Genomic DNA, 72,089 nt, shown 5'->3' with positions numbered 1-72,089 from the left:
TTGGATGTGGTTTTATGTTTTAATTAGTGTTTGTGCCAAGTAGAACCTTTGGGAAGACTTGGGTGAAGTCTTTATGATCATGCTGTAAAAAACAGAAACTTTAGTGCTCACGAGATTAGCTGCCATTTTTACTGAAGAGTGCTTTTAAGTTGATTCTTTTTGCAGATGATTAATAGACAAATTCCTGAGGTCCACCAATTTATTTCAGAATTTTTGGAGTTACAGAAGTATACATTTGCAGATTACTACAGACTGTTCTGTTTTTTACAGATTCTGTTTTCTATGTGTTGTTCGCTTATTTTGGTGAATCTATGAGTAGTATCAGAGGGTATGAACCATAGATAAGTTGGAATACAATAGATATTACACCAATATGAATTTAGAATGAGTTCACAACAGTACCTAAGTGGTGATTTATTTTCTTATACTAACGGAGCTTACGAGTTTTCTGTTAAGTTTTGTGTTGTGAATTTTTCAAGTTTTGGGTAAAGATTAGATGGACTATGGAATAAGGAGTGGCAAGAGCCTAAGATTGGGGATGCCCAAGGCACCCCAAGGTAAAATTCAAGGACAACAAAAAGCCTAAGCTTGGGGATGCCCCGGATGGCATCCCCTCTTTCGTCTTCATTCATCGGTAACTTTACTTGGAGCTATATTTTTATTCACCACATGATATGTGTTTTCATTGGAGCGTCATTTTATTTTGTTTTGCTTGCTGTTTGAATAAAATATCAAGATCTGAAATTCTTAAATGAGAGAGAGTCTTCACATAGTTACATAATTATTTAACTACTCATTGATCTTCACTTATATCTTTTTGATGTAGTTTTACTCGTGTGCTTCACTTATATCCTATGAGTAAATAGTTGAATGAGCGAATATCATAAATCTGAAATTTTATATGCTTCGTATGCTTACCCCATGGGGAGTAATGACTTCACATATAAGAAGTAGAGGTGGTAAATTTATTTGAAGTTTAGCAAACATTGTATTGGTCACTTGAACAATTCATGAAAGAATATTGAGGGAAGAGAGATTTCACATATAAATATACTATCTTGGACATCTTTTGTAATTGTGAGCACTCATTAAAATAAGACATGTTAAAAGGTTGATGTTGGACAAGGAAGACAACGTAATGGGTTATGTTTTCTTATATCTGAAATAAAGTATATTGTCATGGATCATCCAACACGTTGTACTTGCCTTTCTCCCTCATGCTAGCCAATTCTTTGCACCAAGTAGAGATACTACTTGTGCTTCCAAACATCCCCTAAACCAGTATTGCCATGAGAGTCCACCATACCTACCTATGGATTGAGTAAGATCCTTCAAGTAAGTTGTGATCGGTGCATGCAATAAAAATTGCTCTCTAAATATGTATGATCTATTAGTGTGGAGAAAATAAGCTTTATACGATCTTGTAATGTGGAAGCAATAAAAGTGACGGACTGCATAATAAACGTCCCTATCACAAGTGGCAATATAAAGTGACGTTCTTTCGCATTAAGATTTTGTGCATCCAACTATAAAAGTGCATGACAACCTCTGCTTCCCTCTACGAAGGGCCTATCTTTTATTCTTGTCTTATGCCTTATGCAAGAGTCATGGTGATCTTCCGCTTTCCTTTTTACATTTTATCCTTTGGCAAGCACATTGTGTTGGAAAGATCCTGATATATATATCCAATTGGATGTAAGGCATCATGAACTATTATTGTTGACATTACCCTTGAGGTAAAAGGTTGGGAGGCGAATCTATAAGCCCCTATCTTTCTCTGTGTCTGATTAAAACTTTGAACCCATAAATATCACGTGAGTGTTAGCAATTGTGAAAGACTAAATGATAGTTGAGTATGCGAAGTTTGCTGAATTAAACACTACAGGAATCAGCTACTTTGCCGTCTGCCCCGGCAGACGGCAAAGGCAAGGATGGCGGACGACAAAGGCCTTTGCCGTCTACCGCGGACGGCAAAAGGCTCCGGTAAAGTAGGCTACGGTAAAGAGCTTCTTTGCCGTCTGCTTTCTAAAGCGGACGACAAAGGGGCCTTTGCCATCAGCGGCGGACGGCAAAGAAAGCCGACGGCAATAAATGTGCTGTTAGTCCGTTAGGCGGCTAACGGCAGCCTTTGCCGTCCGCCGCTGACGGCAAAGAGCATCCAGCCTTTGCTGTCCGCCGAATGACGTTAGTTGGACGTCACTGCGGGACAAGTCTTTGCCGTCTGCCACTGTAGGCAAAGCCTTTGTCGTCCGCTGCTGTAGGCAAACTGACCAAATGGGTCAGCTCCCAGGGAGCACAGGTGGCTGCCGCGTGGCTTCTTTACCGTCCGCAGCGGACGGCAAAGGCGCCTTTGCCATCAGCAGCTGACGGCAAAGGTGCCTCTTTTTTCTGTTTTTTTTAATCCAGCAATTTTTACAGCAAATATATGACATATATATATATATATATATATTTCATTGGGCTATTTAACAGCAAACATATGACATATCCAGCACATAAGTTTCATCGTGCATACATATATAGTTCCATCCATTCATACATAGCAAGTTGCACATACACATTGTTCCATCCATACATATTACAATGCAAAGTTTCATCAAGATAGCAAGTTCCATCATAGCAAGCTAGAAGAATACTAGAGGAGAATGAAAGAAAAAACAAGCACTCCATCATAGCAAGCTAGCTTCCGTGAAGTGAATGAAATCTGCAAAAAGGCAAATAAGAAAGTTAGAAAAAGGTGACTAGAAGAAGAAGAAGTATATGCCATTTATGAGCTAACTTAGGTGAAATGGATCATTTATGAGCTAACTTAGTTGAAATGGATCGTTTATGAGCTAACCTAGGTGAAATAGATTGTTTATGAGCTAACTTAGGTATAATGCATCGTTTTAGAGCTAACCTAGGTAAGATGGGTCATTTTGGAGCTAACCTAGGTGAAATGGATCGTTTTTGAGCTAAGTTAGGTGAAATGGATCGTTTATGAGCTAACCTAGGTGAAATAGATCGTTTATGAGCTAACTTTGGTAAAATGCATCATTTTAGAGCTAACCTAGGTGTGATGGGTCATTTTGGAGCTAAACTAGGTAAAATGGATCGTTTGTGAGCTAACCTAGGTGAAATGGATCGTTTATGAGCTAATCTAGGTAAAATGGGTCATTTTAGAGCTAACTTGGGTAAAATGCATCATTTTGGAGCTAACCTAGGTAAGATGGGTCATTTTGGAGCTAACCTAGGTAAAATGGGTCATTTTAGAGCTAACATAGGTAAAATGGATCATTTTGGAGTTAGTCTAGGTAAAATGGGTCATTTTAGAGCTAACTTGGGTAAAATGGATCATTTATGAGCTAACTAAGGTATAATGGGTCATTTTAGAGCTAACTTAGGTAAAATGGATTGTTTATGAGCTAACTAAGCTAATTATGCCATTTTTGACATAAGTAAGCTAAGTACATGTCATTATTGAGCAAACCTAGTTAACTAAGCATACTAGAGCTAACTTAGGTCATTTTGGAGGAAACAAAGCTAAGTATAGATCGTTTTAGAGCTAACTTAGGTAAAATGGATGGTTTTGGAGGTCAGTAAGCTTATTAAGTCATTTCGGAGGAAAAGAAGCTAACTCTAGGTCATTGTGGTAAGCATATTGGAGGAAATAAGGCTAAGTCTAGGTCTTTATGCATTTTTTAAGCAAAACACTAGAAGAAACTTACCAGCGCCCACCATCTTTCAACACCTGCCATGACAAAGAGTAAATGAAATTAGTACAACATAAAAAAAATACCGACATGAATAATAATATGAATATCACTTAAGTGTATCATCATCAAGTACAACATAAAAAAATTATATACCTGACACTACTAATAATCTCGATCACTATCATCAATAAATGCATAATCATCATCATCACTATAATCAATGACGGGCTCATAGGGTTCAGTGGCATCAACATGTGGAAGGCCACCTTGACGTAATCGGTCAAGCATTGACAGGTTATCCGCAGCAGTAACCTCTTCTTGTTCCGGCTCTTCTTGTTCCTCCTCTGGGTTGATGTCGGATTCACTATCGCTGTCTACTTCAATATTTTGGGGTGAAGTATAGCGGTTCTTGAAACGCTTTTTGGAAAGACGTGTCTCTTGGAAGAATTCTCCTTCATATGTGTCTGGGTTAATGCGAGGTTCATAATCCTCTTCCTTTGGGGGAGATAGTCTAGCACGTGGCGACACTTCATAAACGACATCCCAACCTTTCATATTTGGATTAGTTTGGCAGGCCCACGGTAGATAGAATACTTGGGTCGCCTGTTGAGCCGTAATATAGACATCAGGAACATCTAAGTGGGTGCTTTATTTGATTTCAACTAGCCCTATATGTTCAGAGTCCTTCTAGTCTCCTTCGGCTGAAACCAATAACATTTGAAGAGTACGACATTCGGTGGGTTGTCACCATAGAATATAAGTTCATAAATTACTTCAACTCTCCCATAATACTCGGTACCTCCTTCGCCGGTAGCAGATACACAACAATTTGTAGACTTTCAGTCGGCCATAGATAGCTCTTTGCCATAGGTACGAAACCGATACCCGTTGATGTCGTATTTGTCAAATGAACGGACCTTATAGTCAAAACCATTAGCGACTTGTCTCAATTCGGCGTCCATAGACTCTGAATTAGCCTACAAGTTTAATACAAAAGGATTGTTGCATTAGGCAGAAATTAGCGAATGTAATGAAATGGTCTAATAGAAATTACCGTTTGTTTGAACCAAGAGATGAAACCGGGATAGTTGCCTCCTTGCTTTGCGAGAAGCTCATACTCTTCGACGGAATCCTTTTGGATTACCGCTCCATACGAGAATATGGCGACGTATCGACTGTATGAAATATCCAGGAATAAGAGCAGTTCAAAGGAAATAGAAGTTGCGAAACAATGTACCGAGAACTTACTCGATGTACGGCCGCACTTCTGTCAGGTTGTTGAAGATATACAACGTAATGGTTTGGCATTCTTCGTTATTCAAAGATACTGGTTTCGAACCACTGGCTGGTGCGAGATTCCCTTTGAGTAGGCTGAGGTTGGATCCACCCTTTTGAGGTTCGTCAGCATTGTACCGAGGCTTCGGATTATGCAAATGAGGATTTTTGGCTTCGTAGTGTGCTGTCACGAAGTTTGCCGCCTCCTCAGTGATGAATGCCTCAGCCATCGATGCTTCAATTCTACGTTTATTTTTACATTTTTGTCGAAGCGTCTTCTGCATCCTCTCAGTTGGGTAGCACCAACGATTTTGCACGGGCCCCCCCAATCTTGCCTCGGTCGGGAGATGCAAAATCGAATGCTGCATTGGATTAAAGAAGCCCGGTGGAAAGATCTTCTCTAACTTGCAGATCAACTCCAGCGCCAACTCTTCCATTTCTTCTAGCACGCCAGGCGATAGTTCTTTCGCACAAAGAACACGGAAAAAATTGCTGAGTTCTGCCAGTACTAGCCATTCATCCTCAGGGATGAAGCCACGCAACATCACCGGCATTACCCGCTCAATCCATACGTGCCAATCATGGCTCTTGAGACCAAATATCTTCAATTTATCAAGACTCTCTCCCCTCTTCAGATTCGCTGCATACCCATCGGGGAACATCAACTGCATTTTCACCCACAAGATAATTTCCCTCATAGCTGGCCTTCCAAGATTGAACCATGCCTTTGGCTTCGTCCAGTTCTGTTTTCCTTTCGGTCCTTTCATGTGTTGTAATGGTCTATCACATAGCGTCTCCAGATCGACTCTAGCCTTAGTATTATCCTTCGACTTCCCATCTATGCCGAACAATGTACCAAAAAGTGCCTCGGCGATATTCATCTCAGGGTGCATCACGTCGATGTTGTGTGGGCAAAGGAGGTCTTTGAAGTAAGGCAGATCCCATAAGCATGTCTTGTGAGTCCAGGCGTGCTTAGAATTATACCCCTTGAAGTACCCTGGACGCTCTGGATCTGGCTCGAGAGCGTTTAACTGATCCAGGGTCTGTTGGCCTGTCAATGCAGGTGGTGCAGAGTTTTTGACAACTCTACCTCTGATGAAGTACTTCTTGTCTTTCCTGAACTTATGGCGAGGATCCAGGAACTGTCTATGCATGTCGAAGCAAGAAAACTTGCGACCGGCCTGAAGCCAACGAAACTCAAGAGCTCCCTTGCATGTCGGGTGTGGTGTCGGGGTCGGGGTGTCGGGGTTAGGGGGTCAGGGGGTCGGGGTGTGGTGTCGGGGTCGGGGTGTCGGGGTGTGGTGTCGGGGTCGGGGTCAGGGGGGTCAGGGGGTCGAGGTGTCGGGGTGTTTCCTTCTATCCTTCTTTTTCTTTCTTTCTCTTCTTCTTCTTCTTCTTCTTTCATTTCTTCTTCTTTCATCTTTCTTCTACTTCTTTTACTTCTTTTCGTTTCTTCTTTTCTTCTTCTTCTACTTCTTCTACTTCTTTTCTTCTTCTTCTTTTTTCATCTTTTTTCTACTTCTTTTCTTTTCTTCCTTTCTTCTTCTTCTTCTTCTTCTTCTTCTTCTTCTTCTTCTTCTTTTCTTCTTCTTCTTTTTTCATCTTTTTTCTACTTCTTTTCTTTTCTTCTTTTCTTCTTCTTCTACTTCTTCTACTTCTTTTCTTCTTCTTCTTCTTTTCTTCTACATATTCTTTTTTCTTCTACTTATTTTCTTCTGTTCTTCTAACACTAACACTATATAACACATATCTAGCACTAAATCTATCACCAACAATTAAACAGCAAAAAAATGAAAAAATAGAAGAAAAATATTACTCACCGGAGCAATGGGACGGTCGGGGCAGTGGGGCGGGTGGGCCGGCGACGTGGTGGCGCGCCGGGGCAATGGGACGGTCGGGGCAGTGGGGCGGGTGGGTCAGCGACGTGGTGGCGCACCCGGGCGCCGGGGCGCCGGGATGGTGGAGCGACGGGGCGTCGGCGGGTGGGGTGGGGGCGGCGGGGTGGTGGGGCGACCGGGTAAGCGGGGACGGGGACGGCGGCGGGATGGTGGGGCGACGGGGCGTCGGCGGGTGGGTTGGGGATGGCGGGGTGGTGGGGCAACGGGGCAAGCAGGGGCGGGGGCGGTGGCGCGGGAGGCGGCGGGCGGCGGGGGCGGCGGTGGGTGGATCTGGTGGCGTGGCGTCGGGGAGGAGAGAGGGAGAGAAACAGAGAGGAGTAACGGGCGGGGGGGGGGGCTCGATCGGCCGTTAGTTAGGTTAGGTTAGTTAGCCTTTGCCGTCGGCCAAGCCTTTGCCGTCCGCTTTTTTTATCTTTGTCGTCTGCTAGCAGACGGCAAAGAGGGGGGCCGTTAAGTTTTTTCTAATCGACTCGTTAGTGGGGGCCACCTATCTCTTTGCCGTCTGCCAGTAGACGGCAAAGAAGTGACAGATGGCAAAGACCTTCTTTGCCGTCTGCCAGTTGTTTGTCGTCTACTTTTTGGTAGCTGATGGCAAAGACCTTTGCCGTCTGCTAGCGGACGGCAAAGAACTGGCAGACGGCAAAATCCCTGATTCCAGTAGTGAAAGCTCTGACATAGACCCTACCTGAAAATAAGATGAATTGTAATTATCTGATGACTAATAACACAGTTTGTTAGTTTTCAAGAAAGTTTATGATCTATGCTTTAACATGTGAATAGCTTGTTACTTGATCATGAGAAGCTTTATGATATGAGCTACTGTTATGACACATAATGATGCTAGAAAAGGTGATTGAAATTATCATTGATTAAACTTGTGCACCTACTAGCATTCACACTGCATAAATTATTTCTTTTATCATTTACCTACTCGAGGACGAGCAGGAATTAAGCTTGGGGATGCTGATACGTCTCCAACGTATCTATAATTTATGAAGTATTCATGCTATTATATTATCTGTTTTGGATGTTTATGGGCTTTACTAAACACTTTTATATTATTTTTGGGACTAACCTATTAACCGGAGGCCCAGCCCAAATTGCTGTTTTCTTGCCTATTTTCAGTGTTTCAAAGAAAAGGAATATCAAACAGAGTCCAAACGGAATGAAACCTTTGGGAGAGTTATTTTTGGAACGGAAGCAATCCAGGAGACTTGGAGTAGACGTCAGGGAAGCTTCAAGGAAGCCACAAGGCAGGGAGGCGCGCCCTACCCCCCTGGGCGCGCCCCCACCCTCGTGGGCCCCTTGTGGCTCCCCTGACCGACTTATTTCGCCTATATATATATCCATATACCCTAAAAACATCGGAGAGCAGAATAGATCGGGAGTTCCGCCGCCACAAGCCTCTGTAGCCACCAAAAACCAATCGGGACCCTGTTCCGGCACCCTGCCGGAGGGGGATCCATCACCGGTAACCATCTTCATCATCCCGGCGATCTCCATGACGAGGAGGGAGTAGTTCACCCTCGGGGCTGAGGGTATGTACCAGTAGCTATGTGTTTGTTCTCTCTCTCGCGCGTTCTTGAGGTGATACGATCTTGATGTATCGTGAGCTTTACTAAACACTTGATGTATGTCTTGCATGTGCTTATCTGTGGTGACAATGGAATATTCACGTGATCCACTTGATGTATGTTTTGGTGATCAACTTGCGGGTTCCGCTCGTGAACTTATGCATAGGGGTTGGCACATGTTTTCGTCTTGACTCTCCGGTAGAAGCTTTGGGGCACTCTTTGAAGTTCTATGTGTTGGTTGAATAGATGAATCTGAATTGTTTGATGCATATCGTATAATCATACCCACGGATACTTGAGGTGACATTGGAGTATCTAGGTGACATTAGGGTTTTGGTTGATTTGTGTCTTAAGGTTATTCTAGTACGAACTCTATGATAGATCGATCCGAATGAATAACTTTGAGGTGGTTTCGTACCCTACAATAATCTCTTCGTTTGTTCTCCGCTATTAGTGACTTTGGAGTGACTCTTTGTTGCATGTTGAGGGATAGTTATATGATCCAGGTATGTTATTATTGTTGAGAGAACTTGCACTAGTGAAAGTATGAACCCTAGGCCTTGTTTCAACGCATTGCAATACCGTTTACGCTCACTTTTATCATTAGTTACCTTACTATTTTTATAATTTCAGATTACAAAAACCTATATCTACCATCCATATTGCACTTGTATCACTATCTCTTCGCCGAACTAGTGCACCTATACAATTTACCATTGTATTGGGTGTGTTGGGGACACAAGAGACTCTTTGTTATTTTGTTGCAGGGTTGTTTGAGAGAGACCATCTTCATCCTACGCCTCTTGCGGATTGATAAACCTTAGGTCATCCACTTGAGGGAAATTTGCTACTGTCCTACAAACCTCTGCACTTGGAGGCCCAACAACGTCTACAAGAAGAAGGTTGCGTAGTAGACATCGCCATCTACTTTGATGGTGAGTCGTCAAACGGTGAGACTAATTCAATGTATAAGGTGCAAGATGGCCGGCTTGGGGGTTGTTCCGATGGCGACAGTATTCCGGACCCTTACGAGCCGCCGCACAGAGTTGCGATTTTCATGGCTGGCTCTTAGCCGGCGCTTGGTTCAACGACCGCCGCGGCTATGACCTCTAGCTCAATGGCTGCGAGGGCGGCTGGTGATAGCAGCTCTGCACGCCTGCCGGCTCAGGTTTTGACAGAGTTGTTAGAGGCTTTGGCGACTTTGATGGGGATGGAGATAACCTCGGATACTCAAGAACAACATAAGGTGGATGTTGCGAAGCTACGAGATGAGATAGCTCAAGCTAAGGAGGAACTGGCAGCTGGGAATGTTAGGATGGCAGCAGAGCGAGCTGCTATGGACACGCATGCACAGCGGATTCAGGAAGACTCTTTCCGGCTCACCCTGGATCAAAACGCGTCAATTGAAATCATGAGAAAGAGGCACCAGAGTCGTTTACCCCCGGTTTATGATGCGAGAAACCTCTTCAACACACATGGCGCAGGGACTAGTGACCCACCGGTGGTAAACCGGGCGGTTGAGGCGCCTGTAACTGGAGCGCCGGTTCAGCCGCGTATAATGGACCCGCCTCATTTGAATAATACTCCGCCTCAGCATGTTCCGACACCATCGGTCACTATTCTAACCCTTTGGATAATATGATTGCTGCGGCGACACGGCTGGCGGCTCTCCCAGTTGAAGGTGATTCTCCAGCTACGATGGAGGCATGGAGGGCCAGAGAGCTTCTTCAGACAGCACTGGATCAGCAGGCGGCTTATTCGTACAGCCGTGAAAGGATTCACTCAACCCCTCGACCAAGCCGGAGTTATAGCCGGCACCTTGATTCGCCAGCAGTTTCAAGCAGTGAACAGTGCCGTAACCAACCTCGTGGGCATGACCCGGCGCGCGGTGGTGTCGATGCTCAAAGCTTGGTGGATCAGGGCAGAGCGCGTCGGGAGGCTGAGCTGGCGGCTCAGCTGGCGACTCAACAACAATCCCCGGTTTATCCATCAACGTCGGTGGAAGCGTGAGTGACCTCTAGAACCTTGGGTGTGCCATGTTTAGTGCCGGCTCTGCATAATGAGCACTTACCTAAGGATTTCAAGGGTCCTCGTAAGGTGCCTAATTACACGGTGGATCAGCCCCCTGAGGCTTGGATTGAGAGCTACGAGATGGCTATGGAGATGCTGGATGTTAGTGATGTTGCATGTGCTAAGTATTTCACCATGATGTTGGATGGCCCGGCTCGTACTTGGTTGAAAGGGCTGCTCGCTAACTCCATTAGATCATGGGCGGAGTTGAAAGCTTGTTTTATCCAAAAATTTAAAGACACGTGCAAGCAGCCTATGTCGATCCTGGATTTGGATTCTTGTGTCCAAGGTGAGGGCGAGTCAACAACCAATTGGGTGCGCCAAATTTCAGCTGTTATACACTCATCGGACAGTATCAATGCCGGCTCAGCAGTCCTGATGTTGGAGAAGAATTGCCGTTTTCTCCCCCTTAAGCAGAAACTGGGGCGGCTTAAACGCCACTGCAATAACATGGGGGAGCTCATGGCGGCTCTCGTCAAATATGCCGACTCTAATAGTACCAAAGACCCCAACTCTGATGAGGAGAAGGGGGGTAAAGGGAAGAAGAGTGGCAGTACGAAGGGACAGCAGCATAACACGGCGGGTCACGGTGACAATGGTAAGCGCAAGGCAGAGGGCGGTTTAGACTTTGTGGCCAATACCAATACGCAGAACAATAAGGGAAAGCAGCCCCGGCTTGGTGGGCCAAAGTTCAACCTAGAGGCGATGATGAATCAGCCTTGCCCAAAGCATGGTATGCATGAGAAGCCGGCCAATCATCTATGGAAGGATTGCTTCATCATGAGGGAGTACAGAAATTCCAATTTTTTCAGAACAATCATGGCCCGAATGGCAGTTCAGGATCTGGCTCTCACGGGCCTGGCTTTGGTGGAGGCGGCTCAAATTATGGTTTCCAGGGTCAAGGCAATCAAGGTGGTTTCAATCAACAGTCTGGTCAAGGCAATCAGCAGCAGCAATCTGGTTATCAGAGTAACCCGAAGCAGCTGAATAGTGGACAATATCATGTGTTCACCACGAGTTTATGCAAACGAGATCAGAAGATTCATAAAAGGGCGTGAACGCAGTTGAGCTGGCAGTTCCCCGTTTCTTGAGATGGTCTGAACATCCTATTCTTTGGAGCCGTGAGGATCACCTGCCCCGGGTTGACAATTCGGGTCAGCTGGCTTTGGTGGTTGCACCTCATGTTGGAGGGTACAGGTTCACTAAAGTGCTCATGGATGGAGGCAGCAGCATCAATATCCTTTACTATTGAACTTTTCATCGTCTGAGTTCGACTGACAAGGATCTTAAGCCGTCTAATACTATTTTCATGGAGTGGTACCTGGCAAGTCGGCGTATCCAGTGGGCAAGATAGATTTGGAGGTGGCTTTTGGTGATGAGCATGATTCCAGAGCAGAGACATTGACATTTGAAGTGGTTAAGATTAAGAGCCCTTATCATGCCTTGTTTGGGCGGCCGGCTTACGCCAAGTTTATGGCAAGGCCTTGTTATGTTTATCTACAGCTCAAGATGCCAGGTTACAAGGGCACCATCACTGTGCACGGCAACAGGAAGATAGCCTTGGAATGTGAAGAAGGTGATGCCACTTATGCTGAGTCTGTTTGTACAACAGAAGAGTTGAAATTTTATAAAGATAATGTTGACCCGACGGATATGACACCTTTGAAGAAGCCAACCACGGAGCATAACCCCCTGTTGAAATTTAAGTCGGCAGATGACACTAAGCTGGTTGATTTTGTTCCTGGCGATTCATCTAAACAGTTTAGTATCTGCGCTAATCTGGATCTGAAATAGGAAAGCACGCTCATCGAGTTTATCCGTGAGAACCGAGACATCTTTGCATGGAAGCCTTCAGACATGCTAGGTGTACCGAGGGAACTCGCTGAGCACACTCTCAATATTGATCCAAAGTTTAAGCCGGTCAAGCAATTCCTTCGCCGCTTCAATGAAGAGAGGCGTAAGGCCATTGGTGAAGAAGTGGCCCGGCTCTTGGCAGCAGGGTTTATTATTGAAGTTTTTCATCCTAAATGGTTCGCTAACCCAGTGCTGGTACTTTAGAAGAATGGCACTTGGCGCATGTGCGTGGATCATACAGACCTTAATAAGGCCTGTCCGGCTGATCCTTTTGCTCTCCCTCGTATTGATCAGATTATTCATGCTACGACGGGTTGTGAGTGTTTGAGTTTTTTGGATGCTTATTCTGGGTATCATCAGATCAAGATGGCAGTTAAGGACCTGGAGAAGACAGCCTTCATCACTCCCTTTGGAGCCTTCTGCTATGTATCCATGCCTTTTGGGCTCAAGAGTGCCCAGGCGACTTACCAGCGGTGTGTGCAAAATTGCCTCTATGATCAGATTGGGCGCAATGTTCATGCTTATGTGGATTATATTGTGGTGAAATCAAGGAAGAAAGAGACCTTGATAGATGATTTGAAAGAGACCTTTGACAATCTCCGGGTCTACAAGATGATGCTTAACCCGGCCAAATGTGTCTTTGGTGTACCAGCAGGCAAGCTCTTGGGTTTTCTGGTTTCTGAAAGAGGCATTGAGGCTAACCCGGAAAAGATCAAGGCTATTACTTCCTTGGCTAAACCGGCGTGTATCAATGATGTTCAGCGTGTGGCGGGTCGTATTGCGGCCTTAAGCCGGTTCGTAAGCCGGTTGGGAGAAAAAGCTATCCCTCTATAGTAGATGATGAAGAAAACAGATTACTTTGTCTGGAGTGATGCTGCTGATCAGGCGTTTGAAGCCTTGAAGAAACAGTTAGCTGAGCCGCCGATCCTTGTTGCTCCCATTGATAAAGAGCCCTTGTTGTTATATGTGGTTGCCAATAGACGAGCTATCAGCGTGGCAATTTTTGTGGAGAGGAAGGAATCAGGCAAGGCATATCCGGTTCAGCGGCCGGTTTATTACATCAGTAAGGTGCTCATTGAGTCCAAGCAGAGGTATCTGCATTGGCAGAAGCTGGTATATGGGGTGTTCATGGCTAGTCGAAAGCTCAAGCAATGTTTTCTGGGTCATCCCATTACTGTGGTTAGTTCTGCTCCTTTAGGAGATATTCTTCAAAAGAAAGAGGCCACAGGTCGAGTACCCAAGTGGGCCATTGAGCTTGGACCCAATGGTTTGAAGTATATGCCATGAACAGCTATCAAGTCTCAAGCACTGGTGGATGTTATCAATGACTAGACTGAGCTGCAGATGCCTGAGGAGAAGCTGGATAGCACATATTGGACTATTCACTTCGATGGATCCAGGCAGTTGGAAGGCTCGGGGGCTGGAGTTATTTTGACTTCCCCACGGGGTGATAAATTTTGTTATGTTTTAAGGTTGATGTTTCCTTATACTAACAATGCAGCTGAGTATGAGGCCTTGCTCCATGGTCTTCGGATGGCTAAAGAGAAGAATTTAAGCCGGGTGAGGTGGGGAACGTAGTAATTTCAAAAAAATCCTATGCACACGCAAGATCATGGTGATGCATAGCAACGAGAGGGGAGAGTGTAGTCCACGTACCCTCGTAGACTGTAAGCGGAAGCGTTATGACAACGTGGTTGATGTAGTCGTACGTCTTTACGATCAATCGATCCTAGTACCGAAAGTACGGCACCTCCGCGATCTGCACACGTTCGGCTCGGTGACGTCCCACGAACTCACGATCCAGCAGAGTGTCGAGGGAGAGCTTTGTCAGCATGACGGCGTGATGACGGTGATGATGAAGCTACCGGCGCAGGGCTTCGCCTAAGCACTACGACGATATGACCGAGGTGGATTATGGTGGAGGGGGCACCGCACATGGCTAAGAGATCAATGATCAACTTGTGTGTCTATGGGGTGCCCCCTGACCACGTATATAAAGGATGGAGGGAGGAGGAGGCCGGCCCTCATAGGGCGCGCCCAAAGTGTGGAGTCCTACTAGGACTCCCTATTCCTAGTAGGATTCCACCTCCCACATGGAATAGGAAAAAGGGAAGGGTGAAGGAGAAGGAAGGAAGGGGGCGCCCCCTTTCCCTAGTCCAATTCGGACCAGTCCATGGGGAAGGGGCGCGGCCACCCTTGAGGCCTTTCTCTCCTTTCCCGTATGGCCCATTAAGGCCCAATACGAATTCCCGTAACTCTCCGGTACCCCAAAAATACCCGAATCACTCGGAACCTTTCCGATATCCGAATATAGCCTTCCAATATATCGATCTTTACGTCTCGACCATTTCGAGACTCCTCGTTATGTCCCCGATCTCATCCGGGACTCCAAACAAACTTCAGTCATCAAATCACATAATTCATAATACAAATCGCCACAAAACGTTAAGCGTGCGGACCCTACGGGTTCGAGAACTATGTAGACATGACCGAGACTCATCTCCGGTCAATAACCAATAGCGGAACCTGGATGCTCATATTGGTTCCTACATATTCTACGAAGATCTTTATCGGTCAAACCGCATAACGACATGCGTTGTTCCCTTTGTCATCGGTATGTTACTTGCCCGAGATTCGATCGTCGGTATCTCAATACTTAGTTCAATCTCGTTACCGACAAGTCTCTTTACTCGTTCCGTAAGGCATCATCCTGCAACTAACTCATTAGTCACAATGCTTGCAAGGCTTATAGTGATGTGCATTACCGAGAGGGCCCAAAGATACCTCTCCGATACACGGAGTGACAAATCCTAATCTTGATCTATCCCAACTCAACAAACACCATCGGAGACACCTGTAGAGCATCTTTATAATCACCCAGTTACGTTGTGACATTTGATAGCACACAAGGTGTTCCTCCGGTATTCGGGAGTTGCATAATCTCATAGTCTGAGGAACATGTATAAGTCATGAAGAAAGCAGTAGCAATGAAACTGTATGATCATAATGCTAAGCTAATGAATGGGTCTTGTCCATCACATCATTCTCCTAATGATGTGATCCCGTTCATCAAATGACAACACATGTCTATGGTTAGGAAACATAACCATCTTTGATAAACGAGCTAGTCAAGTAGAGGCATACTAGGGACACTTTGTTTTGTCTATGTATTCACACATGTACTAAGTTTCTGGTTAATACAATTCTAGCATGAATAATAAACATTTATCATGAAATAAGGAAATAAATAATAAGGAAATAGGGCATATTTCCTTCAGTCGACTCAAATTTGGTGGCTCAGCAAGTTTCAGGCACTTGGGATTCTAAGGACCCACTCATGGCGGCTTACCGCCGCGAGGTTGATGCTATTGCTGGTCATTTCAAAGGTTATCAAGTGGAACATGTTGATCGCAGGAAAAATGAGGCGGCTGATGCTTTGAGCCGGTTAGGGTCCCAGCGTAAGCCGGTGCCACCTAACGTTTTCCTTGATATCTTGCATAACCCTTCAGTTAAATTGCCTACAGAGGAAGATCTTGCTATTCCTAACCCGTAGGCACAATTAGTGGCGGCTCTTCATGTTATTCCTGATTGGACAGTTCCATATTTGGCTTATATGACCCGGGGCGAGTTACCTGAAGATGAAACTTTGTCTAGGCAGATAACCCGGCGGTCTAAGTCAATGACTATTGTCAATGGAGAGTTGCACCGCTGCAGTGTCAGAGGGGTGTTTCAACGTTTTGTTTCTCCTGAGGAGGGCCGTGAGATTCTGTGAGAGATTCATGAAGGAGATTGTGGTCATCATGACGGCTCTAAATCTCTCGTGGCCAAGGCTTTTCGTCATGGGTTTTATTGGCTGACGGCTCATGCTGATTCAGAAGATCTGGTCAGTAAATGTGACGGTTGTCAGAAATTTTCAAGACGATCTCATGTACCGGTTCAAGAATTGAGGATGATTCCAATCCCTTGGCCGTTTGCAGTCTGGGGGCTTGATATGGTTGGACCTTTCAAAAGGTCCAAGGATAAAAAGACCCATCTTTTGGTGGCGGTTGACAAATTCACAAAGTGGGTCGAAGCAGAGCCGGTCAGTAAGTGTGACGTGGCAACAGCGGTTCAATTCATCAAAAAGGTGATCTTTCGTTTTGGTTATCCCCACAACATTATAACTGATAATGGCACTAATCTGTCCAAGGGTGCTATGAAAGAATTCTATCAACGAGAGCATATTTGTCTTGATGTATCATCAGTGGCTCACCCCCAGTCCAATGGCCAAGCTGAAAGAGCCAATCAAGAAATTTTGAGATGCATCAAGCCCCGGCTTACGGTCCCTTTACAGAGGGCACCGAGTTGTTGGGTGGAAGAATTACCCTCAGTGTTATTGAGCATCAATATTACCCCCAACAGATCTACGGGTTACACGCCTTTCTTCATGGTTTACAGAGTAGAGGCGGTTCTCCCTAGTGACATCCGTCACGACTCGCCCCGTGTGGCGGCTTATGTCGAATCTGATAATGAAAAAGCACGTCGGGATGCACTTGATGAGGAGCGTGACCTTGCGGCGTCTCGTTCGGTGATTTACCAGCAAGATCTGTGTCGTTATCACAGCCGTCGGGTTAAAATCAGAACCTTTCAAGAAGGAGATTTGGTCCTCCGGCTTATCCAGGATCAAACAGATATGCACAAGCTATCCCCACCTTGGGAAGAGCCTTTTGTGGTCAGCAAAAATTTGAACAACAGATCATACTAACTCATTGGTGTTCGAGAGCACAAGGACTCACGCAAATCTGAGGAGAAGACTCGTCGGCCGTGGAACATTGCTCATCTTCGGCCTTATTACACCTGAGCTACTGGCTCTTGTGATGTACATATTTCTATCAATGTATATATCTTATGATGAATATAATAAAGCCGGCATCCCTGATAATTCAGGGCCTCTGTCGTTTCATTTCTAAGAATATGAGTCTTTATTGTCACTTCATACGATCACTTGGGGGCTTCCTGCTTATTGAGCATACCTATGATTACCCTCTTGATCCGGCTTGTACGCCATGATTACAAAATACTTGGGGGCTTCCTGCTCATTGAGCATAGCTATGACTACCCTACTGATCCGGCTTATATGCCTGGAATGAAATATTGCTTGGGGGCTCTTTGTTAATGAATAGAGCTTTGTTGACCCTTGTAACAGGCTTGGACGCCAGGTGTGTATTCACCAAAAAATCCGCTTTATACTGCCTTTGTTTGCTTACCACTCCGACCAGGTAATCCTGGAATGACTCACCATACTCTTGACAATCAATCTTTTAAAAGACCCTGAATTTGTCAAAGTTAAAACGGTGATTGGTCATGTGAGGTCCGGCTTACGAGGTTTGAATTAAGGTTTAACTCGCGGCTGCGTAGCCCTTGAATAAGGCTTGACATGGAGGCTTGGCAGACTATGAATGCCTTGTTTGGTTTTTTCTGATTTAGTTTGAACATTTTTTGAGGTTCATCTTTTATACCATATTGATTCATGGTTGAAAATTGATTAGGGCCATGTTGCCTTATGATTCATATATGAATCTATCCGGAGTTTTATTAACCCGGCCTGGTTTTGGACTTTAAGTCGCCAGTGTATGATGATTATGTGTTTGGAGCGCCGTGCTCTAAACTTTGGGATGTTACCCCTAGCCGCATATGGCATGATAAGCTGACGGTATATATGAATAAATTGAACAGGGTGTTGTACTCTGTCTTTGGGCTGTTACCCTTATTGCACACGGTATGATAAGCCGGCAGTGTGAACAAATATCGCAGGTATGATATTTTTGTTATGATTATATGAGGTTTTGCTAAACCGGCCCTGGTTATGGACTATTTAGTCACCAGTGGTTTTTATATGGGGTATTGTGACCCGCCCTGGGGTAAACCGCCAGGGCACTTGTTATCTGCTTATGTGAAGGAAAAACTGATAAGCATGGTCTGCAAAATTGATGATATTATATGCATAAGTGGCAGACTTTCAAATAAATGATCGGCAGTGTTATGCAAATAAGCATGCACGATGGTGTGACAGATCAGAATTGTTTAACTAGCCTATTACAAGGCATCTGACGACCCACGAGGACAAGTGTTTTTTGAGACATAGCATCAAAATGCTATGATTGGTAAGCTGGCTCATGAGTTCAGACTTTTAGTCTTGGCGGGTCGAAGCTTCCGGGTCATCCTGTGCTTCTTCTTCTTCTTGATTATCCATTGGCTGGAAGACAGGCGAGGCCCAGCTGATACCATTCAAAGCTCTAAACACAGCCTCATCATCTATAAGATTTGATGCATCAATGTCACGAGCGAAGGTGTGCTTACGCATTGGTGGGATGAGATCCACCTCTTGATGAACCGGCCCCTTCATCTTCTTGTTCTCAACATCATAAGCCGCCTGGTATTGGGCTAGATTGGTCTCTTCAGCCAGCTTGCTTGCTAACGGATGCATTGCTCTTGCTATTTCTGCAAAGTCATCAGCACTGAAGGGAGACCCGTCTTCTTTTACACTAGGGCAACCGTTGGCCAAGTCTTTTGGATCAAGATCTGCTTGCCACGCCTTTGACCGGCTTAAGGCAGTCAAGGCGCCGGCTCTGGCAGATGCTCGCTTTAAATCGTCGATCCTTTGGGGCAGCACTGATAACTTCTCCAATGTTTCCTTGATGAGGGTGGGCGGAGGCTTCTTATGGATAACAGCAGATATTGTCCGTTGAGCGCCAGTGTATAGCTGTTCTACCAGAGTATAGACAGCCTTAAGCTTGATGCGCATGTCTGAACCCAACTTGGAACTTCGGGAGCCTGTATCAGTAAAGTTATTGATAAACCGGTAGATGATTATGATATGCTTGCTGGGGTAAAGGAGTCATGTTTACTACTTAACGAAGATGGTTGATGTCATGTTATTGATCTGATGCTTTAAACCAGACAACTCATCAGTCACCGGTTTAAGAGCTGCCTCGCATCTTCTGCTCTCTTTAATAGAGCCGCCTTCTCGGTCTCCTAGCCGGTTTTATCAGTGCTGAAGTTCTGTTTTAACTGCTCAATGTTTTCCAATGCAGTCTTCAATTCTGATTTGGCCTCGGATGTCTCAGATTGCTGGGTTTTTATATTGGCCTTCAGATCGGTCATTTGCGAATCCTTTTCAGTTAGTTCAGCCTGTGACATGAACAAACATGGAGGATATTATGATCATGATTATTTTTAAAGTCCCAAGCACAATACAAGTATTCTCCTTGGCACTTGGGGGCTAATGCCTATTGCTCTTTTTTATGACAAGTTTTATGATGGCCTGGACAAAATGATATGATCCGGTTTATAAAGGCTACATAATTGGGTTTCTCAGCCATGATGATAAGTCCCGGTTTCTTCATACTGATTAAACCGGCCCTTGGGGGCTACAGCTGCAAAGTTGAATTACTACTAATTGAAGTCCCGGCTTAATTTGTTAGTTTAAGCCGGCCCTTGGGGGCTACTAGTGATGATGTTCATTTATCTGTGACTATTTGAAAGTCTACAGTATATTCAATTCTATCATATTCTATAGACTTGGCGGCTAATAGAGATATATTTATGAGGAGGATTTTGTTGGATTACCTCATAGCGCTCCTTCATCAAGTTGACCAAGTCGGCTTCAAAGTCACGGCTGGTATACAGACGGTTCAAATAACCGGAGTGGATCTCTTGGGCGCCGAACTGGGCGTAGCTTTCCAAGTCTACCTTCCACTTGCCTTTATCAGCAGTAGACAATTCTTCCTTGGCGCTGTGCTTGGATAAGGCAGTGGGGTTACCCGGCGCCGTATAACCAAGCCCGGTGATGATGACATCGTCAGCTTTCTCTTCAGTAGGCTTGATGGGACTTGGAGGCTTAGTGATGACCGGTTCAACGTCTATATGATCCATGGTGACGTCGTGCTCTTCTGGTGGCGGGTCATCAATGGTAGCTTCAGCGGTTGGATGAGAGGCCTCTGGCAATTGCTTTTTCGGCTCAGAAGGGTTGGAATCTTCAGCCGGCTTGTTCAGTTTTGCCTTCTTGCTAGGCTTGGCCATGCCACTAAAAATAAGAAATACAAAGATGTCAGCATATCAATCAGGCATGAAGTTTCGAAGGATGGAATACACCCTTACCCAGGCACAGTCTTGAAGGTTGGCATTTGAGTCCCCGTTGAGTCGCCGGAGGAGGAATGAGATGTTCCCTGATAGTTTGAATCATACGGGTTAAGAGGTTGTCGAAAAAGACCCGCCTTTGGATAAGATAAATCAGAAATATGTGAAACCTCCGGTCGACATTTGCGAGGTGCTGGGGTGTTCGGTAAGCCGGATGATAAAACTCCACCACCGCTGTTCCGGGTTGTGCGGCAGGCTTCATGTTGCTGCTTCTTCAAAAGAAAGTTGGGATCCAAGTAAGCTAAAGGGTGAGAAAATCTTACTTTCCGGCTTGCTTGTCGAGTTTTCTGTGTTGGCAGAGGTTCTGAGCCGGAAGAAAGAGTAATTATCTCTTCATCATTTGCACGGCTAGCCTCCGCATCATCCTGATAATAGTCATTGTCAATAAGATGTACAAAAAACGAGCCAAGGGAATCAAGTTCTACCTCCGACTCGTCATCATCATCTTTGTCATCCGAATCGAATAAATCAGCAGGATTGGTCTTTTTCTTAGCAGGCTTTTTGATAGCCTTGCTCTTTGTCCGGGTTTTCTTGACCGGTTTATCCTGCAGCTTCTTGGTCCAAAAAGGTGAATCGGCCTGTAAAAATTGAATGAGTATGAACAGGCAGTACAAATGAAAACATGATTCAAGTATGAAATTGATTCAAAACTTACAGCTGGCGGTTTATTAAGGACGCAGAAAGGATTCAATCCGACTTGGCTGCAGTCTTCCAAGCTCTCATTCAACAAAGTTTTGGTCATATTATTGATGTCTTCGTCAGTCATTTCAATCTGACAATGGCGTTGTATATCTGTTAACTCACCGGTGTACTCGCACATTAAGCCGGGCCAGCGGCTTAGAGGCAAGACTCTCCAGGCGACCCAGCATCGAAGATCAATTCTGGCCAAGCCGTTGGCCGTCAAGGCCCGGATCTTTGAAAAAGACTGTCATGTATTTTTTCCGCTCTGCCGTGCTGATACGGTCTGGAAGATGATGTCTGTTACTAAGCCGGCTGGCGCGATAACCCGGTAAAGGATTTTCCCCTTCTGGGGATGTGTCTTTGCAATAAAACCAAGTTTGGTTCCAGTCTTTGGGATGACTGGGAAGAGTGGCAGCTGGGAAGGTGGCTTCTTTCCGGCGCTGTATAGAAATGCCGCCTAGTTCTAGGCTGGGCCCGTCTGTGAACTCGTTCTGCCGGTTTAAATAATAGAACTCTCTGAATAGTTAGACGGTGGGCTCCTATTGAAGGTACACGTCGCAGAATACTTGGAAGTTCACTGGTACGCGTCGGTCCTAAACAAACGGTTTTTAACCCCTTTCCGTGATGGCATTTGAAACCGTCGCCAAGTGAGTGTGGGCGATAGGGGAGGTCCTTCCCACACGACCCAGAAATCGTCGGGGATAGGCCCTCCTAGGACCCAGACTGGGGCCGTGTGCGATCGGGCGAGGCATCAAAACCCAATCATTTCTGTATGTATGTACATCCCACACGGTAATCCAAGAAAAACATTTCCGTAGGTATGTACATCCCAGACGGTTCACTAGAAGGCTCGTGGTTCCGAGAGGGAACAATGCATGTTTGATGACGAACGGGAGATAGCTTCCTTTTACGGCTTTCAATTTTTTTTCTACGTCTAACATGCACTACTACAACTGTAATGTGAAATTTTGGAAAATTCTAGGGGTCATTTGACCTTTTAAAGACATTTAAGTGATTTTCTAACCATTTAATGACCGTAATTCAAATTTGAACTACATCTACATGCAACGCCTAACCAAAACGGTTTGAAAAATCATATATGTGTACTTGTGTGCGAGTTAATTTCATGTGCAGTAAATTAGAAGGAATTTTCAAACATATTGGTCTCACGGGACACATGCATACGTATGCATGGAGTGACATGGCATTTTAATTCTAAAAATAAAGAAATGATCAGAAAAACATGAAACCTTGGTTGATGTAATTTCATGCCACCAAGATGATGTGGTAAATAAATTGGCATGTTTGACGAACCTTTGGACACACACCCCTCACAAACCGAAGCAACTCGCTAGAAGGTTCGTGGTTCCGAGAGGGAACAATGCATGTTTGATGACGAACGAGAGATAGCTTCCTCTTACGGCCTTCAAATTTTTTCCCACATTTAACGTGCACTAATACAACTGTCATGTGAAAATTTGGAAAATTTCAGGGGTCATTTGACCTTTTAAAGATAATTAAGTGATTTTCTAACTATTTAATGACCGTAATTCAAATTTGAACTACATCTACATGCAACGCCTAACTAAAACGGTTTGAAAAATCATATTTTTGTGTACTTGTGTGCGAGTTAAAAAAATCATCAGACGATGTAAATATATTGTGTTCAAAAAAGAAAATGTAAAGATCTGGCAAGACAACTGGCCCCCACACGATTGGCACTCTACCTCGCGGCTCGAGGTTTGGTAGGTGATTGCCGGGGATCATTAATCAGACACGGTTCTGTATTGGAAACCGTCAGCTATTATGTTCACACACGGATTTTGCTATGAGAATCGTGTGTAATTCAAACTACAATACTCGTAAATTTCGGCGACCGGCGTGTGTACTATCCCCGTCGATGTAGATTCCGGCCACAAATAAATACTACCTTGCTCACATCGTCCCGCCTGCATTCTCATCTAAATCCTCCCCTCGCTCGCCCTCTCTCTCTCTCAAATCTCTGCCATGGCGCCGCCGGTCTGCCCACGCGCCGACGAGGAGTCACCGCCCTCCGAGGACGCTCACTCGATTAGCAGCGACGAGGACCCCTACGCGCCGCCTGACGAGGTTGCGCCGGACCCCCCAACTTTGGATTGGTTTTGGGGCCAGTACAATCTTTGTCTGTGGAAGTCGCTGCCGCCGGCTGAGAAAGCCAGACAAGTGGCATTCAAGAAGGAGATGGCGGAGGAGGAAGCCAGGTACTAGGCGGCCTGTGAAGCCCGTGATGCTGCCTGGAAAAAGGAGGCGGCGGAGCTTTGGGGGCAGTTGCGTCGTCGTGCCGAGGAGGTGTACGAAGACGGGTACTTCGCGAGGAAGGTCATAGACGCTGGGCGCCTCGTCGCTGTGTGGAGGTGGGCAGATAGGCTCCAGCGTGCCATCGACGAGGAGCTCCAGTGGGCGCCCAACGAAATGGCAAGATCGGCCGCGCGCGTCCGTCAGCAAGAGGCAGATCGGTACATCAAGCGCAGCGAGGCGGAGGAGGTGGAGTACTGCCTTCGCACTGGGAAGACGCCGTGCACCAGGAAGCTGCTGGCGAGGGGCTGCCGGAATACTGGCCCAGGAGGGATTATTAGTTTTAGTATTGTTCGTTTTAAATTTTATGCATTGTACCTAGTAGTTAAGTATCATCACGTATATGTGATGTATTATATATATATATATATATATATATATATATATATATATATATATATATATATATATATATATATATATATATACATAAACACTATTCTGATCACGGGATCAGAATAATATTCTGATCACAACCTGAACTTCCCAAGTAACGCGCCTGACCTTCCCCGAGTACTAGGTTGAACTTCAGCTAAAAGGTGTCCAAATGGGGCTTGCGATACACCGTTGGAAAGCTATGGACACCAGTATCATAACCCAAGTTAATTTTTTGGCAAAATGTAAGCGGTTTAAGAGCAGTTTTGAAAACCGTTTTTTCTTCGTACAAAAAATGTAAAGCGTATTGTTGATCGCATTTCTAAACCGTTTATCTGAATGAGGTAAATAATATGGCGTTGGAAAGCTGCTGGAAAACCGCTCCTTCGAGATGTTGAAAGTTTTCTCTAATTCCCTATGGATAAAGAGTAATTTGGAAAATCGTAAAATTTCACAAACCGAACAGTCGAGTTTGTATTTTCAATGTAATTTCTAAACGGCTAATCCAATTGAGGCAAATGATATGGCGTTGGAAAGCTTTGAAAATGCGCTACTTTGTCATGTTGAAAGTTTTTCTAATTTTGAATGGTTTTAAAAGTAATTTAGAAAACGGTACAAGTTTCATCGAGTTTGTATTTTCAAGCTAATTTTGTAACTGTACGCCCGAATGCAACAAATGATACGGCATTGGAAAGCATGAGGAAATGCATAACTTTTTTCTATATATTGTTTCTCTCAATTCCTTACTGTTTTAAGTCAATTTTGAAAAAGGCTAAAAACGTATTTTTGCCGTAATTTCTACAAACTTTATCGGAATGGGGCAAATAATATACCGCTGAAAAGCTACGGAAAATGCGAAACTTTTTCATGTTGATGGTTTTCTCTGATTTCTAACCGTTTTTAAGTAATTTCAAAAACAACGAGATCATGCGTTTTGCCTTTATCGCGAAACGAATTCTTCGAAAATGCACCGTGTGAAGAACTTGAACTTCTCGGCATGTCTACATGAACTTCACTCTGTTTTTCACGTGTTTTTTTTGTTCGTAGATCTCCATCTACTCACCAGAATTGAGCAAATGATATCCAGATGGAAAGCTGCTGTAAACACGCAACTTTCTGTGTTGATTATATTTTCATACTCGCGACGGTTTTAAAATTTGTCATCTGAAATTCATCCACTATAGTAGTTGAACTTCCTGCTGTTTTCAGTTGAACTTCTATGACGTATTTTCGTTTGTAATTTTCTCATTCATTCGTCAGTGTTACACAAATGATATTCCTTTTGTACAAATCTCTCTCACAATAAATTTTTTATTTTCTCCGACGAAGGACTTGAACTTATAACAACAAAACGTTTAGCCTTTGCTTTTTTATTTTTTAATACAAAATGCACGCCGTGTAGTACATGAACTTATGGCAGTTATCAACCTGAACTTTTCTCGGTTACGTGAAAATATTTGTGTTTTTTTTATGAATTTTTAATCCGATTTTCTTAATCCTTTTTTATGAATTTTGAAGCGCTCTATTTTTAATAGTTGAAGTTCTTGTTATTTTATTTTTGAACTTCTTGTTTCCATTCTTTAATAACGAGGAAAATTTGAGTTTTTTATAATCATCGAACTTCTCCATCTTTTTAATATCGACTTTTGAAGCCTTATATTTTTTAAAATTGAACTTCTTGTTTTTTTATTTTTGAACTTCTCGTTTCCATTCTTTAATAACGAGGAAAATCTGAGTTTTGTATAATCATCGAACTTCTCCATCTTTTTAATATGGACTTCCTGGTTTATTTCTTAATCTTTTTATGAAATTTTGAAGCGCTCTATTATTAAAAGTTGAACTTCTTGTTTTCATTCTTTTTTGTGTTTTCGAACATGGAAATACAAGGTGAACCTTTCTCACAAGAATTTTTGAACTTCCCCGGAGAGAGCAGTTGAACTTCTTTCAACAAACCTTTTAAGTTTTTTGGTTTCTATTCTTATATTCTTATCTGAAACGCATTCCGTGTAGTAGTTGAACTTCCCACTGTTTTCACCTTGAACTTCTGTCACGTATTTTTGTTCAACCTCTCTCACACGAATTTTTGAATTTTCTTGGGTTGAGCACTTGAAGTTCTAGCAACAAAACTTTCAGCCTTTGCTTTTTCATTCTTTTTTTAATTCCAAATGCACACCATGTAATACATGACCTTCTCGCAGTTATCAATCTTAACCTCTCTTGGTTACGTGAAAATATCTGAGTTTTTTATAGACATTGAACTGCTCTACCCTTTTTATTTTGAACTTCATTGTGTTCTTTTATAAATGTGAAAATTGGAGGTTTTTTAGAAACACCGAACTTCTTCGTTATTTGAAATTGAACTTATTGGTTTTATTCTTTAGTAACTAGAAAAATCCGATATTTCAAATAAATATCAAACTGCTCCGCTTTTTCCAATTGAATTTCTTGGTTTTATTCTCTAGTAACGTGAAAACCTGAGTTTTTTATTGCTCCATTTTTCAAAATTGAACTTCTTGGTTTTAATCTTTAGCATTGGGGAAAATTTGAGTTTTTATAAACATTAAACAACTTCATATTTTTTAATTTCGGACTTCTTGGTGTTATTCATTAGTAACAGAAAAGTCCTAGTTATGTTATAAATATCGAACTGCTCAATTATTTTAAAGTTGAACTTCTATGTCTTATTTTTTAAAAGAAGGAAAAATTGTTTTTACAAACTTTTTGAACTGCTCGATGTTTTCAATTTGATCTTCTTGACATTGTAATAAACATTGAACTTCCACATTATTTAAATTTGAGCCTATAGTTTTTTTCTTCTGGAAATGGGAAATACCATTTTCTCGTATATTTTTTTAACTGATCTACTTTTTATTATTTGAACTTCTTGGTTTATTTTTATTAAAGGTGAAAATCCCAGTTTTATAATTAATAGAGAACTTCTCCGTTGTTTTAATTTGAACTTCTTTTTTTCTTGAACAAGTGTTCAATTTTTGTCTTTTCTTATATATTTTGTACTGTTCACTTTTTGTTACATGATGTTTTACAATGGAACATTTTTGTATAACTCTGGATTCACAAGGTTCACTTGTCAACTGATATTTTTCATGTGTTCAACTCTCTTTTCTTGGACACCCAAGGTGTTTTGTTTTTTCGAAAGCAATTTTTTTGAACTCACATCGTGCTTGAGAATTTGCATCCTAGGCACATGGTGCTTGAGAAGGACACTGTCGAGGCGAGGAGAAATTTTCCAACCCATGTCCCTCTAGCCCCAAGTTGATTTTTTTTTGGTAAACTACATGTTCTTTTTACCACTCGTTACCTACTAGTTTTATCTCCAAAAGTAGGTGGTTAACCATTTTCAATCAAGGTACGCATTTGTTTTACAACACACACACATATACATAACACACTTGACCTTCTGCGACACAACATTTTGACCTTCGCAAAAGTAAATTTTTAAAGCCAAAATAAATCGCGCAGTAGTACAAGCACAACAAAGCATTCTCAATATCTGTTTTTTTAGATCATATGTTCATTCAGAAACAATTGTGCGGATGCTCTTTAAGAACTCAACAAACCGATAGTGGGGTTGGAGGGATAGAGCCTGTGTGTAGCAGCGCAGGGAGATGACTACAGGGGCTCGTCGGCGTGAGACTTTTTGGTGGACCGGGGTCGCGCGTTGTGCAGCGGGTCATCGGTCAGCGGTGTGGCCGTGCAGGATCTGGACGGCAGAAACTCCAGTCCTTTCACACACCACACGTTCCCTATCCACACCGCCTAGACACACCTCCTCTTTTATCTCGTTTTCACCCCATGCTTTGTCTTCTTCCTTGTACGTCCAAATTAACAGCAAGCAAAGGCAACAGCAGCTCGGTGCAAGCACATGGGAAGGTGCCAGGGAACACAACACAAACAGCCACGGGGGAGAGGCGCCAGGAAACCACGGAGCGCCGTGTGCGGCAGCAATGAGAAATGCCAAGGGAAGGTCGATGACAAGCTTCGTCGAAGGTCGTTGAGAGATGCCCGAGCAGGAAAATGTTCAGAGAGAAAAACGTTCAGAGAGAATTAACAACCATAGCCCGAAGATGAAAGTTCAGAGGAAACTGACATTGCTCTTCTCCTTCTCACGAAGGAACTACGCGAGCGAGCGAGCAAACAAGGAGGCACTGCACGCGCAAACCAGGTTGGACTGCAGGACAGTCGTAGTTGGACGGCGGAGGGGCCGCATCGGCGCTGAAAGCAACACCAGCCAAAGCTCGGAAGGAAGGGCGTCGTTCTGGATTGCTGCACCAACGGGGATTAGGGCCGGTCGGATTCCATAGGCGCAAACACTAATCTGATGAACACCGATGCGGGAGCTCGTCGGTGAACAGCCTGCACGGGGAGCGGCGGCGGGTGGTGCTGCTCGAGCTCCCCCCACGTCCAATTGGGCGGATGGACGTGGTCGCCCGCGGTGGCAGCTGGCGATGGTGGTGGGTGGTTACTGCATCTGGAGTGGGGAGGAGCTTGGATGGATGGATGGATGGGGCGCTCCAACGGATCCGCTCTTGCTGTGCGGCACCCATGCGAACGGCGCGGTGGGCGTCCGGTGCAAGTACGGCGCTGAGGGCCTCTACCCATTCCTGGCGAGGAATTGGGGTACTGACGGAACGTGTACCCAGCTGTGACGCCGTGTCGACAGCAGGCAAGTGCCAATGGATCCGCTCTTGCTGTGCGGCGCGCCGCGCCTCTCGCTCTGCGGCGCTCCAACGGTCTCGCCATGCGGTATATCTGGCCATGGCCCGGGCCGGGCCGGGCTTGGGTCGGGCCTGAAAAAGCCCACGGCAAAAAACTGAGGCTCAGGCCCTCCCAGGCCCTACCATCGGGCCTAATTTTCAAGCCCAAGCCCGGCCCATCTGGTAAAAAGCCCTTAGAGCTTAGGGCCGTGGGCCGGGCCTCTTCCTTAAAATGCCAATATGCAAAGCCCAAGCCCGTCCAGGCCCTGCTGGTGGGCTCAAAACTCAGGCCCAAGCCCGGCCCATGGGCAAGCTCATCGGGCCTAGGCCCCGGATTTTAGGGTTGGGCCTGGGTGGGCCGACAGGGCCGGGCCTGAGATGGCCAGGACTACCATGCAGCGAGCCGCAGCCTATTGGCGCGCACGCACCTAGCTTGCTCTGCGGCGCGCCATCGATCATGTTGTGCGGCAAGCTGCAGCCTGTCGGTGCTGACATGCCTATCTTGATCTGCGGCGCTCAAGCGCCATGCGCCAAAGGTCTGCTCAACCTGGCGATGACGCGCATCACGGCGTCGTCCATCACGTTGCTGGGGAGCGTCTCGGCCTCGACGGGCTGTGGCGCCTGCTCGTTTTCCTTGTCGACAAGGTTGATGGTAGAGGCGGCGCTTTGGTGGGTTGGCATGCTTGGAAAAGGTGGATGTGCTACAGGCTGTGCTTGTCGCCTCCGTGCGTCGCGCGCCGCCTATGGGCAATATAGCAGGGTGGCGGGAAACAGGTGAGGAAATGGCGTGAAACGGTGGTGTGTTCATAAAACGCCATCAATTAATGGAAACTTCGCATCCTTATGGCATATCCAGATGACCGCCAGTCCCCCAATGGCCAATAGATGTTGTGTAGACAGAGCATATCACATACGTCTTATTAGCCGCAATCGCCTGTGTTATAATCGGTCTTCGCACACATTTCTGATTACAGACCTATTTGCCGCGTATCACACACATCTTGTTAAGTTGAACCATTTCTGTTCCCACGTCTCAACGCAAACAGTTCATCCGAGTGAACCGCATGCCGTATATCGCACACACCTTCATCTGGCTGACCGTTTCTTTTGTGTTGCCTAATCACAAACAGTTCATCCGAGTGAACCGTATGCTGTATATCGCACACACCTTCATCTGGCTGCCCGTTTCTTTTGTTCCTCCTCATCGCAAGCAGTTAATTGAGCTGAAACGTATGCCCTGTATCGCACATGCAACTGAAATCTGAACCGTGTTCGATGCATCCTCCATCGCAAACGTTTTGCACCCTTTTTGACGGTTATTTTACACCACCATTTGCGATTATGGCATCGCACACAGTTTCGTCGAAGGGTCTCTGATCGTAGTGTTGCGTTAGCAGCAACCTACAGTAGTGGTTGCAGATGTTTGAAACGAAGTTGGGTCCAATATCTTGAGAATGGAGCTTGAAAATATGCAGCACAGCGCGGAAGAATTTTGAGCTGGGAGGGCTGAAGCTCCGGTTTATGTGATCAGTAAAGACAATCTCACTGTCCTTGGGCTCAGGACGAGTTTCATTGCCTGGAACCCTCCAATGGATTACATCCTTTTTGGCTAGGACGCCAGTCTGAACATATTCGTTCAGGTCTTCCTCGGTGACCCGGGAAACGACCCAGTTGCAGGCGGTGATAGTCTTGACCATTTTTTAGGAAAAGGGCCTAAAGGAAAGAAATATTGCCGGCTTAAGATCATGCTATTAAAGCCGGACCATCGATTCAAAGGTAAAATGTTGTAAACGGGCTAACAGATTAAGCCGGAGAATGAACATTGAAGTACGCAGATATTCATATTGGCGGCTTAAAAGGGGACTAATTGTACCTACCGGATTAAGGATTCTGCTGTTAAGCCGGACAGAGTTAAACAGGCAAGTATATTATGCAGAACCAAATTATAAGCGAGCATGGTTAAACCGGAGAAGTATTGTCGGGTCATGCAAGTTATGAAGCGTATGATGGCGGTTTAAACAAGGCCTAGTGTTATATGGTGGATCACGGCTTACGGTATAAGCCGCCATGGCAGTTGTGGTGTTTCAAATCTATCAGTGAAAATTTTGCTAAGTGATGGACAAATAGATTTCACAGACTGAAGATATAATTTTGGATCTACAGCGGTGCAGAAAAGACAGTAAATTCTAAACCTAAGGTGGCGGCAGCAGAAAAGTTCGTGTACTCCGATGGATTTTCTATGGAGAGGAAGTATTTTATTGTTAAAAACGAATGCTAAACTACTACCGCACAAGGTTCATGACCTATTCAGATTGAAAGCTGCTTGAGTTGAAGAATACGAAGAACGATGAACAACACCGATGAACAAGGCGAACCCTAATGCGGATCTGAAGTTGAGGGAGATGAACACTTACGGTGGCAGATGGACTGCGGTGGAGCGCCGGCGCTCTCTGGTCTGGTCAGGTCGATGCAGTGGCCTAAGTTGGTGTCGGAGGTCGCGGCGACGGAGCTCGGGCGGCAGAGGAAGACGAAGGAGATGAGGCAAGGGGGGAATGGAAAGAACCCCCGCCCCTATTTATAAGGGGTGGTAGATACAAGGCATGCGCCGGAATCGAGGAGGCCGAAATCATCATGTGGCTATATGGACGCCTCGATCTTTGGGATGTTCATTAAGATAAGGATCAATTAAGATGTGCTGGGCTCCGTGCAAAATTAATGTGAGATGACGTCATGGCGGTTTAAGAAGATTCTGTGAGCTGGCGTCATGGCGGGTGACAGCAAGGTTTATCAAACAAGCGAAGCAAGATTTTGACAAGTTAGGTATTGAAGATTGATATGAACAAGTTCAAATCAACCTGGGGCCTAATGTTGGGGATATAGCTACTAGGTATGAACCACCCAGGAGGGGCCGAGTCATACCACTGGCGACTTATCAATGAAGATGGCGGCTCATACAGCCCATTGATGGCCCAAGACTCAGAGGCGACTTAAGGCCCAAGAGGATGAACCGCCATATGTATGACTTATATTGTAAGGCAAGCTTAGTTAGTCAGCGAGCCGGACACGTTGTGTATCAGCCGGTCGGGACTCTGTAAGCCGCCGGGCATCAACCTGTGTATATAAAGGGGTGACTCGGTGGCGAGTTAAGGGTAAGAACAAGAGATCAAGAACTAGGTCAAGCGTATTCGCTCCCTGGTAATCGAAACCCAAGCAATACCACCCCAAACTGGATTAGGCCTTTACCTTCACCGCAAGGGGCCCAATCAGTATAAACTCTCTGTGTCCTTTGTCCCGATTAACCTCTTTAAGCTAACCTAGCTGCGATGGATCCACGACTAAGTCCTTCCGCTAGGACATCTGTCGTGTCAACTCCACGACAATGTGGGAATCAGAAACTTTGTGGCAGCTGATGACATGTTGTGTTATTCTGCACAATATGATTGTCGAGGATGAGGGTGATGGTGTAGCCCAAACCCATGATTTTGAAGCACCTAGAGAACAAGTAGAAATCCCGGAAGATCAAGATGTGGCTCAGCTGATGAACTTTCTGCATATGCATCAGAATCTTCGAGACCAGCAGATGCACATGCAACTACTCAATGATCTTGTGGAGCACATGTGGTCCCACAATGGCAACCAAGAAGCCAATGCTTGAGTTTGGAACTTAAAATAAATTTTATGTAAACACTATCTATGCTTCGTACCAACATTTGCTATTTACGTGCTACATTGGCTTATATGATCGACGTGCATGTATTTGAATGGATTTGAGAGTCCGGATTTGAGATATGTGGATGCGGGGACGAAAATATGAGGGTCCGTCCGGACATGCCCACGGGCGGCCCGGGCGCGTCCGCGGACGTATAGGGGGTCGGATTTGTCAAGTCCGGCTGTAGATGCTATAACTAGCTACTCCCTCCATCCTAAAATGTAAGATTATTTTTGATATTACGATACAGTCAAAAATGGTCTTTTTTTTGGATGAAGGGAGTATTTATTTAACCCCTAACGGCAAAACCATTGCTTTGCCGCCCACAGTATGCCTAGCTATTCACGGATACGTACCATTGACTACCCGTTCACCGGCCTCACCCAACTCATCATAAGCACATAATACATGATTGGCAGATGTACAAATAAGTTCGACTGCGAAAAAACTTTCGCTCAATGGGATGGAAACTTGTTAAAAATACCAAAATAGAGGATAAAACTCGAGTTCACTCGCAAACTAACTGACATGTCCATCATTTTTATGTGGTTTGCAAAGTTGATGATTCTGCTATGACAACGATGGTATACAACTAGTAGTGGCCAAATAGTAAACTTGTGACAATGACAAGTACTATCAAGCATGGAGTCGACAAAGACAATGGTGTAGTGTTTGTTGGTGGCCTAAACTAAGCTAAGGCATGCAGTAGCTCCTTCTGCTGAATAATCCCTCCAAGTCCTAATTAAGCTAGCCTGGCTTAGCATGTGACTAGTAAACAAAACCCAGCAAAAGGGGCTTGTCACACTCAACTGTTAACTCATCGGTTCTAGCAAGTGTCCTAATCAATATGTTATCCATATACAGGAGTTAAGCAATAAAACTCTATCTATCTGCGTTCACACATCTACAGGAGTAACTAGTAGGAGTACACTTTAGCCAGCTTGCAAGCTAATTTGCTCCAATGTTAGTCAGCCATCCACATCACCCAAAATAATCACACTGGTTTAACCACTTAGCCTACTCGATAGTCCATTTTCTTTGATTAGCATAATTAACCTCCTCAATAATTGATGGACAATTTTAACCAGGTAAATTACTTAATTTGTTATCCTCCCCAATAAGTTATCAAAAAAATAACCGGGTAAATTACTTAATTTGTTTCTTTAAAGAGCAGAGCCTTGACCAAATAGGACTTGATGTGCATGGCGCCTTCTGTTCGAACTCTCTTTTAACTTTCATAGAGCAACTCTAGTAGAGTCGCCATATGTGGGGGTGAAAAGGTGCTATAGCAGAAGCACCAAAACGTCGTGATAGTACTATGGCATTATGACATCTATTCAGATTCTCTAACTTCCTCTCGACGAAAAGTCGGTTTCCTTCCATGTAGATATTCTTAGAAAAGAGAGGATCACGTCACTGATTTGTACGTCCAAGTGGAGCAGTGCAAGTGTGGTACTCCTCACTTGATTTGTAAACATGCATGATGCATCTGATATGAGACTCTGAGCTAGCTAGCTAGTAGCTTGCAGCTAGCAAAGAGTGGTTGGCAGGTAGCTTTGGATTTTCAAGCAAGCTTAAGTGACAAACCGGTCATCATCTTCGAGTGGTTTGCAAAGTTGATATGCTATGACAGAGAGATGGTACACAAAACTAGCCTATGGTGGCTAATTGATTATGAGTTGTGATCATGAAAAGTACTATCATTCTGAGATAAGACAAATAAACAATAGCGCGGTGTATGTGTATTGTTGGTGGGCCATGCTCAAAACTAAGCTAAGATATACTCCTGCTGAACAATCTCAGTCCGTAGCTGGCTAGCATGTGACTAACACAAACACAAGAAAAGCTATATTCCACACTCAACTCATCACTTCAGAGCAAGCGTCCAAATTTATCTAGTACTTCTATCTGCAACATCTGGAATAAAACATAGCCATCTATGCATGTTCACACATATATGAGTAGTACGTTGGAGTGCCCCATTAGCTAGCTACTCCAGTTGCTAGCTAATTTCCTCCAATGTTAGGTAGCCACGTCACCCAAGCTAACCAAACCGGCCAATTAAACACTTATATGTACTCAATAATTATTTTTCTCCTTAGCATATCAAACTACCTAGATAGGCAAGCATAATTAGTTAACTGGTTGCCAACTATGAACTACCAAAACGTCATATATTTAAGGAACGGAGGGAGTGTATATAGAAAGTATCTTAATGAATCTGTTGACGTGTTTCGTTAACCAAGCATGACGAAATAGGCTTGATGCGTTCGCGTGAGGAGCTGCCGTACCGATGCTGCTGACGTGGCATGTCACCTTGCACCAAGATTCGTGCAGGACATCTGACGGCAGCCAACACGTTCGCTCTGACCCTGAAAAACAAATCTGGCGTTAGATTTATACTAGTATTTGGGTAAACTAATCTTTTTACGTGGTTGATGAAATAGGGCTTGATGTGCACGGTGCCTTTCGTATAAACTCTCTTTAGCTTTTTCTTATACATATACTAGGGTGTATTGCTGAGAGTGTGGTATATACGTGCTCTCCAGCTAACTGAAATTAGAGTCAACTAGAACTGCAACCGAGTTTCTCCAAACAATACCACATATAATTTACATCAGGACTTCTACTTGCACTCTATTTAACTTTGTATCGAAGAAAAGTCAGTTTCCCTCCATACACTCTTCGAAGTCTTGATCTAGTTAACGTGTTTCCTTGAGATCGTTGGTGAAGGTAGGGCTTGACCAAGCAGGGCTCTATGAGTGTGGCGCCTTTTGTTCAAACTATCTGTGACTTCTTATATAGTAGTTCCTAAATGGGATCCTTGTAGCGTGCTAATGGCGCATTATACATCTATTTTAGTAAAACAGAGGTCGTAAACCGGAACAATACAACCAAGTATGGCAAAACGTGGCATTGTTATACATCATTGGTACTCCCTCCGTACCAGTGAATTAGTCATCTTAGGATGTGCACCGCGACTAATGTGGGAAAAAACGAGAGAACTTGATGTTTATTTTGTAATTAATGTCATTGCATGCAAAGAATTGACTCTGTACTACATGTTGTGCTAAGTAGTCCCAAGTCATTGAATGCATACACGTCCCACGTCATCTATAGGCTGATTTCTTTTTTCGTGACAAAAAGGAGGGAACGAGGTGAGTAGTTAATGCACCGTGCCTAAGAGTTTGAAATTATTTGGTTTTCGTAAACCGGTACGGAGGGAGTAGCTTTAATTTGAACTATCTTTCACTTCCTGTTGAAAAGAAAACATCTCATTTTACATGTATTCGAACTCAACCGAGGTAATCACAGGCACACACGCATGCGGTTGGACTCTCTCAACCGAAGCATGCATGCAGAGAGTCCATGGAACGGAGGCAAACAGCCGTCCGTTCATGTATCTTTCAGTGGTTTTCAGAGAAAGAAGAAATAATTAAACAAGCATGTGGTGACTGGTGAGCTAGCTCAGTGACGCATGCATGCAGTTGGCAGAGAGTTCATGGTTGAGTACGGAGGGAAATATCCTGTGACTGCCAAACCGCTCATCCTGGGCGGCAGGCGGCGTCAGGAGATATCTGGCCGGCCACATCGTGTTGGACCCTGATATGGCAGCCGAGTGGCTGGCATTGCATGGCGTACGTACGTCCTCTCTTTTCATCGCGTGTTGCGTGCACCTTTCCCTTGGTCGAGTTGTTTTCTCGTCTCCTTTTCTAGACTACTACTCCCTAGTTCGAGTTAACTTGTCACGGATTGAGTTAGTCTTTCTTACATATGATCGTTTTTTTTTTGCGCGTACTTACATGTGATTGTTGATGCTCGTAAACATGCACATACATTTATCTCTATGAATACACGCATGCACACTTTATCCCTATGAGTACGTTTGAGATACTAGGCCAACACAATATTTTAAGATTGATGAAGTCGCCATAGACACCTCATTATTCAAAAAATGTCTCCTTCTACTAAACGAATATCGCCAAAAAGTCTGGAAAAAAATCAAGAAAAAGAATGCGAGCACCAGTGCAAGTCTAAGACTTGAACACTGATAGCCTAGTTTCATCGCAGGTAATTTCATCATCTGAGCTACGCTCAATTCGCCACGTTAGTGATGTTAGTTGGTTGTGGAAGAGAATCACCAAGAAGTCAAGCCGGCGCCGAAGATGTGTACTCTGTAATAGTGCATGAACCAATCGGTGATCGACCGAGGACTAGTCTAATCTCGTCTGCTAGCTTAGCTAGGACTTCGTCATTGAGTTGGGGGATTGCTTGTCCATACGGATCAAGTAATCAAGCTTGCATGGATAGTTGTAAGCTCATAGCTAGCTAGCTAGCCAGCTAGTTAGGAACATGGAGGGCTTAGGGTTGGCCCTCGGGTGCCTGGCTCAAATTTGGTTGTTCGTACTTGTTACACGTTGCCTGCTGCCGGCCGCTTTTCATGTCTAGTCTGCCTTGTGTGATCTATCTGTTTGTCTGTGCATCCAAAGTCCTCTGTGTATATCCAGGGAGAAATGACTAGTCTCTAGTCACCCAGAGAATATTACCACGGAACAACGTATTTTTCTCATTTCGTTTTTCTGTTAGTAGATGGTAGAAATACACAAGAGAGCTTGGCCCGAGAATATGTGGAAAACAAAAGTATGGTATTTTCAAGAAATATACTACCTCGGTCTTATATTAACTATCACTCAAACATATATATCTAGACCCTTTTTTTAGTCTAAACACACTCCATTTTGTTGATCATTAAACAAAGTCATGGGGATACAATGTTGAGATCTGGAATATTAAGGAGCCACACGGTGCGTCCCAAGGGATGTCCTAGAGCGTGTTTAGCAAGACTGTGCACCTTGATATTAGATTCTCGTCCTTTGAAGATGAAGGAGCATAAATCCCTCCTGTTCCCTTGTGAATATCATTAACCACACCTTTGACAGTCCGAGCAATGACCACATCGGTAAGTGAAAGATCCAGGGCAAGTGCAAGTGCTTCTCTGCAAACCAATGCCTCCAAGGATGTAGCATCAGACGAAGATGTAGAAGTAAGTAGTGCACCTGATGTGCGTAGTAACTTCTTTTCTCTTCTTTGTTGAGCCAAATGTAATGCTAAGAAGAATATTCTGTCTTTTTCTTCTTTCGGTTTTATTTTGCCAGTTTTCTTTGGTTTTTACTCAGTTTTTATTTCCCTTTTTATTTTTCTTTTGTTTTCTCCTTTTTCCTGTTTATTTTTCCTTTTTTCAATGCATGATATTTTTACAGTTCTTGAACTTATTTTTCAAATGTATGAAAATTTTACCTTTTGACTTTTTTTCAAATGCATGAACTTTTCTCAGTTTTGTGAGCTTTTTCAAGACACGGTTTTTTTTCAAATCCATGATTGTTTGGATGTGTGCACTTTTTAGAAAACTTCGTGAACATTTTTCCAAATTTCATGAACTTTTTACAAATCTGCAAACCTTTTCAAATCCGTCAACTTTTTCAAACTCACAAACTTTTAAAATTCGTGAACTTTTTCTCAAATTAGCATAATACTTTCAATTTCATGAACTTTTTCAAAATCCTTGAAAATTTTCAAATCCATGAACTTTTTCGAACTCGCTAACTTTTTCCAAAACGTTCAGCCCCTTTTGTGAATGAGCGAACGAGTCCACGTGAATGAACGAAACAAACAGTCCATGTGAACGAACATAACAGCCCCTTCATATATTTAAATTCCTATAATTCTATCGTCATAACGGACGGGTGCGGCAACGCGCGCCATCCATGATCTAGTAGAAGCATGAAATTCAGACAAGGAGGGAACAGACCAGCCACCTACAACTATCATCTAACGCAAGGGAACAGACACCACAGGCTAGCAGAAAAATTGACAGGGAAATCAACCGCTGCAACTACCAGTACGCCTACCTCCACCATCTACCAGACCTAGAACCTGCAACTACAAGCTCCTACATAACACAGGCGAGCAGAATGGAGAGGGGAAATTGGGCAGACTACGAAGGGCGGACTAGAACAACACGGCAGCACCTACCATGGATCCATGAACAACAACAAACAGATGATCCACGAATCCACGACGACGAAACTCACCTAGATCTGGAACTACAAGACCACAACACCAGCAAAAATACACGGGGGGACGCGAGAGACAAGGGGAACCAACCTCGGCAGCCGGCGGACGAAGAGAAAAGGGAGGAGAAATCAAAATCGAACGGTGGAATAGCTCGGAATCACCATGAATCGCCTCTTCGCCGCCGCTCGAGCTCTCTCCCTCGGCCTTATCCAAACAGAATGACCCAAACGAAAGGGGAAACGACACCCGCTCCAAAATTCGAACAGGACAAAATCCAACAGTGCCGGGTCGGGGGCGGTTACGGGTTGAGACAAAGAAAAACCGAACCCGGCAAAAAAGGCCAACCAGAGTAAACAGGGCGCCAGCACGAAGAAAAAAAGAAAACCAGCGCGAATCTCCGCGCGAGAACGGATGGATGCAAATTTGAATGATGACGAATTGAAAAACACTTGACTGTTAATAGCAAATCCGAAAAAAAAAGAGGAGCACGCCCAGTGGGACTCGAACCCACAATCGCCTGATTAGAAGTCAGACGCCTTATCCATTAGGCCATGGGCGCTGCTGTGCACAGTAAATAAAACCGACGTTAAAATCAGACAGTTGGACAGCGACCAGTACAACAGGTTCACAATTGCCGGTCAAGAAAACATCTACACCTTGAGCTATTTCCTTTTGACAACAATCAAGCTAAGCCCACAAGTTCACAGCATGGAATGGAATGGAAGGTTCACAAGATGGAACGCGAAAAATCGGTAAACATCGATCGAAGGTAAGGTGTTTGCCGGTGTTCTTCGGTGGCTCCGGCGCCAGCTCCATCTTCGTGCCATGACCAACCAAATATCATCAAACTTGTTGGCGCTACAGAGTACAGACCATCACATGAGCGTCCCCAATTCCACATGCCAAGGCGTCGGTTACATGGACCTTACTGCAAGTTCATAAGGAGATCTTGCGGCAATTGCCATCACTACGACCGGCAATGCGAGTATGTATGTGACCATATAGCAAGGCAATGGAATTCCATGTCCATTGGTGTTTTGTTGGTGAAGAAAGGCAGATGCTCAGCGCTGTCCATGATGATCAGAAGAGGCCGGCTGCAGACCAGACCATGCAGATGGACATCATCAAGTATGTATGCATCCTCTCGACAGCAATGGATCTCGGCTGGCTGCCGGCCGGGGATCAGGACGCCGGGTTGGCGCTGTTCAGGAAAGACAGCCTCCTCCGCGCGACCTTGGACCTGTAGCACCAGGCGTCGAACGCCTCCGACAGGTCCGGGAACGCGGCGTGCTTCGACTGAAGCCACTCCGACAGCACCTCGGCCTGGGCGTTCGACGGCAGCGTCGTCACGATCGAGGTGATCGCCGACTCCAGCCCCTGCCACACCTCGCCGTCCAGGCCGACCTTTGCTGCTGCTGCTGCTGCTGCTGCTGATGCAGCTTCGGCTTCAGTGTCTCCATCACCATTATTACCGTCACCGTCGTCGTTGCCGCGGTCAGCTTCGTCCACCAGATGCCTCGTTGCCCCGGCGAAGCCGATCCAGACGCTCACGGCGTGGCGCCGCTTCTCCGCCGGGAGGACGACGTTGCCGAACGCGACGGCCTCCAGCACCTTTGCGGATATCTCCACGACCTTCAGCCTGGTCTTCAGACATTCAGGCCCCGGGTGGCACTCCGCCGCCGCCGCCGCCTCCACGGCTGCGACGACGGCGGACGACGCTTCCACCCAGTAGGCTGCGAGGAATTTCATCATCTCCAGCTTGCCCAGGACCTGGCAGACCCAGGCGATGTCGGAGACGAAGGAGTGCAGATCCTGCTGAAGCTCGCCGGAGCAAGGGGCCTCCGTCTGTTTCGTCAGTGCGGAGCCCGTGAAATCGCTGAACCTGTTCAGTAGGCCCGTGACGCATCCCTTCACCTGAGACTTGACGGCGTCGCTGCCGGCGCCGAAGGTGAGCAGCGGCGCGTCGTCGTCCTCGGTGAGCATGTACTCCAGCTGCTCCTGGGCGGCGGACTTGAGCTCCCGCGAGGCGGCCGTCGCGTGGCGGAACGCGGAGAGGAAGATGGCGGTGGCGGGGCCCGGATCGGCGGGGCGGAGGCGCGCGAGGACGCGGGCGCGGTGGGCGCCGAGGCGCGGGGCGGCGGCGAGGATCTCCTCCTCGTCGGCCTCGTCCCAGGGGGCGGACTCGAGGTAGTCGGCGCAGGCGGCGGCGGTGCGGGCGCAGGCGAGGTGCGCGGCGGCGTCGAGCAGGGCGAGCGCGCCGCGGACGCCGAAGCGGGAGACGGGGTCGGCGGCGTAGAGGAGGCGGAGCGCGGTGACGTGGGAGCTGAGGTCGGCGTCGCGGCAGTGGACCTCGACGCAGTAGCGCGAGTCGAGGATCTGGCACGTCGGCCAGGCGTCGGAGAGGCGGTCGGCGAAGTAGGCGCTCCCGGCGGCGAGCACGCCGGAGTGGCAGTAGAGCCACTCGTCCCGGCCCGAGTCCGGCGTCCGCAGCCGCACCACCACGTCGCTCGTCGCCCTGTCGCCGATCTTGGGCCGCGCCGCCGCCCTCATCGTGCCTCCTGGTGGATTTGGGGACCGGAGACTGGTACTAGTGGCCACAGAGAACAACACTCTCACTCACTTTGTAACTGAAGAAAAGAAGATATAACTGAAACCAGAATCAGAAGTCAACTAGTGTATACTGTAATTTGTAGCTGCTGGTAGCTGTATGATTCAGTGCTACTTTTACATGAATTTCGCACAAAACTGTCGAATCCCCGCGGAAACAGGGGGAAAAACCAAGCTTCAGATTCATTCAGAACTCAAGTTCATATTGTTACAGTGACATACACAAAAGGGATGTGTGTTATACATTAGTAGGGTATATGGATGTCTATATGGCACTGACAACTCCAACATTTCTTCTTATGTACTGTACTAGATTTACAACAAAAACAGGTTTTCGGAACAATGTGTCGTGGAGAGCGAGATGATGGCTTCAGTCGAAATGGTCGGCGGAGAAATCGGGCTCGTCAGGCTTCTGCAGCCTGCGGATCATGGTGTCGTCGGCGCGGAACCTCCTGGACGCGGAGGCGAACTTGTGCATCTCGGCGGCGGTCCTCGAGGTGCCCTCCTGCTTAGGCTTGTCGGCGGCCGGGTGCTCCTCCGACCACCACGAGTAGGACTCCCACCGGCTCAGGCTCTCCGACAGCTTCCTCCGCTGGTGCTGCCGCCACGCCGCCTGGATGAAGCAGGCGCCCCACGTCCTCCAGTGGTGGGAGTAGAACCTGAACGTGTGCTGGAGCTTCTTGCTGTGGAGCCTCCGGAACTGGTTCGCCACGAACTTGAGGTCCTCGGCACGCAGCGCGAAGGCCTCCACCTCCGTCAGGCTCCGGACGGTCCTCGTGGAGAGCGGGAAGTGGATGTTGGTCTTTGGCAGCAGGGCCCAGGTGAGCAGCTCCTCGCCGGCGAATTCACCAGGGCGTAGGAGGATGGAGTTGAAGAAGTTGCTCCGGCCTCCGTTGGTCGTGGAGCTCTCCAGCTTGCCGCGGATGATGAAGAGCATCTCGCTCACAGGATCGCCCTCGCGAGAAATGTACGTGCCCTCCGGGCACAGGAACGACACCAGCCGCTCGCAGATGGCGTCCAGGAGTTGGTCGTCCATCTCGGCGAAGAAAGGGACCTGCATTTTACAAAGAGAGGTCAGACACCCGCCAAGGAACAGAAACCTAGTAGTGCAGGCAGTGGCTGAGACACTGGCATACTGGATCAGCTATCAGAAGACAGAGCCCAGTACAAAATATGCTATCGAAATCTTTAAGAAACTAAAACAGTTTACTATATGAGCCATCGGATAGGGGTATAACTCCAACTTACACGTCGAACAAGATCCAAACAAAGATGGCGCTGTACATCCCGACGTATGTCAGCAGGCAAAGCTTGCAAGATGGATTCTTCTTCTACTCCGCGCGTTGCAAGCCATTTAACTTGAACAAACCGCTGGACACGTTCTTGAAGGTCAGGTGGGAGCCGGTGATGTCTCATCCACTCCTCCATGTCCCGTTGCCTCAACCTCCACTCTTCGAGCCTTTTGCTAACAGATTGCAAGTATGTCTAAAAGATGAAAAAGGTAAAGTAAGTAGGAGTCGAAGTGTGAATGGCTTACAGAAGTAGCTTTATGTTATTTTAATCATTTCAAACTATTAAATGCATGGTCATACATGACATGCCTGATGAATCGGTTAATTGAACAACAGCACTACAGAAAATAGCACTGATGGTATTAATACTTACTTCACACGGCAAAACTTGAAGCGTAACAAAACTTGCTGACCTAATGTTCTTAAAACAAATCTACTAGCAAGTTATCAAATAGTACAATAAGTGTGATGCTTAGCTGATTCTCAAGGTACCAAAGTAATAAAAGGGTAGTAAATAAGAACCATCAATGTAGGTACACCGATTTCTAGTTTAGAGCAGAGAATTCTGTTATATTACCTGCATTTTGCCAATCAGCTGAGCAAAGAGTATGAGGCTGATAGCACCAATTGCTATAGCAAATATGTTCTCAACAATAAATGCACTTGTTTGAAGAGGATTTCCGCTTGAACTGAAAAGGTGATAGCAAACACCTGATTAACTATGTTCAAGACACATAAACCGATGCCCGCATACACAAGGAAAGAATTCATGTAACAGAATGTAATGATGGATCACTACCTAAGTTGCAGCAAGCCCCACCACAGACAATAGAAGTACTTCTCTTGGAATGAAGTTGAGACAGCGCCCTTGGTCAATGCACTTGCAAACATTCCGTACTTAAAATCCAAGTCTGGATTATTGGCATTACAGTTGCGAAATATCTGTGTGTTACTTTGCCAGTCAACATAACTGTTCGAAACAGTATTCTCGCAACTTATATACTCAATCTTACAAGACGTATTGCTTGACTCAGCAAGGCACTGCTGATTCCAACATGTAATCTGCCGTTCAACGGAGAGAAGATAGTATATTGCACCAGTAATCTGCAGTGATGCACACAGGCCATAAGTGACACAGAAGTATCTATTGCACAAAAGTGAGCAAAGAAATGCAAGACGATGGTGAGAGTCTTCTGCTTCTAGCTCACATGCATATCTACCAGCAACAGTTTTGTTTATATCTTCAGATTTAAAATAATAATAATGCATTCCAGGAAAACAAATAGACATGAATTATTCCCTTTTGGCCTGTTCCAGTTACGAGATGATGTATGAAAAAGTTCCCTTTTGGCCTATTCCGGTTACGAGATGAGGTATTTAAAACCTAATGAACTTTTTTTTGATAATAAAAAACCTAATAAACTGGTATTTTACGTTCCATATTGAGCAAAGGCCATTTCTACTTATATTTCAGTTGTAAATAGAATTATGCATCTCTCTTACGAACAACATGAGCTGCAAATTTCCCTAGAACTTTATTCTGAGCAAGTGACTAGGAATTTATTACGAGGCTGAGGTGATGGTTGAGATGACCATACATGGCTTGCAAGCATGTAGAGCAGAAGATTGTATGCTGCTCCTCCCCATGCTGACTTTGCAACTACTCCAGCAGCTTTGATGATTTGATTGCTTAAAGGTACAACGAGATACATTCTTAAGACATACTGAACCAAAATAATAAGAGCATATGTAGTGTTTTGGATGTTATAATCTGAGTGTTTTATCCCAGGCATGATTAACCAAACAGTAACCTGCAAAACAAACAACAGAAGATTCACATTATCAATGTAGATTTAACAATCGAGTAATGGATATTCAATATTCCGGATAGTTAGTCGTCAACCAATTTAGTTATACAGATATACTTATTTTGCATAAACTTTGGCTGAAATAAGTTTGCAGTTCAAGATTTCATAAATTCCTGACGTTTACATAATAATAATATCTAAGTGGTGATAAACAGATGAAGTATGAAAAGGAAAAAGATCTGTGGAGTATAAGTTGCAGTTAACAGATGAAATGTGACAATGGAAAATAAATCTTTTGGGTATCTTTTGGCTCTTCACAGAGGAAACCTAGTTGGGTCCACCTTTTAAGAAGTCACAATTTGCTGGTTAAAATCATGTGGTTACTGTAAAAATAAGAGGCACTGTCCAGATGTCTTCCTTTGGAAAGCCAATCAAAGGGAAAGAATCCAATAGGGCTCGCCACGCACACAATGAAGCATATCAATCTTTGCCACGCAGGTGATATCGAATCAATTTAAGTACAAATGAATATGAGTATTACACTGAAACTGGACAGGTGCAATATACTTGAAGGAAATTGCCATGAAATATACGACAAGTACTGCAATTAGTGCACACTTCGAGCTATTTACCTGTGGAAGTGGAATGGCTGCAAGTATGTCTATACAGAGATCTGACCTGGCGTATCTTCTTTGAATCTTCTTTAGATCCACAATAAGCTCTCCCTTCCCAAGGACTCTGGACTTTGGGTCTACATATGCGGTATGGAACTTGATCGCAATGTTGAGCACATAAAACAAGTCAGCGAGTGTCCGCAGAACGGTCATAGTATTTCGCAATCTTTGGTCCTCAGCAACACATGAGAAATTATTGGTTTTGTCCATGACTCTGACAAATGGCAGGTAGTAGAAGAAAGGGTCGATGAAGAGGGCGAAGAGACAGGCCACCAGGTACACCCTGTTCCATGTCAGCAGCACGCTGCTTCTGGGGTCCAGGATGCGACTGTGCCACGGCACGTTGCCCTCGTTCATCAATTTGAGCTTCTCGAGGGTCTTTGGGTCTATCCTGTTGGCAGCGAACCTGTCGACCCGTCCGGCTTGAAACGGCATCTTGGATTGATCTTGCCTCTCATCGGGAAAGATCCTGAAGACAGAGTAGAAGATCAACTTAGAGAAGTACTAAAAACTGCACAACGTCGAAATGGTCTACAAATCAGGTTCGGCGCCTATCTTAGTGGGTACTGAGAGCTCCCCACAGGAACAGATGACAATAGGAGTTGTTCTCATCTGCACTCTCCTGGTAACTACGTAGCATCGCAGTGACATAATGTTTCATTTTGGTCCTTAATTCCTGGATGCACGGAAACCAGTAGATAAATGAACTAAGCTGAGTCAAAAATATATCCTATTTCATTTTTGGTCCTTTCTCGATGCACAGAAATCAGTAAATAAACATACATATGCTTGAGCACAAGGAATCAAAATGAGCTCTCGAGTTTCTATTCCCAATTCCAAAACTATCCCCACTCCCCAGCATACTGTACGCCTTGTCAAGCCGAAGCAGCCGAAACTAGAATTCGGCTCGGCTGGTTCGATCCCCTGAGGCAGCAACGAAGCATACGCCCAAGCTAAATCCTGCCAGCTCCAACTCAAACCATGGCCAAAATCCTCCCCTCCCCCGAAGTCAACACCTAATCCAAGCACGCGGCGTCCCCGACTGTCCCAGCAGGGCAGTCCCTCCCCATCACGGGCGGCGTCCCGGGGAGGACCCGTGCCGCTGAATCCACCCGCCCCACGAGCGCCGAGAGATCGCGGGCACGCACCTGTTGGTCGTCCGCCGCTGCTGCATCTCCACCCCATCCTGGGCCCTGGACCCAAACATGGCGGCCGCCGCCGCTCCTCCTCCGAATCTCGCGCCTGGCCGAGCCAAGGCCGGTCAGGGGAGGGGGGAGCGGCGAAGGTGCTGGTGCTGCTGCCGGCCGCGGATAGCCACCATACCAGGGCGAGCTCGCGCGCGTGGGTCCGGCGATTCGGCGGAGAAAGGCTGTTGCCTTTGCAGTTGCTTCCTCTCTTTTTTTTTTCTTTCCGGGAGAGGAGGGGTTGGACCGCGCGGACCGGACGACGGCTGCCCTGCCTGTTCGTTCGTGGGAGTGTCTGCACAAAGCTCGGGACACACGGGGTGCCTACACGGGCAACAGCCAAATACGCTGGCGGGTGGGGCCGGGTTTTGCGCCGAAAATGAGCGTGGGCAGGGCATGTACATTAGTTTAGACTCATGTCGTCTGTAACGTCCCTCCACATCCTGTTATAGACAACACAAAAGACACCCCATACATTAAGCTGTCTGTTAGACTGTCCGTAGCACCATAAAATCGGAAAATTTTGTTTAAGGGCATGTGCAAAGGTGTAGACGGACATCCGTATGTAGTCCATGTTAAAATTTCTAGAAAGGCTCATATTTAGAAATGGAGGGAGTGTTTAGAGCATCTCCAGCCGTTGTGCGCAGGAGGCGTTTTTTCGGCCTCCTGGGAAGGCACCGGCGGATTTTTTGTTCTAGGAACGACAAATTTTCCAGCCGCCGCCCCCCCCCCCCCCCCAACCGACGAACGCACTGCGCATGCGCCCACCGAGCTCGACCGCCGCCGCTCCGTCCTCGTGCCCCGTGTGCCCGGTGAGGACCCCGGCGAGCGTGGACGCGGGCGTGACTCGTGGGGTGACCATGGAGAAGACGGCGGGGGCGCCCGCTGGCTGCCTCGCCTCCGGCCCACTTGTTGTCGTGCTTGCTGTGGAACTCGAAGATGAGGCGGTCCTCGTCGGGCGCGAAGGCGCGACGGTGCACCCCGGGGCTGAGCTGGTTGCACCAGCGCAGGTGACTCCTCCCAGATGACCGCCGTCGCCGACATCGTCACTTACTATGGCTGGAGGGAGGTCACCGTCATCTACGTCGACAACGCCTACGACCGCCGCGGCGTCGACGCGCTCGAGGCCCAGCGCGCCAAGGTCTCCTTCAAGGCGCCCTTCCCTCCGGACGCCGTCTTCGCCGCCGCGCGCTCCCTCGGCATGATGGCGTCTGGCTACGCCTGGATCGCCACCGATTGGCTCGCCGCTGCCCTGGACTCCACGCGGCCGCCCAATCCCAGGGCGATGAGCCTCGTGCAGGGCGTGGCACGCTCCGCCAGTACACCCCGGACTCCGGCGCCAAGAGGTCGCTCACCTCCAGGTTCGCCGCCGCGCAGCAGCTCGTCCTCCTCGGGGCTCCACGACACGGCTGAGCCGGCGTCCGCGCGGGAGAAGTACTCGCCGCACCACGCTCCGGCGCCGACGCCTCAAAATCCGGCATGGCGTTGGCCGGCCTCAGGTCGGGGCGGGAGACGGCAGCGCGGGGCGCGGCGAGGGACACTGGAGACGGCGGCGTGGGGCGTGGCGAGCAACTGGAGACGGCGGCGCGGGGCGCGGGCACGGGAGAGTGAGGCCTCGACCCGTCGGCCGCTAGCGCGCGGTGGCGGCAAAGCGCCGGCGCCGGCGCCGGCGACGCCAGGAGCAGGGCGAGGACGTGTTGCACTTGTGGGCGGTGGTGGTGGTTGGAGTGGAGGCGTGGAAGAAGGGGCTGCATGTGCGTGGGGCCCGAAGAAAAAGGGTGGAGAGAGGGAGTGGGAGGCTGACTGTGGGCCAAATGAACAGCAAAATCTTCTCTCTCCTCCCCCAAGTGCCCCCCGATGGGCTGGGTGTGGCCTGGGACCGCCAGCTCTAATTTCGGCTAAATCCGGTCAAATCTGGGCTGTTGGGGTCACGAGTGGGCGAAAATTTAGTCGCCGGCGGCCAAAAAGTGGTCCTGGGGGCGTCGGGGGGGGGGGGGGGGGGGGGGGCGGCTGGAGATGCTCTTAGGAAGGGTGCGGGGAGGGGAGAGGAGGAGGGTGTGCTGCCACTCCTAATTCAATTTCAACTTGTAAAGTACATATGTGTGAGTGGTATATAATTATGGTTATACTAGAAATAGAAACATGAAGATATATTTATAAAGAAAATGGGAACCCAAAATCAAGTTAACTAGGACACCATATTATGAGTATAGAAACAAAAATCAATAAGCCCCTCTTATTCACACGGTTTCGCGATTTCCGGACCAAGCTAGAGATGGACAGAAAATTGTACTTTCTCTGTTCGATAGAAAGAAAGAGAGAGAGGACCAATATCAAGTCTACACGATGTCATCATCTCCATTACTATTCGGGCAACTATACCAATAAACACATATGAATTGTAATTTTTCGTAAGAATTTGCTAAGTATGACATGTGTTCAAAGAGCAACTTTCTGTCCCTAGCAGGGCTCACTACTGGACCAAAAGACCAAGTTGGCTTGGCTCGGTCTCACTCATCATCACGCACCACATCTCGTCATTATATACATCTTTGTATGCTGAGAAACTCCGACAAACTTCACTCTAGGTCAAAGAGTGGTGATCAAAGACGAAGACAGTGTTCGAAAAACGAATTGCACACGCAAAATTAAGTTCAAAAATTCAATTACTCAATCTTCATTCAGTTATTTTCACCCCACCGAGATCTCATCAAAATCCCGCAAATCTGCGTGGTTTCAACACGTCCCCAGTTGGATCTCCGTTTCACCTATAAGAACAGGTTCATGCCCTGTGCAAACCCATTTCAAATCGCTGAGTTTCACATGGATTACACCCGTCACTTCTTTGCGTGTTGGCTCTTTCCATGCATTGTCGCTCTCTCTAAGATTTTGATAATGTTTCACTTTGAATATTTGGCTTTGTTCTCGTTAACACATATCATCTGCCACTATTTAGCTAAAAGCTTAATGATTTGTCATTCTACCCGGTTATTTTATACTAAACTTTTTTTCTTTTTTATTTATAGTTTTCGCCGAATCACAATGTAGTTACATTTTTTCTATTACTTGGATAGCATAATTAATAACATAGTGATTTTCTCAATTTAGTATGCATTTAATTACTTTTTCTCAAAGAGGAGAAAACCCCGCGGTTCAATGCTTATATTTTTTTAATTTGTCTTTATTCCTAAGTTTCTAGATAATACTCCTTAAATTTACCATTTGTTGAACCGAATCCTTTTATGCGAAACAAATTAAAGATCGCCAAAGTGGCGTGTGTAGTTGAACGAGTTGCGCATAATCAAGACTATAGTTAACACACAAAAATTCATGCAACTTTAACTCTGGAAATGAAATAAATCTAAAGTGACACATACGTTGTACAATGTGCAGTCACTGAGTTGAGAATTTTTTTTTATAAAGGATGGATTTGTTTGGCTCAAAAAAAGCATTAAGAGAAAACATTGAGTTGACAGTTGTTTTTAGAGAAAGTATAACTAAATTAATTATCAGATAAAGAAGGAATATCGTGTATTGGTAGAGCTCCAATATACAAAGAAATAGACATCTACTAAGAAATAGACACTCCAATATATATCCATGCATCACGTATGCTCTAAACATTTTAAAATGTTGTAGAGAGCTCTAAAGCGCGTGATTGAAGAAATATCGTGATAGTGGTTTTCAGTGCATGATCAAATATAAACAAGAGAGAAACGGAGTAGAACGGACACAAATCAGACAAAAAATGGGGATGCTCCCGCGCGTTGGAATGCTTGGTCTGTCCGTTTAACCCCAAACGGACACCCACGGACGATTTGGAGCCGTGCGTGGGAGTTGCCCTAAAGTATTGGGGGCTTTCAAGGGTACACTGGCAGATGGGATTTTTTTTTTGGCAAAAAGGGTGTCCAGAAATAGGAATCCCCGTCGCCTCCTTATATCTGAAAAGTTTCAAAACAAAATGACCTTTTGAAGCCATGTACAGCACATGGAAAAAGGTTAGAGCATGGATGATGCACACATTACATATATGGAAAAGGTAGCCGTGGATGATGCATACACAGTACACGAATGGATCATACCATCAACAGTCACACAAAAATACCACCTGAAGCATCCGGCTTCCAGCACTGCGAGAGAACCACAGCATCTTACAATGGTTGTCAGTAAAACAGTTTCAGTAGGAATGCAAGTTGACAATTTTTCGGACTAGCAAACTACTCCTGATTGTAAAACTGCATCTTCTAACACCCTGCTGGAAAGGGGCACCGACGCTTCCGTTATTGCGTTTCGATATTTATGGCTACACTATGCCTTCACTCTCATGGTGAGGCTAAATCAATCGACATACATTTTCCGCACATGAATGGAGCGCGACGCCAGGGGAAGAGAATCACAGTTCACAGGTGTTCTGATTGGCCAGTCACCCTGAACCTGAAACCCATAAGCCAAATTGGTGAGAAGAGAACTGAAAACTAAATAGTACTGTACAAAACAAGATGAGTTACATGCACTTCTCCTGCAAGATTTCAAAGAGAAAAAGAGTAAGGATGTCAGCAGACCGTACAAGATGCTGCTTTTCATATGATAAAATGAAAATCTGTCTTGGAACTAAACAAGCACGCCTAAATTTTGAGAATGTATGCTAACAAAGTCGAAGCAACACCTAGTCGACTCCTCGCAGCAGGTTCGTATCATACGAGGATTAAGTTCCATAATTGTCCATTGACCCCCATAGCATAGTACCGCGAGACCTCGGATCGCTTTAATGCGGAGATTATATTTTGGCCCCTGCGTTACCACAGTACCTGAATTCCACTATACAGTCTTGCAATGGAACTAAACATTCAGAGCATGCATTATATGTCAACAAGAATCAAGCCTTCTGCTGCCTACAAGTTAAGAACATCCGATCCCGGTACCGTGTTTGCGTTTATGTCAGTGAACGATGCTCAAAATACACCCTCTTCTAGCAGAGGGGTGACACTACTTATGCCAAGATTTTAGTTCTGACATGCGGTTTTTCTCTTTGCTTTTGCCAATAAAATAACCCGAATGGAGTCATACATAGCAACACACGGCGGACAACATTCAGCCTCAGCCAAATGGTAGAACAGCGCTGTAGAATGAGATGGTAGGTCTCGATAGGAAGGAAAGGCTTCAAAAGTTCAGCCGTTCCACAGAAATGTATTTCAGTTCAGTCAAGCTCAGAAAGTGTCTGAGCCATCACAGTACTAGTAGTACAGAATGAAAAGCTCCTTTAGTACCATTGAAGCAAAAACTAAAGTGAATTCAGAGATCATCTTGTTCCTAGTAGTTACCATATTAGTGCAAGGATATCCTCATGCTGCAATTTCCTATTCTCTAAATGATGATTTTCCAGAAATAGATAGAAAAGGAACTCCAGACATAGCATGATTGCAGTAATTAACTGACAGCGATAGAGTGTAAGATGAAGCCGGAAATGCACTTCTACATATCCATACTTCACACCACTATTTAGGATGTTCTTGCAGCACTGAATATGAACAGCAATCTTACTGGTAAGTTGGGACTAACCATTTTCGCCTTTCTTGGCAAGGGTGTCCACTTGAGACGAGCTGCCACCATTACCGCCGACGCACTCCTTGAGCCGCTTGGCGAAGAGCCTGGCGATCTGCAACTGCGTCTTGGCCATGATCTCCGTCCTCCTCAGCTCCATCTCGCCCTTCTTCACCTCTGCCTCGGCCCGCATCCTCTCCGTGTCCCGGTACACCTCCAGCCTGGCCCGCTCGATCTTCAGGAACGAGCTCGCCAGCAGCTCGATGCTCCTCGCGACGTCCAGCTCCGGGCTCTTCCTCTTTCTCAGCGTGTCCACCTCCTCGGCGCCGTCATCGTTCGCCTCCACCTCCACCTCCTTGCTCCGCGGAGAGCTCACATTTGCGGCGTCGCTGTCAGCCGCCCTGCTGCTCTCCTTGTGCGTGGCCAGATCGACGATCTTCTCGGCCTTCACCGTTGCGGAGCCGTTGGCGTCTGCGTTGAGTAGCTCGGAGAGCGCGCCGGGCGGCCCTGCTGTGTCCGGTGGCTGCTGGAGGGCGGTGTCTGCTTCGGCGTCGACCTCCGGCTCTGCTTTCAGCGGGGCTCGCGGCTGGACCATGCCATCGTAACTCGGCTCCGGTTGCGCCTGCGGCTGGCCAGAGCAGCCGGCGGCCGGCCCCTTGAGCAGCCCGTCCATGCGGCCGAAGAAGCGCCACGACGGGCCACCGGAGGCGCTGGCTGCCCCGGCTACTCCGGCGCGCGTTGCGGCGGCGGACTCGGCCCGGTAGCGCTTCTTCATGGACTCGACCTTGTTCTTGCACTGGTTGGGGGTCTTGGCGGTGCCCCCGGCAGCGGCGCCGGGCTTGGAGGCCGCGGACTCGGAGGAGGAGCAGTGGGCGGAGACGTCGTGGGCGATGTCGACCCAGTCGCTCCACTTGAGCTTGGCCCGGTTGCGGAGCAGCCACTTTGCCTCGTAGGCCTCGAGCAGGCGCGAGATGCCGCTCTCGCTCCACTCGTCCCGCTTCGGCTGCTGCTGCGGCGGCGTGGGCGCGGGCGGCGCCGCCCCGTCGGGAAGGCCGTCCATGGGCGCCGCAGCAGAGCAGACGGAGCCCCAAAACTGGAACAGAGCTTAGGTAGGCAGGGGAACAGACCGTGTGACTCTGTGGGCAACAAGATCACGGTGGACTACTATCTTCCCCTCCGGGAAGAAGATCTGCCGCTTGAGGCCAAAACTGGTGCACCAGAGCTTTAATTCCGCTCGGGAAGAAGAAGAGCTTCACTCGATCCCTGAAGCTGGAAGCCTGCCGCGTGAGCGATCAGGGGAAGATGGTGTGCCTCTGAAGCTGAAGCTGGGATCGGAAAAGATGGCGGTTATGATGCGGCAGCGGGTGCCGTGCCGCTGCCGGACGGACGAACAGCTGCGTCCAAAGGAAGCGCTGTGTCACTCATAACCCCATGGCTATGGCTAGCCGCGATCACGGGGGCAGAGAAGCAAGTTTGAGCGGTCAAAAGGCTCAAAAGGCAGCGGGGGAGAGAGCGGGGCGTCGTGGAGAAGAGTCAAGGGCTAGGCCGCGGCGGCAGCTGCGGCAGGGCGAGGGGACTTGATTCGAGCTCGGAAAAGAAAAGGGAGGGTGGCGGCCGGGCCGGGGCCGGGAGGTGGGGTTGGGAAGGATCCCGCTCCTCTCCTCTCCGTGGGGGAAGGGGAAAGGGAGGAGGAGGTGGTGGGAGCGGAAAGTGGGGGAGGGAGGACTCGGCCCGCCTGCCCGCGCGGCCACGGTTGCCAACTGCCGGCCGCGTGAGGTAGGCCCGCCACGGACAGCGAGGGAGGGCGGGAGTGGAGGCGCGCGCCGCGTCGGACCGCAATAGCCGACGGGGAGAGGGGGCGGGGGCGGGGGAGTGGGGCGTGACGCGCGCGCTGACCGGATCGGCGCGGCGCGGCCCGGCCCGGCGGCAAAACGAGGCGGATTGATTGATTCGTCGCTGTCGCTGGCGCGTCCGGCGGGCGGGCGGGCGGTGACCCCAACCCCAACCTCAACCCCAACCGTGGTGGTTGGTTGCCTCCTCCTTGCTGGGTGGGAGTGGGACTCCGCCCGCACTAGCGCTAGCCCTCCCACGCGCCGCGGTTGGTGGCGGACTGGCGTGCGTCTTCTTCCGGCCCCCCTTTTCCCTCGCTCTCGCTGCTCCCGTCCCGCGGCTTGCTTGCTGGAGCACTGTTCAACCAGTTGACCAGCGGAGCCAGCACCGGCAGCTCAGCTCCAGGGACACCCCACCCAATCAGCTCCGGATGCCATGCCCTAAACCGGGGCGTCCCAAATAATAACCCAGACGATAACGCGCATACGTGTGGCATTTTTGCACATCGTCCACACGCCTTGATCCATTGATTCTATTTTGCATGAATCCTAAAGAAATCTGTTAGAATCTGAGTGTCACGTGGGCATCATCGTATGTGTGGGCGTTGGAGGGTTCGCCTACACGCCCCGCAGCACGCGGTTTGCCGGCTGTGCTGTGTGGGCGAACTAGTTTCTGCCAACACAGCCATCACCTAGTCCACGCGCGTGTGGTAACTGCTTTTCGCCCACACGACACTCGTACGTTGTCGGATGGCAACTGCAGTTGCGCGTACGTGGCAACTAGGTAAATACACATGGCAACTATGATTCGTTGCTAGACGGCAACTGCAGTTGCGCGTACGTGGCAATCAGATAAACACACAAGACAACTGTGATTAACCATACATGGCAACTATGGTTGGACCACACATGGCAACTAGGTAAACACACGTGGCAACTATTGTTTGACCATATGTGGCAAGTAGTTAATCGCACATGGCAACTATGGTTTGACTACACGCGGCAACTACCATAAATTAGACATGGCAACTATAGTTAACCAAAACAAAGAGAGTTGTCATGCTTTTACAGCTACATTTGTCATCCCGGATAACTACATCTGTCATCCCGGATGGCAACTAAATCGTCATCCCACGGGTACCTAACGTAGCTGCACCAGGACGTGTGGGCATATTTGCTTCGTGCCACACGCACGGGATGGGGATGAGTAGTACTTGTTGGGTGTGTGGCACGAAGTAGCTGCGCCCAGACATGTGGGCTATTCTAATATTTGCCCACACACAGCCCGTGTGGGCTATCTCCTGCTCACGCCACACATGGTGTGTGGGCGGATGTCTAGTATGCCACACGTGTGGGCGTTATCAGGACCCAATAATAAACGCCGGTTCACATGACATGGCCGGTTTTTCCGGCCCGAATAGACCCCTTGTAATCGGCCCTGATTTTTTGTTGCGGGATTCTACATATTCGAGTCGTTTCCGCCGTATCTACGAGATCCACACCTGTTTTTGACGGATCCCCGTTCCTTGGCGCGAACGCCATTTCTGCTCGCTTCCGTTCCCGCCTCACTCCCAGCCGGTTCTTGGTGCCCCCGACTGTCCCGCATCGTCCGTTAGCTCCGTCGTCTCGCGCCGCATCTATTTCACCAAATTTAGAGGCCCGGGTGCCCATTTGTATCCGGGGGCTAGCTGCCGCTACCACCGCCATGGATCCGCCATGGAGCTTGGCGCGCGGCCTTGGCACCAGCGGATCCGGTTGTTTCCAACGCCGGTGAGCCTCAGATTCACTCTAGGGATAGCCACGTGAGCCGGCGGAAAGAGTTTTGGCTGGCTTTACTTCACCCAGAGGGAAGAAGAAAGGGGCGGTCCGCTTTGCTTCGGCCAGCATGGGAGAAGAAAGGGGTGGCTGGCTTTGCCTCGAGGGAAGCTATGTTCAATGCCCGCCGTCTATTTTGATTCAATTTTGATAGGGAGATATTCACGCGCGTGCATTTTTCAGATGGATTGGAGTTCATCGTTGCCGTCTTCGTCGGATGATTCGAACATAGAAGAGATGATTTCGGACGACGATGTCAACAACCTAGTGTTGTTGCATCCCGTGGACAATTTTCATATATGTTTGGGTGATTTGAACAATTTGTTGTTGTAATAACTTATCGAATTTGAACATTTGTTGTAATGAAGACGATTGTTGTATTGTTAATTGCCTTTCGAACCATTTATACTCATGTTTTTAATTTATATTATGATTCTAATTGGTTCGTATTGTTGAAAATCTTGAATTTACAAAGCTAGAAAGAATTTGCAGTACCACGAGGCCTCCGACGCGGAACAGATCTTGTAAACTCGTCCCGTAGAACATTTGTGGGACAAGTTTACAGGATCTGTTCCGCCGGAGGCCTCGCGGTACTGCAAAAAAAAAAATACACGCGCACAGAAACGATTTCCGCAGGACGGGGGTATACCGGATATGCTAGAGATGCTATAACCTCCGACCCCGTCAAACGATGTCTCGACGGCATTTGTGCCGCAAAATTCCGTCAGTATTACTACTAGGCATAGGCAATTTTGAGTAAAACTATTATTTGCTCGTGCATTGCAACGGGGCACATATTCTATTGGTTCAATACTAAACGTGTCCAACATATACATTAGGTCAGGGATCCTCTTGCATAGCAGACGACATTTCTAATGTCTTTTTTACCACTAAATCTATTTTCTTCTTCATCTTCATCTTGTCCTTCACTCCTTCATCCACTATGTTTGACATACACATCCAAACTCTATCTCTAAATCTTCCCTTCAACCCCCCTCCCCTCCTCCTCGCCAGTTTCTATTGCTTGTTCTTCAAAATGAATGAGAAAATAAAGAAGAAAACAATTCAAATCGTTCGAACATGGTATACACATGCTACCCCTTCTCGTGCCTTCATAATGCGGGTAAATAATTCACAAATTAGTGAACAATTATTTGATACTAGTAAATTTTTCATGTGTTGCTATGGGCGATGCTACTTCTTGAGCTTGCGTTGGTTTTTCCCTTGAAGAGGAAAGGGTGATGCAGCAAAGTAGAGATAAGTATTTCCCTCAGTTAGAGAACCAAGGTATCAAACTAGTAGGAGAAGAACGTACAAATCACCAAGTACCTGCACAAACAATCAAACACTTGCACCCAACGCGATAAATGGGTTGTCAATCCCTTCACGGTCACTTGCAAAGGTGAGATCTGATAGAGATAGATAAAACTAAACAAAAGATAAAGTAAATATTTTTGGGTTTTTGGTTTATAGATCGGAAAGTAAAAGATTGCAAAATAGTAGATCGGAAACTTATATGATGAAAAATAGACCCCGGGGCCATAGGTTTCACTAGAGGCTTCTCTCAAGATAGCAAATAATACGGTGGGTGAACAAATTACTATCAAGTAATTGATAGAAAAGCGCAAAGTTATGACGATATCCAAGGCAATGATTGTGTAATATAGGCACCACGTCTGTGTCAAGTAGACCGACTCCTTCCTGCATCTACTATTACTCCCCACATCGACCTACTCCTGCCTGCATCTATAGTATTAAGTTCCTAAAGAACAGATTAACGCTTTAAGAAAGATGACATGATGTAGAGGAATAAACTCAAGCAATATGATGTAAACCCCATCTTTTTATCCTCGATGGCAACAATACAATACGTGCCTCGCTACCCCTACCGTCACTGGGTGAGGACACCGCAAGATTGAACCCAAAGCTAAGCACTTCTCCCATTACAAGAAAAACCAATCTAGTTGGCCAAACCAAACCGATAGTTTGAAGAGAATTACAAAGATATCAAATCATGCATAAAAGAATTCAGAGAAGATTCAAATAATATTCATAGATAAGCTGATCATAAATCCACAATTCATTGGATCTCGATAAACACACCACAAAATAAGATTACATCGGATAGATCTCCAAGAACATCGAGGAGAACATGGTATTGAGAATCAAAGAGAGAGAGAAGAAGCCATCTAGCTACTAGCTATGGACCCGTAGGTCTATGGTAAACTACTCACACTTCATCGGAAGGGCAATAGGATTGATGTAGATGCCCTCCGTGATCGAATCCCCCTTCGGCAGGATGACGGAAAAGGCCCCAAGATTGGATCTCACGGGAACAGAAGGTTGCTGTCGGTGTCAAAACCGGCAGATCTCGGGTAGGGGGTCCCGAACTGTGCGTCTAAGGATCGAAGGTAACAGGAGACGGGGACACGATGTTTACCCAGGTTCGGGCCCTCTCGATGGAGGTAATACCCTACTTCCTGCTTGATTTACTTTGATGAATATAGGGGTTACAAGAGTTGATCTACCTCGAGATCGTAATGGCTAAACCCTAGATGTCTAGCCTGTATGGTTGTGATTGCTTCTATGGACTAAACCCTCCGGTTTATATAGACACCGGAGGGGCCTAGGGTTGTATAGAGTCGGTTTACAGAGGAAGGAATCTTCATATCCGAACGCCAAGCTTGCCTTCCATGCCAAGGAGAGTCCCACCCGGACACGGGGGAAAGCCTTCCATCTTGTATCTTCAAGGCCCATGCGTTCTGCCCATGTCACATAGCCCGGACGCCCGAGGACCCCCTAATACAGGACTCCCTCAGTTGCGGCGGTGGAAAAGTGTTTTCTGGATACTTCTGATGGTTTGGGAATATATGTGAATATATAGGAGGAAGATCTAGGTCAGGGGGTCACCAAGGAGCCCACAAGGTAGGGGGCGCGCCCTCCACCCTTGTGGCCGCTTCGTGGCTCTTCTGACTTGCACTCCAAGTCTCATGGGTGTCTTCTGGTCCAAGAAAAATCATCGCGAAGGTTTTATTCCGTTTGGTATTCCTTTTCTGCAAAGCTCGAAAACAAGGAAAAAACAGAAACTGGCACTTCGCTCTAGGTTAATAAGTTAGTCCCAAAAATAATATAAAATAGCATATTAATGCATATAAAACATCCAAAACATATAATATAATAGCATGGAACAATCAAAAATTATAGATACATTGGAGACCTGCAAGCGACCGCCCCCTCCGCACCTCGCCCGCACCGGCCGCCGCTCTGCTCAATGCCGCCACCTTCTCCGGCCGTCTTAGGTCGAGCCACCGCCATCGCAGGACGCGCTGCTCCACGAGCCCTCCAACGCGCCCTCCCGAGGACCTCCGCCGTCCCCTGTGCCTCGCTAGCCATCGCCGGAGTTGTGCTCCCGAGCACCTCCGCCGTCCCCTGTGCCTCGCTGGCGTGCACAGCGCACGCGCACGCGCCTAAACCAACGGGCTGGCTCACTGACGTGTGGGCCCGCCCAGATATTTTGGACCTAAACGCTAATTAGCACTAACCGGCGCCCTAATAGCCACCAACACGTGGGGCCACCTCACTAATTAATCAAATTGGTTAAATAAAACTCTGTTAAAAAAATGAGCCACTGACAGCCTGGCCCCACCTCACTAATTAGCCTAATTAGGTTAACTAAAACACTGTTAATAGTCACTGACCAGTGGGTCCCACTAGTCAGGTTGACTAGTCAACGCCCTATTGGCCGCTGATTGGGCAGTTGACTTAGTAAACTGTCCCCACCTGTCAGCCTCAGGTGCACACTTCTGGGTACACTTCCCGTGTACCCATAGCATTTAAATACTAATTAAGTTTCGATTTAAGTTAAATCCATAAATTAGAAAATCAATTAAAACTTGGAAAATTAATATAAAATAAACCGTATCTCAGATGAAAATACTTTGTACATGAAAGTTGCTCAGAAAAACGCAATGATTCCGATAGCGGAGTCCGTTCGTCTGCCACACGTCCCTAACATAGCGAACATGCAACCGCCCCCTCCGTTTCATCTGTCCGAAAATGTCAAACACTGGGAATACTTTCCCGGATGTTTCCCCCTTCGCCAGTATCGCCTAGTACCCTAGCACCGCGTTTTGTCATGTTATGTTTTGTGATGCCTTGTTTGCTCCGTATTTACTATTTCTTCCCCCTCTTCTTCTCCGGTAGACCCTGATACGTCTCCACGTATCTATAATTTTTTATTGTTCCATGCTATTTTATTATCAATCTTGGATGTTTCATAATCATTTTATAGTCATTTTACATCATTTTTTGGTACTAACCTATTGACATAGTGCCAAGTGCCAGTTGATGTTTTTTCCATGTTTTTTACATCACAAGAAATCAATGTCAAACGGAGTCCAAATGCCACGAAACTCCATGATGATTTTTTATGGGCCAGAAGGAAGGCAATGGGCCCTGGTTGCACTTGGGGGTGCCCCGAGGGAGGCACAACCCACCAGTGCGCGCGCGCCCTGGTGGGTTGTGCCCACCTCGGGTGCCCCCCGGACCGCCTCTTTGCTCTATAAATACCCCAAAAATCCCAGAACCCTAGAAGGGTCGACGAAATATTCATCCAGCCGCCGCAGAGTCCAGAACCACCAGATCCAATCTAGACACCATCACGGAGGGGTTCACCACTTCCATTGGTGCCTCTCCGATGATGCGTGAGTAGTTCTTTGTAGACCTTCGGGTCCGTAGTTAGTAGCTAGATGGCTTTCTCTCTCTCGCTGAATTCTCAATACAATGGTCTCTTGGAGATCCATATGATGTAACTCTTTTGCGGTGTGTTTGTTGGGATCTGATGAACTTCTAGTTTATGATCAATTATATCTTTTTATATCCATGAAAGTTATTTGAGTTTCTTTGATCTCTTATATGCATGATCACTTATAGCCTCGTATTTCTTCTCTGATATTTGGGTTTTGTTTGGCCAACTTGATCTATTTATTTTGCAATGGGAAGAGGTGCCGGGTAGTGGGTTCGATCTTACGGTGCTCGATCCCAGTGACAGAAAGGGAACCGACACGTATGTATCGTTGCTACTAAGGATAAAAAGACGGGATCTATATCTACCGCCATAGATAAACGGATCTTGTCTACATCATGTCATCGTTCTTATTGCATTACTCATTTTTCCATGAACTTAATATACTAGATGCATGCTGGATAGCGGTCGATGTGTGGAGTAATAGTAGAAGATGCAGGCAGGAGTCGGTCTACTAATCTTGGACGTGATGCCTATGTAATGATCATTGCCTGGATATCGTCATGAGTATTTGAAGTTCTATCAATTGCCCAACAGTAATTTGTTTATCCACTGTTTGCTATCTTTCTCGAGAGAAGCCACTAGTGAAACCTACGGCCCCCGAGTCTTCTTTCTCATATATTTGCTTTGTGATCTATTTTATTTGCTCTTTTTATTCAAATCTATTAAACCAAAAATACAAAAATACTTTGCTGCACTTTAATTTAGTTGCGATCTATTATTTTAATCTATTACAACTTTCTCCCGTCAACACGCAATTTCTGGCGCCGTACCCCGAAAGGGATTGACAACCCCTTTAACACGTCGGGTTGCGAGGTGTTGTTATTTGTGTGCAGGGGCTGTTTACGTTGTGTTGCTTGGTTCTCCTACTGGTTCGTTAACCTTGGTTTCATTTCTGAGGGAAATACCTACCTCCGTTGTGCTGCATCATCCCTTCCTCTTTGGGGAAATAGTGACGTAGCTTCAAGCGACATCAAAAGGACTTTCTGGCGCCGTTGCCGGGGAGGATCTTCAACATAACCAGGTTCCTAATCACAAATCTCATCTCCTCGCAATTTACATTATTTGCCATTTGCCTCTCGTTTTCCTCTCCCCCACTTCACAAAAATTTGCCGTTTTATTCGCCCTCTTTTTCGTTCGCCTTTTTCTCGTCAGATCTTTTGTTTGCTTGTGTTGCCATGTGCCTTCTATATGCTTGCATCTTCGCTTGCTAAAAATCTATTGATATGGATCCCCATCCACTTGCTAATCTTTTTAAAAGATCCAATCACGATGAAGCAATTGTTAGTGAGTTGAGTGCACTAGATTATCTTTATGAAGTTTTTCTTGAGAATCGCGAATCTGAAGATTGTGATGAAGAAATTTATGAAGTGATTCATGATAGCTCCTTGAATGAAAAGCATGATTGCAATAATTTTACTATAAATTCTATTAATGTCAATTGTGCTAATAATATGCAAAACCCCAAGCTTGGGGATGCTTGTTTTGTCATGTCCGCTACTTATTGCAATGACCATGATTGGGATGATGATGCTTCTTATGATCTTGAAAATTTATTTATGCCTCATGATGAATATGATATTGATATTAATTTTTGCAATAGTATTGAAAGTGGGTTTGGAGAGGTCATGACTTTAGTTGATGTTAATCCCAGTATTCTGGAAGAGTGTCAACTTTGTATGCATGTGGATCATGTAGGGAATATGTTATTGAAGGAAATATGCCCTAGAGGCAATAATAAAGTTATTATTTATATTTCCTTATATCATGATAAATGTTTATTATTCATGCTAGAATTGTATTAACTGGAACCTTAGTACATGTGTGAATACATAGACAAACAGAGTGTCACTAGTATGCCTCTACTTGACTAGCTCGTTGAATCAAAGATGGTTAAGTTTCCTAGCCATTGACATGAGTTGTCATTTGATTAACGGGATCACATCATTAGAGAATGATATGATTGACCTGACCCATTCCGTTAGCTTAGCACTTGATCGTTTAGTATGTTACTATTGCTTTCTTCATGACTTATACATGTTCCTATGACTATGAGATTATGCAACTCCCGAATACCTGAGGAACACTTTGTGTGCTACCAAACGTCACAACGTAACTGGGTGATTATAAAGGTGCTCCTCAGGTGTCTCCGATGGGGTTTGTTGAGTTGGCATAGATCAAGATTAGGATTTGTCACTCCGATTGTCGGAGAGGTATCTCTGGGCCCTCTCGGTAATGCACATCACTATAAGCCTTGCAAGCAATGTAACTAATGAGTTAGTTGCCGGATGATGCATTACAGAACGAGTAAAGAGACTTGCCAGTAACGAGATTGAACTAGGTATTGAGATACCAACGATCGAATCTCGGGCAAGTAACATACCGATGACAAAGGGAACAACATATTTTGTTATGCGGTTTGACCGATAAAGATCTTCGTAGAATATGTAGGAACCAATATGAGCATCCAGGTTCCGCTATTGGTTATTGACCGGTGACGTGTTTCGGTCATGTCTACATAGTTCTCGAACCCGTAGGGTCCGCACGCTTAACGTTCGGTGACGATCGATATTATGAGTTTATGTGTTTTGATGTACCGAAGATAGTTCGGAGTCCCGGATGTGACCGCAGACATGACGAGGAGTCTCGAAATGGTCGAGACATAAAGATTGATATATTGGACGACTATATTCGGACACCGGAAGTGTTCCGGGGGTCACCGGATGATTATCGGAGTGCCGGGGGGGGGTTATCGGAACCCCCGGGGGAACTAATGGGCCAACATGGGCCTTGTGTGAGATAGGGGGGAGGGAGCTATGGGCTGGCCGCGCCCCCCCTTGAGGAGTCCGAATTGGACAAGGAGGGGGGCGGCGCCCCCTCTTTCCCTCCCTCTCCTTCCTTCCCCCTTCCTCCTCCTAGTTGGACTAGGAAAGGGGAGTCCTACTCCTACTAGGAGGAGGACTCCTCCCCCTCCTTGGCATGCCCCAAGGGCCGGCCAGCCTCCCCCTTGCTCCTTTATATATGGGGGCAGGGGGCACCCTAGAACACACAAGTTGATCATTGATCTCTTAGCCGTGTGCGGTGCCCCCCTCCACCATAATCCACCTCGGTCATATCGTCGTAGTGCTTAGGCGAAGCCCCTGCGCCGGTAGCTTCATCATCACCGTGATCACGCCATCGTGCTGACGAAGCTCTCCCTCGAAGCTCTATGGGATTGTGAGTTCGTGGGACGTCACCGACCTGAACGTGTGCAGATCGCGGTGGTGTTGTACGTTGGGTACTAGGATCGGTCGATCGTGAAGACGTATGACTACATCAACCGCATTGTCATAACGCTTCCGCTTTTGGTCTACGAGGGTACGTGGACAACACTCTCCCCTCTCATTGCTATGCATCACCATGATCTTGCGTGTGCGTAGGATTTTTTTTGAAATTACTACATTCCCCAACAGTGGTATCAGAGCCAGGTTTATGTGTAGATGTTATATGCACGAGTAGAACACAAGTGAGTTGTGGGCGATAATAGTCATACTGCTTACCAGCATGTCATACTTTGATTCGGCGGTATTGTTGGATGAAGCGGCCCGGACCGACATTACGCGTACGCTTACGCGAGACTGGTTCTACTGACGTGCTTCGCATACAGGTGGCTGGCGGGTGTCAGTTTCTCAAACTTTAGTTGAATCGAGTGTGGCTACGCCCGGTCCTTGTTGAAGGTTAAAATAGCACATACTTGACAAAAAATCGTTGTGGTTTTGATGCTTAGGTAAGAACGGTTCTTGCTCAGCCCATAGCAGCCACGTAAAACTTGCAACAACAAAGTAGAGGACGTCTAACTTGTTTTTGCAGGGCATGTTGTGATGTGATATGGTCAAGACATGATGCTAAATTTTATTGTATGAGATGATCATTTTTTGTTTTTGAAATTATCGGCAACTGGCAGGAGCCTTATGGTTGTCTCTTTATTGCATAAGATGCAAGTGCCATGTAATTGCTTTACTTTATCGCTATGCGATAGCAATAGTTGCAAAAGCAATAGTTGGCGAGACGACCATATGACGACACGTTGATAGAGATCAAGATGATAGAGATCATGGTGTCATGCCGGTGACGATAGAAATCATGACGGTACTTTGGAGATGAAGATCAAAGGCACAAGATGATGATGGCCATATCATGTCACATATTTTGATTGCATGTGATGTTTATCATTTATACATCTTATTTTGCTTGGTTCGGTGGTAGCTTTATAAGCCCTTACTAAAATTTCAAGGTATAAGTGTTCTCCCTGAGTATGCACCGTTGCGACAGTTCTTTGTGCTGAGACACCACGTGATGATCGGGTGTGATAACCTCTACGTTCACATACAACGGGTGCAAGCCAGTTTTGCACACGCATAATACTCGGGTTAAACTTGACGAGCCTAGCATATGCAGAGATGGCCTCGGAACACTGAGACCGAAAGGTCGAGCGTGAATCATATAGTAGATATGATAAACATAGTGATGTTCACCATTGAAAATACTCCATCCCACGTGAAGATCGGACATGGTTTAGTTGATTTGGATCACGTGATCATTTAGATGATTAGAGGGATGTCTATCTAAGTGGGAGTTCTTAAGTAATTTGAATAATTGAACTTTAATTTATCATGAACTTAGTCCTGGTAGTGTTTGCATAACTATGTTGTAGATCAATAGCTCGCGATATAGCTCCCCGTTTATTTTTGGTACGTTCCTAAAGAAAAACTAAGTTGAAAGATGATAGTAGCAATGATGCAGACTTGGACCGTGATCTGAGGATTATCCTCATTGCTGCACAGAAGAATTATGTCCTTGATGCACCGCTAGGTGATAGACCTATTGCAGGAGCAGATGCAGACGTTATGAACGTTTTGACAAAAGCTCGGTATGATGACTACTTGATAGTTTAGAGCACCATGCTTTACGGCTTAAAACCGGGACTTAAAAAATGTTTTAAACGCCATGGAGCATGTAAGATGTTCCAAGAGTTGAAATTAGTATTTCAGACTCATGCCCGTGTTGAGAGGTATGAAACCTCTGACAGTACTTTGCCTACAAGATAGAGGAGAGTAGCTCAACCAGTGAGCATGTCCTCAGATTGTCTGGATACTACAATTGCTTGAATCAAGTGGGAGTTAATCTTCCAGATAAGATAGTAATTGACAAAGTTCTCTAGTCACTATCTCCAAGTTACTAGAACTTCGTGATGAACTATAATATGCAAGGGATGACGAAAGCAATTCCCGAGCTCTTCGCGATGCTGAAATCGACGAAGGTAGAAATCAAGAAAGAGCATCAACTGTTGATGGTTAACAAGACCACTAGTTTCAAGAAAAGGGCAAAGGGATAGAAGGGGAACTTCAAAAAGAATGACAAACAAGTTGTCACTCCCGTAAAGAAACCCAAAGTTAGACTCAAGCCTGAAACTGAGTGCTTCTACTGCAAAGGAAATGGTCACTGGAAGTGGAACTGCCCCTAGATACTTAGCGGATAAGAAGGATGGCAAAATGAACAAAGGTATATTTGATATACATGTTATTGATGTGTAGTTTACTAGTGTTTATAGCAACCCCTCGGTATTTGATACTAGTTCAATTGCTAAGAGTAGTAACTCGAAACGGGAGTTGCAAAATAAATAGAGACTAGTTAAGGGAGAGGTGATGATGTGAGTTGGAAGTGATTCCAAGGTTGATAAGATCACGATTGCACACTCCCTTTACCTTCGGGATTAGTGTTGAACCTAAATAAATGTTATTTGGTGTTTGCGTTGACCATGAATATGATTGGATCATGTTTATTGCAATACGATTATTCATTTAAGTCAAAGAATAATTGTTATTCTGTTTACATGAATAAAACCTTCGATGGTCATACACCCAATGAAAATAGTTTATTAGATCTCGATCGTAGTGATACACATATTCATAATATTGAAGCCAAAAGATGCAAAGTTAATAATGATAGTGCAACTTATTTGTGGCACTGCCGTTTAGGTCATATTGGTGTAAAGCGCATGAAGAAACTCCATGCCGATGGACTTTTCGAATCACTTGATTATGAATCATTTGATGCTTGCGAACCATGCCTCATGGGCAAAATGACTAAGACTCCGTTCTCCGGAACAATGGAGCGAGCCATTGACTTATTGGAAATAATACATACCGATGTATGCAGTCCAATGAGTGTTGAGGCTCACGGCTGGTATCATTGTTTTCAGACTTTCACACATGATTTGAGCTGATATGTGTATATCTACTTGATGAAACACAAGTCTGAAACACTTGAAAAGTTCAAAGATTTTCAGAGTGAAGTAGAGAATCATCGTAACAAGAAAATAAAGTTTCTACGATCTGATCGTAGAGGCAAATATTTGAGTTATGAGTTTCGCCTTCAACTGAAACAATGTGGAATAGTTTCACAAACTCATGCCACCTGGAACACCACAGCATAATGGTGTGTCCGAACGTCATAACCGTACTTTATTGGATACAGTGCAATCTATGATGTCTCTTATCGATTTACATCTATCGTTTTGGGGTTATGCATTAGAGACAGCTGCATTCACGTTAAATAGGGCACCATCTAAATCCATTGAGACGACACCTTATGAATTGTGGTTTGGCAAGAAATCCAAGTTGTCGTTTCTTAAAGTTTGAGGCTGCGATGCTTATGTGAAAAAGCTTCAACCTGATAAGCTTGAACCCAAATCGGAGAGATGTGTCTTCATAGGATACCCAAAAGAGACTGTTGTGTACACCTTCTATCACAGATCCGAAGGCAAGATCTTTGTTGCTAAGAATGGTTCCTTTCTGGAGAAGGAGTTTCTCTCGAAAGAAGTGAGTGGGAGGAAGGTAGAACCTGATGAGGTAATTGTACATTCTCCCAAATTGGAAAGTATTTCTTCACTGAAATCAGTTCAAGTGATGCTTGCACCAATTAGTGAGGAAGTTAATGATGATGATCATGAAGCTTCGGATCAAGTTACTACCGAACCTCGTAGGTCAACCAGAGTACGTTCCGCACCAGAGTGGTACGGTAATCCTATTCTGGAGTTCGTGTTACTTGACCGTGATGAACCTATGAACTATGAGGAAGCGATGATGAGCCCAGATTCCACGAAATGGCTTGAGGCCATGAAATCTGAGATGGGATCCATGTATGAGAACAAAGTATGGACTTTGGTTGACTTGCCCGATGATTGGCAAGCCATACAAAATAAATGGATCTTCAAGAGGAAGATGGACGCTGATAGTAGTGTTACTATCTACAAAGCTAGACTTGTCAAAAAAGGTTTTTGACAAAGTTCAAGGTGTTGACTATGATGAGATTTTGTTATGCGGTTTGACCGATAAAGATCTTCGTAGAATATGTAGGAACCAATATGAGCATCCAGGTTCCGCTATTGGTTATTGACCGGTGACATGTCTCGGTCATGTCTACATAGTTCTCGAACCTGTAGGGTCCGCGGGCTTAACGTTCGGTGGCGATCGGTATTATGAGTTTATGTGTTTTGATGTACCGAAGATAGTTCGGAGTCCTGGATGTGATCACGGACATGACGAGGAGTCTCGAAATGGTCGAGACATAAAGATTGATATATTTGACGACTATATTCCGACACCGGAAGTGTTACGGGGGTCACCGGATAATTATCGGAGTGCCGGGGGGTTATCGGAACCCCCGGGGGAACTAATGGGCCAACATGGGCCTTGTGAGAGAGAGAGAGCAGGGAGCCATGGGCTGGTCGCCCCCCCCCTTGAGGAGTCCGAATTGGACAAGGAGGGGGCGGCGCCCCCTCTTTCCCTCCCTCTCTCCCTCTCCTTCCTTCCCCTTCCTCTTCCTAGCTGGACTAGGAAAGGGGGAGTCCTACTCCTACTAGGAGGAGGACTCCTCCCCCTCCTTGGCACGCCCCAAGGGTCGACCGGCCTCCCCCTTGCTCCTTTATATACGGGGGCAGGGGCACCCTAGAACACACAAGTTGATCATTGATCTCTTAGCCGTGTGCGGTGCCCCCTCCACCATAATCCACCTCGGTCATATCGTCGTAGTGCTTAGGCGAAGCTCTGCGCCAGTAGCTTCATCATCACCATCATCACGCCGTCGTGCTGACGAAGCTCTCCCTCAAAGCTCTACTGGATTGTGAGTTCGTGGGACGTCACCGAGCTAAACGTGTGCAGATCGCGGAGGTGTCGTACGTTCGGTACTAGGATCGGTCGATCGTGAAGACGTACGACTACATCAACCGCGTTATCATAACGCTTCTGCTTTCGGTCTACGAGGGTACGTGGACAACACTCTCCCCTCTCGTTGCTATGCATCACCATGATCTTGCGTGTGCGTAGGAATTTTTTTGAAATTACTACATTCCCCAATAGTGGTATTAGAGCCAGGTTTATGCGTAGATGTTATATGCATGAGTAGAACACATGTGAGTTGTGGGTGATAATAGTCATACTGCTTACCAGCATGTCATACTTTGATTCGGCGGTATTGTTGGATGAAGCGGCCCGGACCGACATTACGCGTACGCTTACGCGAGACTGGTTCTACCGACGTGCTTCGCACACAGGTGGCTGGCGGGTGTCAGTTTCTCCAACTTTAGTTGAATCGAGTGTAGCTAAGCCCGGTCCTTGTTGAAGGTTAAAACAACACATACTTGACGAAAAATTGTTGTGGTTTTGATGCGTAGGTAAGAACGGTTCTTGCTCAGCCCGTAGCAGCCACGTAAAACTTGCAACAACAAATTAGAGGACGTCTAACTTGTTTTTGCAGGGCATGTTGTGATGTGATATGGTCAAGACATGATGCTAAGTTTTATTCTATGAGATGATCATGTTTTGTTTTTGAAATTATCGGCAACTGGCAGGAGCCTTATGGTTGTCTCTTTATTGCATAAGATGCAAGTGCCATGTAATTGCTTTACTTTATCGCTATGCGATAGCTATAGTTGCAAAAGCAATAGTTGGGAGACGACCATCTGACGACACGTTGATAGAGATCAAGATGATAGAGATCATGGTGTCATGCCGGTGACGATAGAAATCATGACGGTACTTTGGAGATGGAGATCAAAGGCACAAGATGATGATGGCCATATCATGTCACATATTTTGATTGCATGTGATGTTTATCTTTTATACATCTTATTTTGCTTGGTTCGGCGGTAGCTTTATAAGATGATCCCTTACTGAAATTTCAAGGTATAAGTGTTCTCCCTGAGTATGCACCGTTGCGACAGTTCTTCGTGCTGAGACACCACATGATGATCGGGTGTGATAACCTCTACGTTCACATACAACGGGTGCAAGCCAGTTTTGCACACGCAGAATACTCGGGTTAAACTCGACGAGCCTAGCTTATGCAGATATGGCCTCGGAACACTGAGACCGAAAGGTCGAGCGTGAATCATATAGTAGATATGATCAACATAGTGATGTTCACCATTGAAAACTACTCCATCTCACGTGATGATCGAACATGGTTTAGTTGATTTGGATCACGTGATCATTTAGATGATTAGAGGGATGTCTATCTAAGTGGGAGTTCTTAAGTAATTTGATTAATTGAACTTTAATTTATCATGAACTTAGTCCTGGTAGTGTTTGCATAACTATGTTGTAGATCAATAGCTCGCGATATAGCTCCCCGTTTATTTTTGGTACGTTCCTAAAGAAAAACTAAGTTGAAAGATGATAGTAGCAATGATGCAGACTTGGACCGTGATCTGAGGATTATCCTCATTGCTGCACAGAAGAATTATGTCCTTGATGCACCGCTAGGTGATAGACCTATTGCAGGAGCAGATGCAGACGTTATGAACGTTTTGACAAAAGCTCGGTATGATGACTACTTGATAGTTTAGTGCACCATGCTTTACGGCTTAAAACTGGGACTTCGAAAATGTTTTAAACGCCATGGAGCATATAAGATGTTCCAAGAGTTGAAATTAGTATTACAGACTCATGCCCGTGTTGAGAGGTATGAAACCTCTGACAGTACTTTGCCTACAAGATGGAGGAGAATAGCTCAACCAGTGAGCATGTACTCAGATTGTCTGGATACTACAATTGCTTGAATCAAGTGGGAGTTAATCTTCCAGATAAGATAGTAATTGACAAAGTTCTCTAGTCACTATCTCCAAGTTACTAGAACTTCATGATGAACTATAATAGGTAAGGGATGACGAAAGTAATTCCCGAGCTCTTCGCAATGCTGAAATCGACAAAGGTAGAAATCAAGAAAGAGCATCAAGTGTTGATGGTTAACAAGACCACTAGTTTCAAGAAAAGGGCAAAGGGATAGAAGGGGAACTTCAAAAAGAATGGCAAACAAGTTGTCACTCCCGTAAAGAAACCCAAAGTTAGACTCAAGCCTGAAACTGAGTGCTTCTACTGCAGAGGAAATGGTCACTGGAAGTGGAACTGCCCCTAGATACTTGGCTAATAAGAAGGATGGCAAAATGAACAAAGGTATAATTGATATACATGTTATTGATGTGTACTTTACTAGTGTTTATAGCAACCCTCGGTATTTGATACTAGTTCAATTTCTAAGAGTAGTAACTCGAAACGGGAGTTGCAAAATAAATAGAGACTAGTTAAGGGCGAGGTGATGATGTGAGTTGGAAGTGATTCCAAGGTTGATAAGATCACGATTGCACACTCCCTTTACCTTCGGGATTAGTGTTGAACCTAAATAAATGTTATTTGGTGTTTGCGTTGAGCATGAATATGATTGGATCATGTTTATTGCAATACGGTTATTCATTTAAGTCAAAGAATAATTGTTATTCTGTTTACATGAATAAAACCTTCGATGGTCATACACCCAATGAAAATAGTTTATTGATCTCGATCGTAGTGATACACATATTCATTATATTGAAGCCAAAAGATGCAAAGTTAATAATGATAGTGCAACTTATTTGTGGCACTGCCGTTTAGGTCATATTGGTGTAAAGCGCATGAAGAAACTCCATGCCGATGGACTTTTGGAATCACTTGATTATGAATGATTTGATGCTTGCGAACCATGCCTCATGGGCAAGATGACTAAGACTCCCTTCTCCGAAACAATGGAGCGAGCCACTGACTTATTGGTAATAATACATACCGATGTATGCAGTCCAATGAGTGTTGAGGCTCACGATGGGTATCATTGTTTTCTAACTTTCACAGATGATTTAGGCAGATATGTGTATATCTACTTGATGAAACACAAGTGTGAAACACTTGAAAAGTTCAAAGATTTTTAGAGTGAAGTACAGAATCATCGTAACAAGAAAATAAAGTTTCTACGATCTGATCGTAGACGCAAATATTTGAGTTACGAGTTTGGCCTTCAATTAAAACAATGTGGAATAGTTTCACAAACTCATGCCACCTGGAACACCACAGCATAATGGTGTGTCCGAACGTCATAACCATACTTTATTGGATATAGTGCAATCTATGATGTCTCTTACCGATTTACCACTATCGTTTTGGGGTTATGCATTAGAGACAGCTGCATTCACGTTAAATAGGGCACCATCTAAATCCGTTGAGACGACACCTTATGAACTGTGGATTGGCAAGAAACCCAAGTTGTCGTTTCTTAAAGTTTGAGGCTGCGATGCTTATGTGAAAAAGCTTCAACCTGATAAGCTCGAACCCAAATCGGAGAAATGTGTCTTCATAGGATACCCAAAAGAGACTATTGGGTACACCTTCTATCACAGATCCGAAGGCAAGATCTTTGTTGCTAAGAATGGATCCTTTTTGGAGAAGGAGTTTCTCTCGAAAGAAGTGAGTGGGAGGAAGGTAGAACTTGATGAGGTAATTGTACATTCTCCCGAACTGGAAAGTATTTCTTCACTGAAATCGGTTCAAGTGATGCTTACACCAATTAGTGAGGAAGTTAATGATGATGATCATGAAGCTTCGGATCAAGTTACTACCGAACCTCGTAGGTCAACCAGAGTACGTTCCGCACCAGAGTGGTACAGTAATCCTATTCTGGAGTTCGTGTTACTTGACCGTGATGAACCTATGAACTATGAGGAAGCGATGATGAGCCCAGATTCCACGAAATGGCTTG

General features: G+C 45.9%; 3 protein-coding genes and 1 non-coding gene across 4 annotated transcripts; all 4 read right to left on the bottom strand.

The window, feature by feature from the left end:
• Positions 1-38,919: 38,919 nt before the first annotated feature.
• TRNAR-UCU (transfer RNA arginine (anticodon UCU)) lies at positions 38,920-38,992 on the bottom strand. The gene has a single exon. It is a non-coding gene; the product is annotated as a tRNA-Arg (tRNA).
• Positions 38,993-39,071: 79 nt separating this feature from the next.
• On the bottom strand, positions 39,072-41,107 carry LOC123122605 (BTB/POZ domain-containing protein At3g05675-like). Its single transcript, XM_044542828.1, has one exon. The coding sequence runs from the start codon at positions 40,981-40,983 to the stop codon at positions 39,616-39,618; it is 1,368 nt and encodes a 455-aa protein (XP_044398763.1). The 5' UTR covers positions 40,984-41,107; the 3' UTR covers positions 39,072-39,615.
• A 74-nt stretch (positions 41,108-41,181) lies between these two features.
• On the bottom strand, positions 41,182-46,286 carry LOC123122604 (cyclic nucleotide-gated ion channel 17). Its single transcript, XM_044542827.1, has 7 exons — positions 45,963-46,286; positions 44,773-45,283; positions 43,931-44,143; positions 43,132-43,436; positions 42,910-43,021; positions 42,289-42,525; positions 41,182-42,094 (listed from the first exon to the last, which is right to left on the bottom strand). The coding sequence occupies exons 1-7, from the start codon at positions 46,019-46,021 to the stop codon at positions 41,411-41,413; spliced, it is 2,121 nt and encodes a 706-aa protein (XP_044398762.1). The 5' UTR covers positions 46,022-46,286; the 3' UTR covers positions 41,182-41,410.
• A 3,741-nt stretch (positions 46,287-50,027) lies between these two features.
• Positions 50,028-53,667, bottom strand: LOC123122603 (trihelix transcription factor ASIL1). Its single transcript, XM_044542826.1, has 2 exons — positions 51,558-53,667; positions 50,028-50,432 (listed from the first exon to the last, which is right to left on the bottom strand). Exons 1-2 carry the CDS (start codon positions 52,597-52,599, stop codon positions 50,422-50,424), a joined length of 1,053 nt encoding a protein of 350 aa, XP_044398761.1. The 5' UTR covers positions 52,600-53,667; the 3' UTR covers positions 50,028-50,421.
• Positions 53,668-72,089: the final 18,422 nt, after the last annotated feature.

This window comes from Triticum aestivum, chromosome 5D (genome assembly GCF_018294505.1).
Source record: "Triticum aestivum cultivar Chinese Spring chromosome 5D, IWGSC CS RefSeq v2.1, whole genome shotgun sequence".
Taxonomy (NCBI): domain Eukaryota; kingdom Viridiplantae; phylum Streptophyta; class Magnoliopsida; order Poales; family Poaceae; genus Triticum; species Triticum aestivum.
This window is presented reverse-complemented; position numbering and strand designations above follow the sequence as displayed.

What these genes read in the sequence shown, in the direction of transcription:
- LOC123122605 (XM_044542828.1), bottom strand. Translation starts at nt 40,983, where the DNA reads ATGAGGGCGGCGGCGCGGCCCAAGATCGGCGACAGGGCGACGAGCGAC.
- LOC123122604 (XM_044542827.1), bottom strand. Translation starts at nt 46,021, where the DNA reads ATGTTTGGGTCCAGGGCCCAGGATGGGGTGGAGATGCAGCAGCGGCGG. An exon ending in CAGCGGCGGACGACCAACAG is followed by an intron (nt 45,284 to 45,962) that starts GTGCGTGCCCGC and finishes CTCTGTCTTCAG; the next exon opens with GATCTTTCCCGATGAGAGGC. An exon ending in TGGGGCTTGCTGCAACTTAG is followed by an intron (nt 43,022 to 43,131) that starts GTAGTGATCCAT and finishes TCACCTTTTCAG; the next exon opens with TTCAAGCGGAAATCCTCTTC.
- LOC123122603 (XM_044542826.1), bottom strand. Translation starts at nt 52,599, where the DNA reads ATGGACGGCCTTCCCGACGGGGCGGCGCCGCCCGCGCCCACGCCGCCG.